General features: G+C 37.2%; 5 protein-coding genes across 8 annotated transcripts; 2 read left to right on the forward strand and 3 right to left on the reverse strand.

Moving 5' to 3' along the window:
- Positions 1-20,949: 20,949 nt before the first annotated feature.
- LOC121778542 (low affinity inorganic phosphate transporter 4-like) lies at positions 20,950-23,536 on the forward strand. The gene has a single exon (XM_042175916.1). The coding sequence runs from the start codon at positions 21,098-21,100 to the stop codon at positions 22,808-22,810; it is 1,713 nt and encodes a 570-aa protein (XP_042031850.1). The 5' UTR covers positions 20,950-21,097; the 3' UTR covers positions 22,811-23,536.
- Positions 23,537-24,208: 672 nt separating this feature from the next.
- LOC121778146 (actin-related protein 2/3 complex subunit 2A-like) lies at positions 24,209-31,779 on the reverse strand. 3 transcript variants are annotated; one of them, XR_006045624.1, is made up of 11 exons: positions 31,579-31,779; positions 31,069-31,213; positions 30,361-30,427; positions 29,935-30,142; positions 26,879-27,048; positions 26,494-26,571; positions 25,823-25,966; positions 25,655-25,746; positions 25,386-25,442; positions 24,792-24,863; positions 24,209-24,704 (listed from the first exon to the last, which is right to left on the reverse strand). XR_006045624.1 is itself a non-coding variant. In XM_042175447.1 (11 exons), the coding sequence occupies exons 2-11, from the start codon at positions 31,128-31,130 to the stop codon at positions 24,666-24,668; spliced, it is 978 nt and encodes a 325-aa protein (XP_042031381.1). In that variant the 5' UTR covers positions 31,131-31,213; positions 31,579-31,779; the 3' UTR covers positions 24,209-24,665. The 3 variants fall into 3 exon arrangements, 2 of the variants coding, with proteins under 2 accessions (XP_042031381.1, XP_042031382.1); XM_042175447.1 differs by having other exon boundaries at positions 25,823-25,955; XM_042175448.1 differs by lacking the exon at positions 26,879-27,048 and having other exon boundaries at positions 25,823-25,955; positions 29,930-30,142.
- A 787-nt stretch (positions 31,780-32,566) lies between these two features.
- On the forward strand, positions 32,567-35,423 carry LOC121780279. The gene is made up of 4 exons (XM_042177824.1): positions 32,567-32,999; positions 33,251-33,445; positions 34,117-34,301; positions 34,960-35,423. The coding sequence occupies exons 1-4, from the start codon at positions 32,705-32,707 to the stop codon at positions 35,290-35,292; spliced, it is 1,008 nt and encodes a 335-aa protein (XP_042033758.1). The 5' UTR covers positions 32,567-32,704; the 3' UTR covers positions 35,293-35,423.
- Positions 35,424-51,419: 15,996 nt separating this feature from the next.
- LOC121780256 (light-inducible protein CPRF2-like) lies at positions 51,420-56,506 on the reverse strand. Of its 2 annotated transcripts, XM_042177800.1 has the most exons (7): positions 56,071-56,506; positions 55,702-55,792; positions 54,344-54,548; positions 53,097-53,172; positions 52,890-53,015; positions 51,870-51,993; positions 51,420-51,767 (listed from the first exon to the last, which is right to left on the reverse strand). In XM_042177800.1, the coding sequence occupies exons 1-7, from the start codon at positions 56,455-56,457 to the stop codon at positions 51,613-51,615; spliced, it is 1,164 nt and encodes a 387-aa protein (XP_042033734.1). In that variant the 5' UTR covers positions 56,458-56,506; the 3' UTR covers positions 51,420-51,612. The 2 variants fall into 2 exon arrangements, with proteins under 2 accessions (XP_042033734.1, XP_042033733.1); XM_042177799.1 differs by having other exon boundaries at positions 51,420-51,993.
- Positions 56,507-59,506: 3,000 nt separating this feature from the next.
- LOC121779982 (sec-independent protein translocase protein TATA, chloroplastic-like) lies at positions 59,507-62,290 on the reverse strand. Its single transcript, XM_042177484.1, has 2 exons — positions 61,896-62,290; positions 59,507-59,869 (listed from the first exon to the last, which is right to left on the reverse strand). Exons 1-2 carry the CDS (start codon positions 62,205-62,207, stop codon positions 59,762-59,764), a joined length of 420 nt encoding a protein of 139 aa, XP_042033418.1. The 5' UTR covers positions 62,208-62,290; the 3' UTR covers positions 59,507-59,761.
- Positions 62,291-72,089: the final 9,799 nt, after the last annotated feature.

Consider the following 72,089-nt stretch of genomic DNA (forward strand, 5'->3'; position numbering starts at 1 on the left):
AGGGAATAATTAACTAGTGTTAATTATCCCACATTGGAAGATTAATACATCTTTAATGTGTTTAAATTAAGTGACTTTATGTTACTTAATAATTATAGTGGATCAATATGGGTGAAAAAGCCCACACGCGCGCACACGCTCGCGCCGCCGCCGCCGCCCGCCCCGCCCGAGCCCGAGCCCGAGCCCGATCCCGATCTCGGGCTTGGGCTTGGCCCAAACTATTCTTTTTGGACCACCGCCGAGTCAGCAATCCAAGTGGCTTGACACGTCATCAAGCGAGGCACAGTCATGGCTGCCACGTGAGAAATCCACACACTCCACATGCGATAGGCACACGCCTGCCACACGCTCGTAACCGACGGCGGTTACGAATCTGCCATGATGAGCCTTCATGGCTCGGTTGACCCTGCATGGTGGCTTGGCCTATAAATAGGCTAGTCATACCACTGCATTAGGACACACAATTCCAAGCATTCTCTGCATCATAAGCTCTCTCCCTCTCTGCATTGTCCTTCTGTCGAAGCTCTGCCATCTCCTACATCCAGTTCGCCGGAGCTCTACTGATTGCGGTGCTGCATCAATAGAGACGTAGCCGTTTTACCTTTGGGGACGACACGCCAAACCGAAGAGCACTACCGGGGCGTATCTCGTCTTGCGGGAAGAGGCCTCCTCGACTCGGCTAAACTTAGTTCACGGTTCTTTGTTTCGAATTCTTACGTTGTAATTTCATTTAGTTCAGTTGCTCATTTTCTTTCTTTTGGGTTATATTACGCCCGGTCTTGTTATCTTGTAATCAGTAGAACCAACAATCGCAAGACGAGATAACTTGCTTTTGAAGGGTTTTTGACCTCTAAACTGAACTTAAAATTTCGAAACTTAATACACCTTTGCTGGAGATGTCGACGGAATCCAACACCACCGCTACCGCCACCACCGTCGCCATTCCTTCAACCATGGCGACCACTGGACCTGTCAACACGTCGTCGATTCCGACGATGATGCCCACTCCCGGGCGCTATCCTTCTTCCTCAACAACCCCTTGGGAGTTCGTTAACCCCCTTGGCTCACTGGTGGATCCACTTCGAGTGGGTCGGTTGGTTCCACTTTGAGTGGTTCCTTCGGGTCCTTTAATGGATCGAGTGCTGGGGCCTTCGGGTCTCACACGGGTGTTGGGGCCTTCGGGTCTCACACGAATGCTGGGGCCTTCGGGTCTCATGCGGGTGCTAGTCCCTTCGGGGCTGGTACAACCATGGCGGGCTCTATGCCCAACATGAATGGTGGGGGCTCTATGCCCAACCATGTTGTTGGCTCCTTCGGGGGCAACAGAATTGGTTCATTCCAAGGACCAAGTGCGGCACCTATGGCACCAAGAATGATTCCACCTGCCGAGAAGCCACCAAAGTTTGGAGGATCTGACTTCAAGCGGTGGTACCAGAAGATGTTGTTCTACTTGACAACATTGGGCGTCGCCAACTTCCTCACGGAGAACGAGCCGCCCGCGCCAAGCGACCAAGAGACTAGGCTCGAAGTCATGGCGGACTATGAGGCTTGGAGAAAAGGGGATTATCTATGTAAAAACTTTATTTTAAGTGCATTAGATGATAGCCTCTATAATGTATACTCCAATGTAACCACATCTAAACAAATGTGGGAAAGCCTAGAGAAGAAATATAGCATAGACAATGCTGCAGGGACTGAACAGGTTGTAGCATCCAAGTTTATGGACTACAAGATGGTCGACTCTCGACCCATCATGGAGCAAGTCCAAGAGCTCCAAATGATCATCCACTCCTTAGTGGCTGAAGGGATGACCTTGCCCGATAAGTTCCTAAGGTGCACGATCATTGACAAACTCCCTCCAAGTTGGAAGGACTTCAAGAGTTATCTCAAGCACAAGCGAAAGCAGATGACCCTTGAAGACTTGATCGTGAAGTTGCGCATTGAGGCCGACGTGCGCAAAAGTGATCAAAAGGCTAAGGGCTTCACCCCAAATGAAGCCAAAGCCAACCTGTTGGAGCGGGGCGGTCCCTCCAACAAACGCCCTCGCCCAAACCGTCCAAACGACAAAGGGAAGGGAAAGCAGCCTTCAAAGAAGTTTGAAGGCGACTGCTACAAATGTGGCAAACCGGGCCACTTTGCCAAAGACTTGCCGCAGCAAGAAGAAGAAGCCGGCAGCCCACGTCGTTGAGAAGGAGTTCAAGGACTGGGATGAGAACGACCTCATTGCAGTGGTCACTGAAGAGGTTAACCTTGTTGATAACAAGGGAGGCTGGTACATCGACACCGGCGCTACTGCTCATGTTTGCTCCGACAGGAGCAAGTTTGCCTCCTACACGGCTGTTGAAGGAAGGAAAATCAACATGGGGAATCAAGCATCATCTGAAATCCTCGGCGTTGGCAACGTGATTCTCATGATGACGTCTGGCGTCACAATCACTTTGAAGGGTGTGCTGCATGTCCCGGACATCCGCAAGAACCTAGTGTCAGGATCAATACTAGTTAATAAGGGGTTTAAACTTGTATTTGAGTCTGATAGGTTTGTCTTGTATAAGTTTGGAAAATCCCTCGGAAAAGGTTATGTAACCGATGGGCTTTTCAAGCTTAGTGTAGCAACTCGCAGTGTTGCAAAGCCATTGGCTAATAATAATAAAGCATCTACTTCCTCTTATTTGACTGAGTCTTCAAATTTGTGGCATTGTAGATTGGGACATGTAAATTCAAAAGCCATTAAAAGATTAGTAAATTTAGACTTACTAAAGGCTAATGAATTGAATATCCAAGATAAATGTGAAATTTGTCTTGAAGCAAAAACGACTAAGTTGCCGTTTCACTCGGTTGAACGAAGCACAAAACCCCTTGAATTAATTCACACGGATGTATGTGATTTAAAGATGGTGCAAACAAGAGGTGGTAAAAAGTACTTTATCACTTTCATAGATGATTGCACAAGGTATTGCTACATTTATCTTTTAAGAAGTAAAGATGAATCAATAGAAGCGTTCAAAAATTATAAGAACGAGGTTGAGAATCAACTTGGTTGTAAAATCAAAATGATTCGAAGCGATAGAGGAGGCGAATATGTAGCCCCGTTTGAGGAGTTATGCAACGCAAGTGGTATAATTCATCAAACAACTGCTCCATATTCACCACAATCTAATGGTGTTGCAGAACGCAAAAATCGAACTCTAAAAGAGATGATGAATGCACTGCTTCTAACTTCAGGATTACCACATAACATGTGGGGCGAAGCTGTTTTGACAGCCAACTATATCTTGAATAAGATCCCTCTCAAAGGAAAAGATGTCACTCCTTATGAGTTGTGGAAGGGAAGGAAGCCATCCTACAAATACCTCAAAGTGTGGGGGTGTTTGGCAAAGGTGATGGTTCCTCCACCCAAAGAAGTTACAATCGGACCTAAGACGGTTGATTGCATCTTCATTGGATATGCACTTAACAGTAGTGCATATCGATTTGTTGTTCACAAGTCTGAAATATCGACTATCACAGTAGGAACAACAATTGAGTCGAGGAATGCTGTATTTCTCGAAAATACATTTCATTGCAAAGACAAGGAAAAAGTCTCAACCAATTCTGAGACAAGAATTGAAGAAGCCACTAGTTCTAAACAAGTGGAAGAAGAAGCCACTAGTTCTAAATCAGCGGATGAGGAACCTAAATCGCGCAAGCGTTCAAGGCCCGATCCGAATGATACAGTACTAAGACGTGGTAATAGGGTCAGAACGCCAAAAACATTTGGTCCTGACTACATTGCTTTTATGCTAGATGAAGAACCGACATCTATAAAAGTAGCTTTCGATGGCCCAGACGGGTTGCATTGGAAAGAAGCTGTTCAAAGCGAAATTGATTCAATTTTGCTAAACCACACGTGGGTGTTGGTTGATCTACCTGAAGGTGCAAAACCTCTAGGTTGCAAATGGGTCCTTAAAAGGAAATTTAAGGCCGATGGAACAGTTGATAAGTATAAAGCCCGACTAGTAGTAAAGGGTTTTAAACAAAAGGAAGGACATGACTTCTTCGATACATACTCACCTGTAACGAGGATTACTTCCATCCGCGTGCTTCTCGCGATTGCTGCATTGCACAATCTTGAGATTCACCAAATGGATGTAAAGACCGCGTTTCTGAATGGTGAACTCGAAGATGAAATCTATATGGAATAACCTGAAGGTTTTGTAGTACCTGGACAAGAGAAAAAGGTCTGCAAACTGGTTAAATCCCTCTATGGATTGAAACAAGCGCCATTGCAATGGCACTTGAAGTTTGATAATGTGATGTTATCAAATGGGTTTAAAATCAACGAGTGCGACAAATGTGTCTACATCAAGAGCACTAATAACGGTCATGTTATAGTGTGTCTCTACGTTGATGATATGTTAATCTTGGATAGCAACACTCAAGTAATTAACGATACAAAGGCCATGTTAAAGAGAAACTTTGACATGAAAGACATGGGTCTAGCCGATGTAATTCTTGGAATGAAGATTCTAAGAACGAATGATGGAATCATCTTAACACAATCACATTATGTTGAGAAGATATTGAATAAATTCAAAGCCTATGATGGCGCGCCGGTTAAGACTCCAATTGAACTCGACGTTCACTTGAGCAAGAACAAAGGCGAGCCCGTTGCTCAAGAAGAGTATGCACGGGTCATCGGGTGCATTATGTACTTGACTAATTGCACTCGACCTGACATCGCTTGTGCCGTGAACAAGTTGAGTCGTTACACGAGCAATCCAAGCAAAGAGCATTGGAGAGCTCTTGTAAGGGTTTTGAGATATTTAAAACATACTCAAAATTATGGGCTACGCTTCTCGAGATACCCCCCGGTACTTGAAGGGTACTGTGATGCCAATTGGATATCTGATAATAGAGACTCACTTTCGACAAGTGGATACGTCTTTACTATTGGAGGTGGTGCTGTATCGTGGAAATCCACAAAACAGACATGTATAGCCCGATCAACAATGGAATCGGAGTTCATTGCCTTGGATAAGGCTGGTGAGGAAGCCGAGTGGCTTAAGAACTTCCTTGAAGATATTCCATTTCTGTCTAAACCAGTGCCACCAGTGCTAATCCACTGCGATAGCCAAGCGGCTATTGGAAGGGCAAATAATGGTTTCTATAACGGTAAGTCTCGACACATACGTCGTCGACATAACACCGTGAGACATTTGATCACAACTGGCGTGATTACAATTGACTATGTGAAGTCAATAGATAATCTAGCGGATCCGCTAACCAAAGGGTTAAACCGTGATCAAATGAATAAGTTGCTAGAGGGAATGTGTTTGAAATCCACAAACTAAAGAATTGTCATAGTTGTAACCCAACCATGATGACTGGAGATCCCAAGAACTTGGTTCAAAGGGACAACTAAGCTATGAGAGTTCATGGAAAACACTCAAACCATATCTATTCCCTAAGAGCAATAGAGTGTTGGAGAACTTGCCTAGTGGTAAAGGCTAAGTCTATGACTTTTAATGGTTCTTAAAGATCTCAAAGAGATGGAGTTCTCAAAGAGACCAAGTATGGCAAGGTACTTGACTAAGAATCACCTATGTAAGTGCGAAGTGTGGTCGCTTCATAAAACGTACTTATGAATCCAAAGTGGTGTCCAAGACCGCAATGGACACAAAACATGAGAACGGATGAGGTTGAGGTGTTTAAGCGTTAACACCATTGTCTCGGTGCACGCCGTGGGGGATTAGTTCAAAGCATCGCGCTACTAAGCCGCCTGTGTATCCGATGGTGTCGACTATGGAGGGTTCAAAGTCAACAACTACCTATCCTTATGCTTATATACCTCTCGATGGTTGAGCTTATGTCTGCATGCATATGCATTTGGCTATTTCCACTCATGTGGGGGATTGTAAAAATCATGGATTAAATATGTCCGGTCAATGGTTTTGACCAAAGAATAAATGTGACGAGACATTTAATTTTGTGAAATTAAATGATATAGCGTCGATCTACATTTTACGTAGATAAATGTAGTATATTCACTTTCTCAAATCCGATTTCCGGTGAGTGAGAAATAGTGGATTAAAGTTGGGCATAATTAACTTTTAATTAAAGCTTGGAGCATGTGCTAAGGGAATAATTAACTAGTGTTAATTATCCCACATTGGAAGATTAATACATCTTTAATGTGTTTAAATTAAGTGACTTTATGTTACTTAATAATTATAGTGGATCAATATGGGTGAAAAAGCCCACACGCGCGCGCCGCCGCCGCCGCCCGCCCCGCCCGAGCCCGAGCCCGAGCCCGTGCTCGTGCTCGTGGGCGTGGGCGCGGGCCGCGGGCCTCGGGCCCTGGGCCCGAGCCCGAGCCCGAGCCCGATCCCGATCTCGATCTTGATCTTGGGCTTGGGCTTGGATCTTGGCAATTGGTCTTTGGGTGGTCTTTGGGCTTGGGGCTTGGCCCAAACTATTCTTTTTGGACCACCGCCGAGTCAGCAATCCAAGTGGCTTGACACGTCGTCAAGCGAGGCACAGTCATGGCTGCCACGTGAGAAATCCACACACTCCACATGCGATAGGCACACGCCTGCCACACGCTCGTAACCGACGGCGGTTACGAATCTGCCATGATGAGCCTTCATGGCTCGGTTGACCCTGCATGGTGGCTTGGCCTATAAATAGGCTAGCCATACCACTGCATTAGGACACACAATTCCAAGCATTCTCTGCATCATAAGCTCTCTCCCTCTCTGCATTGTCCTTCTGTCGAAGCTCTGCCCTCTCCTACATCCAGTTCGCCGGAGCTCTACTGATTGCGGTGCTGCATCAATAGAGACGTAGCCGTTTTACCTTTGGGGACGACACGCCAAACCGAAGAGCACTACCGGGGCGTATCTCGTCTTGCGGGAAAAGGCCTCCTCGACTCGGCTAAACTTAGTTCACGGTTCTTTGTTTCGAATTCTTACGTTGTAATTTCATTTAGTTCAGATGCTCATTTTCTTTCTTTTGGGTTATATTACGCCCGGTCTTGTTATCTTGTAATCAGTAGAACCAACAATCGCAAGACGAGATAACTTGCTTTTGAAGGGTTTTTGACCTCTAAACTGAACTTAAAATTTCGAAACTTAATACACCTTTGCTGGAGATGTCGACGGAATCCAACACCACCGCTACCGCCACCACCGTCGCCATTCCTTCAACCATGGCGACCACTGGACCTGTCAACACGTCGTCGATTCCGACGATGATGCCCACTCCCGGGCGCTATCCTTCTTCCTCAACAACCCCTTGGGAGTTCGTTAACCCCCTTGGGCTCACTGGTGGATCCACTTCGAGTGGGTCGGTTGGTTCCACTTTGAGTGGTTCCTTCGGGTCCTTTAATGGATCGAGTGCTGGGGCCTTCGGGTCTCACACGGGTGTTGGGGCCTTCGGGTCTCACACGAATGCTGGGGCCTTCGGGTCTCATGCGGGTGCTAGTCCCTTCGGGGCTGGTACGACCATGGCGGGCTCTATGCCCAACATGAATGGTGGGGGCTCTATGCCCAACCATGTTGTTGGCTCCTTCGGGGGCAACGGAATTGGTTCATTCCAAGGACCAAGTGCGGCACCTATGGCACCAAGAATGATTCCACCTGCCGAGAAGCCACCAAAGTTTGGAGGATCTGACTTCAAGCGGTGATACCAGAAGATGTTGTTCTACTTGACAACATTGGGCGTCGCCAACTTCCTCACGGAGAACGAGCCGCCCGCGCCAAGCGACCAAGAGACTAGGCTCGAAGTCATGGCGGACTATGAGGCTTGGAGAAAAGGGGATTATCTATGTAAAAACTTTATTTTAAGTGCATTAGATGATAGCCTCCATAATGTATACTCCAATGTAACCACATCTAAACAAATGTGGGAAAGCCTAGAGAAGAAATATAGCATAGACAATGCTGCAGGGACTGAACAGGTTGTAGCATCCAAGTTTATGGACTACAAGATGGTCGACTCTCGACCCATCATGGAGCAAGTCCAAGAGCTCCAAATGATCATCCACTCCTTAGTGGCTGAAGGGATGACCTTGCCCGATAAGTTCCTAAGGTGCACGATCATTGACAAACTCCCTCCAAGTTGGAAGGACTTCAAGAGTTATCTCAAGCACAAGCGAAAGCAGATGACCCTTGAAGACTTGATCGTGAAGTTGCGCATTGAGGCCGACGTGCGCAAAAGTGATCAAAAGGCTAAGGGCTTCACCCCAAATGAAGCCAAAGCCAACCTGTTGGAGCGGGGCGGTCCCTCCAACAAACGCCCTCGCCCAAACCGTCCAAACGACAAAGGGAAGGGAAAGCAGCCTTCAAAGAAGTTTGAAGGCGACTGCTACAAATGTGGCAAACCGGGCCACTTTGCCAAAGACTGCCGCAGCAAGAAGAAGAAGCCGGCAGCCCACGTCGTTGAGAAGGATTTCAAGGACTGGGATGAGAACGACCTCATTGCAGTGGTCACTGAAGAGGTTAACCTTGTTGATAACAAGGGAGGCTGGTACAATCGACACCGGCGCTACTGCTCATGTTTGCTCCGACAGGAGCAAGTTTGCCTCCTACACGGCTGATGAAGGAAGGAAAATCAACATGGGGAATCAAGCATCGTCTGAAATCCTCGGCGTTGGCAACGTGATTCTCATGATGACGTCTGGCGTCACAATCACTTTGAAGGATGTGCTGCATGTCCCGGACATCCGCAAGAACCTAGTGTCAGGATCAATACTAGTTAATAAGGGGTTTAAACTTGTATTTGAGTCTGATAGGTTTGTCTTGTATAAGTTTGGAAAATCCCTCGGAAAAGGTTATGTAACCGATGGGCTTTTCAAGCTTAGTGTAGCAACTCGCAGTGTTGCAAAGCCATTGGCCAATAATAATAAAGCATCTACTTCCTCTTATTTGACCGAGTCTTCAAATTTGTGGCATTGTAGATTGGGACATGTAAATTCAAAAGCCATTAAAAGATTAGTAAATTTAGACTTACTAAAGGCTAATGAATTGGATATCCAAGATAAATGTGAAATTTGTCTTGAAGCAAAAATGACTAAGTTGCCGTTTCACTCGGTTGAACGAAGCACAAAACCCCTTGAATTAATTCACACGGATGTATGTGATTTAAAGATGATGCAAACAAGAGGTGGTAAAAAGTACTTTATCACTTTCATAGATGATTGCACAAGGTATTGCTACATTTATCTTTTAAGAAGTAAAGATGAAGCAATAGAAGCGTTCAAAAATTATAAGAACGAGGTTGAGAATCAACTTGGTTGTAAAATCAAAATGATTCGAAGCGATAGAGGAGGTGAATATGTAGCCCCGTTTGAGGAGTTATGCAACGCAAGTGGTATAATTCATCAAACAACTGCTCCATATTCACCACAATCTAATGGTGTTGCAGAACGCAAAAATCGAACTCTAAAAGAGATGATGAATGCACTGCTTCTAACTTCAGGATTACCACATAACGTGTGGGGGGAAGCTGTTTTGACAGCCAACTATATCTTGAATAAGATCCCTCTCAAAGGAAAAGATGTCACTCCTTATGAGTTGTGGAAGGGAAGGAAGCCATCCTACAAATACCTCAAAGTGTGGGGGTGTTTGGCAAAGGTGATGGTTCCTCCACCCAGAGAAGTTACAATCGGACCTAAGACGGTTGATTGCATCTTCATTGGATATGCACTTAACAGTAGTGCATATCGATTTGTTGTTCACAAGTCTGAAATATCGACTATCACAGTAGGAACAACAATTGAGTCGAGGAATGCTGTATTTCTCGAAAATACATTTCCTTGCAAAGACAAGGAAAAAGTCTCAACCAATTCTGAGACAAGAATTGAAGAAGCCACTAGTTCTAAACAAGTGGAAGAAGAAGCCACTAGTTCTAAATCAGCGGATGAGGAACCTAAATCGCGCAAGCGTTCAAGGCCCGATCCGAATGATACAGTACTAAGACGTGGTAATAGGGTCAGAACGCCAAAAACATTTGGTCCTGACTACATTGCTTTTATGCTAGATGAAGAACCGACATCTATAAAAGTAGCTTTCGATGGCCCAGACGGGTTGCATTGGAAAGAAGCTGTTCAAAGCGAAATTGATTCAATTTTGCTAAACCACACTTGGGTGTTGGTTGATCTACCTGAAGGTGCAAAACCTCTAGGTTGCAAATGGGTCCTTAAAAGGAAATTTAAGGCCGATGAAACAGTTGATAAGTATAAAGCCCGACTAGTAGTAAAGGGTTTTAAACAAAAGGAAGGACATGACTTCTTCGATACATACTCACCTGTAACGAGGATTACTTCCATCCGCGTGCTTCTCGCGATTGCTGCATTGCACAATCTTGAGATTCACCAAATGGATGTAAAGACCGCGTTTCTGAATGGTGAACTCGAAGATGAAATCTATATGGAACAACCTGAAGGTTTTGTAGTACCTGGACAAGAGAAAAAGGTCTGCAAACTGGTTAAATCCCTCTATGGATTGAAACAAGCGCCATTGCAATGGCACTTGAAGTTTGATAATGTGATGTTATCAAATGGGTTTAAAATCAACGAGTGCGACAAATGTGTCTACATCAAGAGCACTAATAACGGTCATGTTATAGTGTGTCTCTACGTTGATGATATGTTAATCTTGGGTAGCAACACTCAAGTAATTAACGATACAAAGGCCATGTTAAAGAGAAACTTTGACATGAAAGACATGGGTCTAGCCGATGTAATTCTTGGAATGAAGATTCTAAGAACGAATGATGGAATCATCTTAACACAATCACATTATGTTGAGAAGATATTGAATAAATTCAAAGCCTATGATGGCGCGCCGGTTAAGACTCCAATTGAACTCGACGTTCACTTGAGCAAGAACAAAGGCGAGCTCGTTGCTCAAGAAGAGTATGCACGGGTCATCGGGTGCATTATGTACTTGACTAATTGCACTCGACCTGGCATCGCTTGTGCCGTGAACAAGTTGAGTCGTTACACGAGCAATCCAAGCAAAGAGCATTGGAGAGCTCTTGTAAGGGTTTTGAGATATTTAAAACATACTCAAAATTATGGGCTACGCTTCTCGAGATACTCCTCGGTACTTGAAGGGTACTGTGATGCCAATTGGATATCTGATAATAGAGACTCACTTTCGACAAGTGGATACGTCTTTACTATTGGGGGTGGTGCTGTATCGTGGAAATCCACAAAACAGACATGTATAGCCCGATCAACAATGGAATCGGAGTTCATTGCCTTGGATAAGGCTGGTGAGGAAGCCGAGTGGCTTAAGAACTTCCTTGAAGATATTCCATTTCTGTCTAAACCAGTGCCACCAGTGCTAATCCACTGCGATAGCCAAACGGCTATTGGAAGGGCAAATAATGGTTTCTATAACGGTAAGTCTCGACACATACGTCGACGACATAACACCGTGAGACTTGATCACAACTGGCGTGATTACAATTGACTATGTGAAGTCAATAGATAATCTAGCGGATCCGCTAACCAAAGGGTTAAACCGTGATCAAATGAATAAGTTGCTAGAGGGAATGGGTTTGAAATCCACAAACTAAAGAATTGTCATAGTGGTAACCCAACCATGATGACTGGAGATCCCAAGAACTTGGTTCAAAGGGACAACTAAGCTATGAGAGTTCATGGAAAACACTCAAACCATATCTATTCCCTAAGAGCAATAGAGTGTTGGAGAACTTGCCTAGTGGTAAAGGCTAAGTCTATGACTTTTAATGGTTCTTAAAGATCTCAAAGAGATGGAGTTCTCAAAGAGACCAAGTATGGCAAGGTACTTGACTAAGAATCACCTATGTAAGTGCGAAGTGTGGTCGCTTCATAAAACGTACTTATGAATCCAAAGTGGTGTCCAAGACCGCAATGGACACAAAACGTGAGAACGGATGAGGTTGAGGTGTTTAAGCGTTAACACCATTGTCTCGGTGCACGCCGTGGGGGATTAGTTCAAAGCATCGCGCTACTAAGCCGCCTGTGTATCCGATGGTGTCGACTATGGAGGGTTCAAAGTCAACAACTACCTATCCTTATGCTTATATACCTCTCGAGGGTTGAGCTTATGTCTGCATGCATATGCATTTGGCTATTTCCACTCATGTGGGGGATTGTAAAAATCATGGATTAAATATGCCCGGTCAATGGTTTTGACCAAAGAATAAATGTGACGAGACATTTAATTTTGTGAAATTAAATGATATAGCGTCGATCTACATTTTACGTAGATAAATGTAGTATATTCACTTTCTCAAATCCGATTTCCGGTGAGTGAGAAATAGTGGATTAAAGTTGGGCATAATTAGCTTTTAATTAAAGCTTGGAGCATGTGCTTAGGGCATAATTAACTAGTGTTAATTATCCCACATTGGAAGATTAATACATCTTTAATGTGTTTAAATTAAGTGACTTTATGTTACTTAATAATTATAGTGGATCAATATGGGTGAAAAAGGACCACACGCGCGCACACGCGCGCGCCGCCGCCGCCGCCCGTGCTCGTGGGCTCGGGCCTCGGGCCCGGGCCCGATCCCGATCTCGATCTTGGGTTTGGGCTTGGACTTGGACTTGGACTTGGACTTGGACTTAGATCTTGGCAATTGGTCTTTGGGTGGTCTTTGGGCTTGGGGCTTGGCCCAAACTATTCTTTTTGGACCACCGCCGAGTCAGCAATCCAAGTGGCTTGACACGTCGTCAAGCGAGGCACAGTCATGGCTGCCACGTGAGAAATCCACACACTCCACATGCGATAGGCACACGCCTGCCACACGCTCGTAACCGACGGCGGTTACGAATCTGCCATGATGAGCCTTCATGGCTCGGTTGACCCTGCATGGTGGCTTGGCCTATAAATAGGCTAGCCATACCACTGCATTAGGACACACAATTCCAAGCATTCTCTGCATCATAAGCTCTCTCCCTCTCTGCATTGTCCTTCTGTCGAAGCTCTGCCCTCTCCTACATCCAGTTCGCCGGAGCTCTACTGATTGCGGTGCTGCATCAATAGAGACGTAACCGTTTTACCTTTGGGGACGACACGCCAAACCGAAGAGCACTACCGGGGTGTATCTCGTCTTGCGGGAAGAGGCCTCCTCGACTCGGCTAAACTTAGTTGACGGTTCTTTGTTTCGAATTCTTACGTTGTAATTTCATTTAGTTCAGTTGCTCCTTTTCTTTCTTTTGGGTTATATTACGCCCGGTCTTGTTATCTTGTAATCAGTAGAACCAACAAAAATGTGACTAAATTGGCCTTAGTTACTCATTGGGACATAGTGGAAGAAGGGTGGGGATTCTCGAGAGCGAAAAAAGGATCCAATGAATTCGAAAGAATTGAACGAGGAGCCATATGGGGTGAAAATCTCATGTATGATTCTGTAGAGTGGTAGTAAGGGTGACTTATGTGTCAACTGTGCAAGCGATATCCGGAATGCTTGGGCATAAAGCGTATGTAGGTGGCTTTTTAAGTCTGCCATCAAATCCCAGCGCTCAACCCTGGACAGGTGGTGGAAACTACAAGTTAAACAATTTCTTAAAACTCGTGCCGAGTTAAAATGACTCTTTAAGTGGTGGACGGATGGGAGTATTATTTTATATTGAAATGTGAGTGAAATGAGTTAATAGAATATGAGACTACTTACTATTTATAGTAAAAAGTGAAAGTAAACTTTTATTATAGGACGAACTAAAATGACAAAAGTGGACTCTTGTTATGAGATAGAGGAAGTATTTTTAGTATGAGACTAATTTTAATGGACAGATGAAAATATAAATATGAGATTTTTCGTTTGTATCTGTTCATGCATAAACCATCTGATTTTGTTGAACCTACTCTTTTCATATTTTTATACTACTTGTCTTTCTCATCCAAAATTTTAAACTAACGTGCAGTTCCAATTTCCATTAGTACTTAAATTCAAAAATTTCAACAAAAATAATTGTTAAATCGAATAAATTAACTTGGATTATTTGGATTCGATGTGATCTCCCCTAATTGCTGTTGCCTTTTTCCAGTTCTTGATTATTCGACATCATGACCAAGTAATTATATCACTGGCAAGGACTTCATTTTTCAATATCAAGAAGTGGAATCCTTCAAAATTCAACAAAAAATTTCATTATGAATTTTATAGAGTGATGTAAAATCTTACTTTTTTTTATTAAGTGTTTATAAATTTATCCCGTAATTCAGTTTCATATAGTAGAGCAATTATTGAATGATTTGTGATAATAAAACAAGTACTAAAAAATGATAGCATGGAGAATACGACGTAAAATGTGGTAGCCTTTGTGAATTGTGGTAAGCATATGATATTTCATATTAGTATTGTCGTTCATAATATCATCAATGGGGCCAAATCTATCCTCATCTGTACTATCTCACCATTTTTAGCCTCATATTATTATATCGTATTTTTACTATATTTATTGAAGTACACCTAGATAAAAATCAAGAAACAAAAATGAAAAAGAAATAGAATTTCATGTTTTTTTATGGTGCTTATTCTCTCACCCTTAACTGTCGCTGCAATCAATGCACCAGCACTATATGTAATGCCTCAAATGCCCTGCAGTTTAACGTCAAAAATATATATTCAATTTAACGTGAATATGAAATTAATGTAGATATGAAAATATATAAACAAAATAATTGCTTAGCAAATGGGAGATAAATGTGGAAATTATATTATACTAGAACATTTATGAGTATGAATTATGGAATTTCTATTCAATAATAAAAAAATGAATTATGGAATTTCTTTGACTTAATTCCCATCTTTTGAACATGTATGTTTGTGCCGTTTAAGAGACATGCATCTTTAATAGCATAAATATTTTCAGTTTTCTAATGTCTCTTTAGCTTAGAACATGAGGAATTTAGAATTTAGAATTCTTGCTTGTTTAGTGCGTGAATTTTAATAGATATTAATGTTCTACGTGTTTGTGGTTTAGATATTCGATCAATATGCTTTTGTAGGATCTTTGGTCTAATTATTTTTGATATGCATTGTTGGAGTTTAGATGTAGATTAATAATCACTATGCTTCCTTAAGATAACTAATCTACCGATTAGGAATCATTTGCTAAGTGTTTATCTACCTATGATTCTTCAATTCCAACGTATGTTGAAGTAAAATTGTAACACTCTACTTGTGGCTATTGGATTAATCAAAAGAGTTTATGTAATTAGATCCCTTTAATCAAAAGAAAGAAGTAAAATTTCATATATATTTAATGTTGTTTTCTATAAAATGAAAATTGGAGATCAGCTGGGCATCGCCATGCAGACCTATTTGTGTCGAATAGATAGATAGATAGTACTCCATTAATGAGTGCCTCACGATTTCACAAATATTAAAAAAAGTGTTTTCACAACACAAACGAGTATGCTCGAATGTAGCACGGAATTATGTTGTTAATTACAATATCACAGCTCAAAGTGAAATAAAATGTATCCTAAAAAATGGGAAAATGACAAATTTATATGAATAAACCTAATTTTCAGTATATTAGTACTAGTTCTCTCTCTCTCTCTCAATCTCTCCCTCCTTCCTCCTCTATATATATATAGTATCACTTCCGGCACTACTATTCATTCACCCTTATACCATACCAGAGAATTCAAATGGCTCTCCGTCTAGCTTTCCTGGCCAGCCTCCTTGTGCTGGGGATGCCACCCCCAGCCGACCTCTCCCCCTCTCTCGCAACCGCCCAACATGTCCTCTCCCCTTGTCCCACCTCCAAAAATGTGTCCCCCCTCTCGCCGCCGCCGACCTCTCCCCCCGCCAAAGATGTGTTCCGTCCTATAAAAATAAGGATACTTTCCCTTTTCGTAGGTCTCATAAAGTTATCCCATTTCCATTTATGAAAAGTTCTCTGATACTTATTACCCATATACATTAATTTATCTATAACTTATACCACTAGGACCCACCATTGAACACTAACAATAATGTAAGTCCCATTTTCCGCTAACTCTATTTCAACTACCATTCTCCCTACCTCTCTTACTTTACTAATTATGCATTAATTCTCGTGACATCTCAAATGTCATTTTTTTGGGATGGAGGGAGTATTTAATTCGCACTGCTGTGGAAGAATTATCTGAAATTCACACTGTGATTATTGGAGTTGTGAAGGAAAAGATATTGAGCTCATCCCATCTCATGTGTTATTCAATTATAAAATTATTAGGATCTAACCTCATACCAGTGTTGTCGGGCGAATTTCAAGTCACCGGGCAAATTTTAGGTTTCTTTCACAAATGCAATGCGATTTAAATACACATAAATTATTAAATTATTAGAGTTCAACCTTATATCTAGGGTACGTTAGAATGATTTCCCGGCTTAATTTCCAAGCACCGTGCGAATTTCAAGTCATTCTAACAAATAATATCCTAACAATTACGAAAAGTAAATCAAATCCAAACAACTACTCAATAAATCCTAAAATAAGCTAAATAATTATACGAAGAGTATATTAGGTCACTTTTGAAATAAAGTAAATGTCTAGGTCCATATAATAATTTTATCGGGTTGAAAATTTTCAACATTAACCTTCTAAATTTTCAACAAAAGTTCGGGCGTGGCGATCGTTCGCTCGCTCGCCCGCCCGCCTGCAATGATGGATGAGGACAGACGAACATCCAGACGAGGGACCGTTCCCTCATCCGGATGAAAAACACACCATTGTGGATACTCTAATTGAGCCTCTTCTCTGACTATTATAAATTCAGTACATATCATGGGAAGGCATTTGTCTAGATGAGAGACGAAATGAACACACGATGTCGGTGTATGATACGGTTATCCCCCACGTCCCGACGGAGCCGGACAACATCGCCGGAGCGAAAGAGGAACCGGAGGAGCTACATGCCCCGGAGCTGAACTATGAGACGGTGGAGCGCGGGAGGCCGTCGCCGAGGGAGAGGAAGGATAAGAGGAAGTCTGCAAGGAGAGTCAAGCCGCCCTTACGGGGATTATGTTCCCAAGTAGGACGCGAAGAAAGGCCTCGTAGAATAGGATTTTCTTTTCTTTTATTTAAATGTTGTTTGTCGTTTTTATTGTTATTTTTTGAACTATTGGGTCGAGCAATTTATAAGCTCCGTTCTGGGTTTTCTTTGTTGGTTCTTTCCCGGGCCATAAGTCGAACCAACCCTAGGGTCCGTAGATTATAAATAGGCGCTGAAATTAATAAATGAGCATCAGAAATTTCGCCTACTTTTTATTGTTTTATTTTCGTTCATTGCAAACCCTAGTTGTCGACGGGATTTCGCCTCCCGGGACTTCTAATCTTGATCTCGGCGTCACGTTAGGGAGATTATCCTTAAAAGTGTACTACCGCACATTGTTGAGATTAGGAATTTCTCTCTTTTTTAATTTTATTTGACATTGGTATCATATTTATAAAGTACTCCGTATATTTTATAAAAATAGTCAATTATCATTAAATCTATAATATCATTAGGATCGGATTGGTTTTTTAAGACCGAAAACATATAAGGAATAATCTCATAGAAATTTCGAAAAGCAGTATTCCTACTCCGTATATTTTACACAAATAGTCAATTATCATTAAATCTATAATATCATTAGGATCAGATTGGTTTTTTAAGACCGAAAACATATAAGGAATAATCTCATAGAAATTTCGAAAAGCAGTATTCCCTCTGTCTCAAGGTAATTGAGTCGTATTCCTTTTTTTGGTTGTTCAAAGGTAGTTAAGTCATTTATTTTTTTAACAAAAACTTTATCATCTCTCATATTGTTCTCTCTTCATTTCTCTTACTTTATTTTTCTCTCTTAATTTAATTCACTCTACTTTAATCTTTAATATATCAAATTATTAAATATTATGTCTAAAAGAAATACTCCAACTAGTTTGAGAGAGGAAGTATTACCGAGAACCTCAAATTTGGAAACGTCATGAAATTTCAAATTTTATGGTCCCTATCCTACAACATTAATGGGCAGATGTTAGAGAAGTGTGAGAATTTCTCTTAATTGTATTGCGAATAAATAGTGATTGCCTAGGATTTATTAAGAATTAAATAATTATATAAGTTTTATCGGGTTATAAATTTTATCGGGTTGATCGTGTGTGGGCTAATCGGCTTATGATTTTATTGGTTTATAAATTTCAACCCTAATCCTAAATGTTTGGATTTCGGGCTAGTCAACGGACTAATCGGATTGCTATCGATAAAATTAACATGTAGTCAGTCCAATATATAATAATGAAAATAATCAATTTTACAGGGTGTAAATCATATAATTATAATTTAAAAATATACGTCCTTCTTTCTATGAGAAATGAATTATTTGCTTTTCCACTGTGATCAATGATAAATGTAATAGTTCAACAAAAGTGTTAACGTCATACTAATTCAAAACATACATACACTACTCCGTATTTGATTATTTCTTGAGTTTCCAAACTTTTCATATCTTTCAAATTTTAATAATAAAATAATCATGAAAGTGATGAATGTCACTATTTTAATTTCTGATTCATAATATGTTAGAAATATAAAAAAATTACTTGGCGATATTTATTTGTAAGTAGACAGTTGTGATCTCGGTAAAAGTAGCAAATTACTACAATTAAAGTACACTTAATTAATTTGTACGACTAAGTGTTGATCTCGGTAGAAGTAGCAAATTAGTTGTAGGAAGTTTTCATATTTTATCTTGCAACCTCTTGTTTGGATATGCTCATTTATGGTCTGTTCAGCTCTTGTACTTTGGATTGGTCCACCTCTTTCTATTCTCTGTAATGGACTCCTCTTTTGGGATTGCAGCTTACAGGTGCAAATTATAGGCCTGTTTCACCAAATTTATGTCGGTTACATTTAAATAGCCCACTAAATTTAAAAGATTAGAGTTAGAAAATTTTCAGCATAATAAAATTATGATAGGAACCTTGGCTTTTACTTTAGTAGTGTCACCACCCGTGCAATGCACGGGCCAAATAAACATTCTTAATAAATTATTAGAATAAGTCACGATATTATTATATGAAAATGTTCATTGTTACGTGGAGAGAGTAAAGTAAGAGAGAATGAATAAAGTAGAGATAAAATGTTCTTCCATTTTTAGTAATAGATCATCTTAATTGAGAAAAACTAAAAAGGAAAGTGGTCATCTTCCTTGGGACGAAGGGAATAGTATTATAATATTAGTACCTTTACCGAACATAGTCTCGCCAACTACAATGATATATAACGGCTATAAAAAACTTTTTTCGGACCACCATTGCTTATACAATAAACAAGGAAATTAGAAAACAAAGAATGCAGGTCATCCGCAACACTGTCTCTTATCTGTCTTTTAACTGTCTCATCTCTTCACTATTCATTGGCCCCACTATACTTTTCACCACATCTCTTAACTAAGAGACAACACATGCATCCCTCCATCTTTTAACCATCTCGTCCCTTAACTATTCATTCAATTTCATTTTTTTTTTATTTCCAACAAATTCAATTAATAAAAACACACTTCATTAAATAAAATAAAATTACAACTTAATATTCTAAAAAAATAAAAAACCACATTTATAAAATCCTAAAAAAATAAAAAAATACATAATTTAAAATCTTCCGCTCACTCTCTCTAAATTCAAAATCTCAAAACTCAAAGAAGCAGAAGAAGATATCATCAGTTGCGACGTCTTATTCCGTGGGATCAAAGCTCGAGGCAACAAAAATTCGCAGCGATAGACTTGGGGAGGTGAATGATTTTATTTCGAATTTGGGAGAGAGCTCCGGCGAACTTTTAGTCTGTGGATTCCAACGATACTTGAAAATTCAGGGTGTTTGATTTTTTTATTCGACGCATTTGCTCAAATGCATCCATGAATGGATTAAATTTGGGAGAAAAATAATGTTTTGAGACGAAGAATGTAGAGTGTTTGAGTGAGAATAGAGAGTTTTTTTTATGGTGGATTAATTTGTGGGAATGATTTGATATTTATAGAAGTGATTGAGGCTTTAAAAAATAAAAAATTTGCAAAAAAACGACTATAAACGGCTAGTTTATTTTTTGGGTTTTTTTTTAAAATTTTCAAATTTTTCCTGATTTTTTTTAAAAAAAATATTTTTTTCGGATAAAAATGACGCCCACTCGCGGGCCGGGGAGTGGGCGTCACGGATGAACCGGAGCTCGCCACGTCGCCAATGTGCGTGGCTAGCTGTCTCGCGAGACTTCCCTCCGCGGCGAGACAAGAGACGGGATGGGGACGAGACGGAGCCCGCAACGCAGTCTCGATGCGGTCTCATCTCTACGAGACGAGATAGAGCCCGCAACGAGACGCGTTGCGGGCATAACAATCTATAATGGAAATACAACTGTTTACGAGATAATAGATAATTGGTTGTAATTGGGGGTGGCAATGCAATATCTTCTCATATAAGGGTCTAAGTGCAATGTGAAGAGAAGAGGTGATGATTCAGTTACAATTACACTCCCACCCAAAATAAAATTGCCTAAAATCTCGTGTCTCCCAATAAATAAAGAGGTCATCTTCATTGGACAGAGGGAGTAGGGCTCAGGACTTGAATTTGGCTCTCTGACTTTCCCTTTTCATACTTCTTCCGTTGCATATTCATCATTGGAAAAACAATTGAAGACTGAAAGAAAAGAATTTCTTACTACTCCATTTTATTAAATAAAGAAAAGAAGATGTCCAATTGGAGTACTATTTTATTAAATATAGATTACATAGTCATTTCATCTCTTCTTATTTATCCAATCTTAAGCAATTTGTTCTTTAGTAGCACTAAATTAGTAAAAGCTAAAGATAACTTTTAAACTATATCAACGAATTCAAGTGTTCAAAAACAGAAAAAGAAAAAAAAATAAAGATGGTAATTGGTTAAGCCATTGCACACCCTAAATTATGATAACATCATAAATATATAAAACAAAATTGAGATAATTAACAAAACATATATTCTTTCTATTTACAAAACCAAAGTTATAGGTTACAGCCTAAAATAACTAGTTATGGAGTGAAACCAAACAAGCTTTGCATAAGATACTCTTTTTCTGCTTAGCTATGTATCGACATGCACTATAAATCCAAATGGATATACTAGAGAGATGCGACAGCCATCAATTTCTTGTTGGAATACATAGGTTTAAACGACATTTATTTGAGTATATAAGGAATTTAAGCTCATCACACAAAAATCAATCTGCAGCAATGGCCTCAAACAGCATCTCCGTTCTCAACGCCCTCGACAACGCCCGCACTCAATGGTACCACGTGACGGCGATCGTCATCGCCGGAATGGGATTCTTCACCGACGCATACGACCTCTTCTGCATCTCCACCGTCTCCAAGCTCCTCGGCCGCCTCTACTACTACGACCCCGCCTTGGGCAAGCCGGGGAAGCTCCCCCACGGCGTCAACAACGTGGTCATCGGCGTGGCCCTCGTCGGAACCCTATCCGGCCAGCTCTTCTTCGGGTACTTGGGAGACAAGTTTGGAAGGAAGAAAGTGTACGGCATCACCCTCATCCTCATGGCGTCCTGCGCCATCTGCTCCGGCTTGTCGTTCGGGTACAGCCCGAAAGCCGTCTTGGGGACGCTCTGCTTTTTCCGCTTCTGGCTTGGCTTTGGCATCGGCGGTGACTACCCGCTCTCCGCCACTATTATGTCGGAGTACGCTAATAAGAAGACGCGCGGCGCCTTCATCGCGGCTGTCTTCGCGATGCAGGGCGTCGGCATCATTTTCGCCGGCTTGGTCTCCATGATCATATCTAGGGTTTTCCTCGGGATGTACGGCGGCCCGGCATTCAACGACGAGAACGTCTTCTCCACAGAGCCGGAGGCCGACTACGTCTGGAGGATCGTGCTCATGATTGGTGCATTGCCGGCGCTGCTGACGTTCTACTGGAGGATGAAGATGCCGGAGACGGGGCGGTACACGGCGCTGATCGAGGGGAACGCGAAGCAGGCGGCGGCGGACATGGGGCGCGTGCTCGACATCGAGATCAACGCCGAGCAGGAGAAGGTTGCTCAGTTTAACTCCGCCAACGAATACCAGATCTTCTCGAGCGAGTTTTTCGCCCGCCACGGGAAGCACTTGATCGGAACTGCGACGACGTGGTTTTTGCTCGACATCGCCTTCTACAGCCAAAACCTGACGCAGAAGGATATCTTCCCGGTGATGGGGCTGACACGTGATGCCGTAAAGCTGAGCGCGCTGCGGGAGATGTTCGAGACGTCGCGGGCGATGTTCGTGATCGCGCTATTCGGGACCTTCCCCGGTTACTGGTTCACCGTGGCATTCATCGAGAAGATCGGCCGGTTCTACATTCAGCTAGTTGGGTTCTTCATGATGTCTATGTTCATGTTCATCATCGGCGTCAAGTACGATTACCTCAAGGATAAGGACCACAGGTGGACCTTCGCCGCCCTCTACGGCCTCACCTTCTTCTTTGCCAACTTCGGACCCAACAGCACGACATTCGTGCTGCCGGCAGAGCTCTTCCCTACACGGGTGCGGTCCACCTGCCACGCGCTCAGCGCCGCATCGGGGAAGGCCGGGGCCATGATCGGCGCCTTCGGGATCCAAAACTACACACAAGACGGGAATGTGAAGCAGATCAAAAAGGCGATGATCATCTTAGCAATTACGAATTTGATGGGATTTGGGTTCACCTTTCTGCTGACAGAGACCAAGGGACGGTCCCTGGAGGAGATCTCCGGCGAAGATGCTGGCTACGGTGACGCGCAGGCTGCTGGAGAGGAGCGGCGCGATAATTGGGACGACACGTCGAGGAACGGTTGATTTGGGGATGGATTTGCCGGCAAGTCAGACACTTGAGCTTAAACAAAATTATTAGTCTATTGCTTTCAAATAAATTATGTTACGAGATGATGCAAAACTATCATATCTCGGCTCACCATAAATCGATAGACTCGTAATTTTGCTACATTTAACTGAATAATACGTACTACTATGTGTTTATTGGATTATGGCAATACTGTTGTGCAAGGCAATAAACACATTCGACTAAATTTGGGGTTGTGTGGCTAAATTAACCGAGCAAAATTTGTCATTTCAGACCATTATTCATACACCGGGTTTTTTCTTCTTTTGTTCTAGAACACACTTAACATTCCTCAAGTGTATAATATGTCATTTCAGACCATTATTCATACACCGGGTTTCAGACCAGTCATGAAGCACCTGTTGTTCATATATCATAGAAGTTTGCCCTTTACAATAATCTTTGGGCACGGGATGATTAATTTCTCACCTGGATTGGTAAATCGAGTTCCCCCTTCCATGATGGTGTCAGCTATGACCATGAGCAGTAAATATGTTTCCTCCTTGGGGTGTCCGACCAGCAGGGCGCCAAACGTTATTTCTCTCGAGTTGCTTTCAAGCTCAAACCGTGAAAGAGTGTGTTTCTTCTTCTCTTTTCTTTATCGTTTGTATCTACAGATCAAGTTAAGATCGATGGATGATTTGTTACATTTTGGTCTATATATATTCACATTATGAAAATTAGAGAAACTCTAAATTCATAGCAGCTTCATCTCTTCATTTTTTTTGTCGATTTATCAGCAGAATTAAAATTTTAGGTCGATGACGATTTGTATGTATAATACTTGGGTGTATGAAGGGTTGTTTCTTTTTTTGTTCTAGAATAGAACTTAGATTCCGTGTTTGTACTGAACTTTTTTTTTGTTCCGGGTTTGGGAGAGACGCATGACCCTCATGCGTCTCCTTTTAATGAAACGCATGACGGAGATGCGTCTTTTATAGAGACGCATGAGGGACATGCGTCGTTAAATTTTTATTTTTTTTCTTTATTTTTTTTGAAAGACGCATAAGGGTCATGCGTCTTTCATTTTTTTATTTATTTTTAATGCCTGTGACGCATGACGCTTATGCGTCTTTCAAAAAAAATAATGAAAAAAAATTAAAAATTTAACGAAGCATGTTCCTCATGCGTCTCTATAAAACGCATCTCCGTCATGCGTTTCATTAAAAGGAGACGCATGAGGGTCATGCGTCTCTCCCAAACCCGGAACAAAAAAAAAGTTCAGTACAAACACGGAATCTAAGTTCTATTCTAGAACAAAAAAAGAAACAACCCTTCATACACCCAAGTATTATACATACAAATCGTCATCGACCTAAAATTTTAATTCTGCTGATAAATCGACAAAAAAAATGAAGAGATGAAGCTGCTATGAATTTAGAGTTTCTCTAATTTTAATAATGTGAATATATATAGACCAAAATGTAACAAATCATCCATCGATCTTAACTTGATCTGTAGATACAAACGATAAAGAAAAGAGAAGAAGAAACACACTCTTTCACGGTTTGAGCTTGAAAGCAACCCGAGAGAAATAACGTTTGGCGCCCTGCTGGTCGGACACCCCAAGGAGGAAACATATTTACTGCTCATGGTCATAGCTGACACCATCATGGAAGGGGGAACTCGATTTACCAATCCAGGTGAGAAATTAATCATCCCGTGCCCGAAGATTATTGTAAAGGGCAAACTTCTATGATATATGAACAACAGGTGCTTCATGACTGGAAGAATTATCACCGGTGGATATCACCTTGCTCTTTCCAATAACCCCATTCGGTAACATACACCTTCTCTCATGGTGAGCAGATATCACTTTGCATTGGAGTTGCTTCTGCCATCCTTGACAGTCTGCATAGATAATAACAAAATATGAGCTAGAATCCAGTAAGCGCACAAAAAGATAAGGGTGAACTGTATGCATGCCCCATGTCATACCAGTCGTTTGAAGGATCTAGTCTGGTCGATATTGTTGGCTTTTTCTGAATCTGGTTTGGCACGATCTAGAGCCTGAATCACAAAGAGAGGCTGCCGTCACTTTTTCAGGTCCAAAGTTGGAGATGCAAAACAACGAATGACAAAGAACATTCCTCTATCGAGTAGTATGTATTAGAGTAAACAAGAAGCAACGACAAAAAACAATGTTAGTTCCCCATCGTGGTTAACGACCTTAGCATTGTAAAATTGATGCAAGATGCAACTGCACTCAAGTTTTAAGACATGTTTTCTTTGTTCTGGAAAGCTGTTATAATTTTAAGCTGACTCTAAAACTTCACGAAGGGGGACAACTCGTCCCAGCCAGATGAAATTGGATTTTTCATTTTGGACACGAAGTTTCTATCTTTTTAAAATTTCATTGTGTGTAAGAATTACCATAGCCCAGGTGGATGAGTATTCAACCATAAATTCCCAACTTCACATCCTAATCATTCTTAGTCAAAAGACTAAGCCCCCGGCATTGATTGAAAAGCTAGCAGAGAAATCGTTCTATTGAATTACGACAAATCAAGAAGCAAAAATAACATTGCCAACCTCTATCAATGTCTCCACCCGACGCCTCATCCTTGTGTGCATGAAACCTTCTGAACACTGCATGAACAAGCAGAGTCTCAGCGATTGCATGATACCAAGTTGATTCATAAGTATAAAGCACATTCCATAGGATAATTCTCTCAAATTCCAAGTAAGATTTTCTTTTTTGCGCCCTCTGCACTCCTCTAGCATGATAGTCATAAGAAACTAAGAGACTTCATAATTAGTACGGAGTAGTAATTAAAACTGTGTGACGCCTAGCTTCTCACCTTGACATGATAGCTGACATAAGCATGAAATGTTGATAAACTCCACACGGTTCTATCCAGCTTTCTGCTTTCAACATGGCGAGGGAAAATAACTGTTCAAAAGGTAGATATATGAGTTCCCCATGGACAGATAATTAGGACATATATAACTCGCAACTTAAAAAATACCAAAACTGACAAATCCAGCATTTGCTGATAATGCCTCGTCTGGGGAACCTTCCAACTCCTTAGGGGGGGAAGATGACCACAGACATGGAGGGGCATTGTTAAGTCCAGCAGTTCTCCTTGCTTCAACAAATTCCTGAATGTTTGCTAAATTATGGGAGAGTGAAAATAACTTAAAAGTCGTAACATAGCTAGCATGACAACCTTCTTTAGGGGATATTATCCAATCAAGCAACAAAGCATTTAACACATCCAAACAGAATATAGGAAAGGTACATCAATAAACCCTTTCCTCTCCAAAAGGAATAAACTATATTGTGGTAACATAAACATAAAGTGAGAACTCCATAGTACTTCAATCAATTTTCAGGCATATGAAAGCAGAAGATGTCTTACTTTTATGCATATATAAACTGAGCCACAATATTAGTTAGGCACAAGACTCTATTTAAAAATGCAACAACTTTCCAACCCAGTGAAAAACTACATAAAGCAAAGAAAAAAGGTTCTAGATTAACATTAAGAGTTTGTATGGCACCAGTTCGATTCTGATCATCAATCATTCCAGAGGCCAGAGGAAAAGGAGCACATTGATAGTAAAAAGAAATGAAAGAAGGCAAAAGTGGAAAAAAGATGCATGGAAGAAAATATTCTCAATTATTCAAACCATATACCTGAAGGAAAGAAGTAGCAAGAACAATATCTATGGAATCCTTGAATCGCATTGGGAAAATCACCGTCACCTTATCCACCTGCAAAAAATTCACATGCTACTCAGGTCATTTCCTCTAACATATGTATCATTACATTTAAGCACCCAAATATAATACTAGTTAAAGCAGCTCCTATGATAGCCCAATAATGGTTTTATTCTGCATGTTTTGGTAATCAATATATTTGGTACTGAAACATGTGCAGATAAACAAGGGGTAGTATATCAGCTGAGGTCAAACCAAAATATGCAGAAGTTCCCATAACATTGAGCTAAAACTGATAATCATCAAATATGCTCTGCAACTGAGCAAAACAATTAAATCAAATGAGGAAAAGAAAGTTGACCTGAGGAAAAACAAAATATGATTCGTTCGGCCGATGCACAATTGAAATAATCTTGTTTAAGTCAGATTTTACACCCCTCGTGACTAGTTGCTTAAATACTGCTCTCAATGGTGCACCCTGTACTAGTTCTCTTATAGAAGCAATCTTTACTAGGAATGCTTGCTTATGGTCTACAGAAAATATAGCACACACATCAGATAAAAAAACAGCGTACGCAAAAATAGAAACACAAAAATATGCGGATACTAGCAATTATTAATATGTGATCACCAAATTTAACCAAAATTCAAGGAAATAAGGAGTTAGTTAAAAATAATTTAAACATGAAAAACTCAAATACTTCTAGTCATTAGAATCCTACTTGAACAGTATAGGGATCAATTCTAGATGAGATATTAAAATTTAAAATTATTTTGCTTAAATTGCATATGCACTTTCAAAAAGTTTCTACGAGTTCACCAATGTTTATGTGGATCTCAAGCTCTGCTGTCTCATCATCGTAGCTTAACACAAGTTCCATTTAAAATGAACAATTCAAATTAGCCAACTCGGTCTGCACTATGGCTTAGCTGCAGAGGTAAAGCCTGATAGAATAATGTAGGCTATGTAGCAATAGAAAATTTCAAAAAAAATCCAAAATAAGTACAGTATTGTCATTTGGTTTCAAATTTCAATAGAATTATCAAAATGTTATCATCCCCGGAATCATATCCTTAGACATTTTACTTATCACTTTTTCAGTTCTTTGAGAGATGCCAGCCTAAATTGTCAGACAAAAATGTTTTTATGATAAAGAAACACACAATTCAACAAAAAAAAGTATGGGAAGGTAATGTAGTTGGTTGCAATTGCGGAAGCATGTAGATGCAACCAACTGAGCGGGCATGATCTAGTTGGAACTTACGAGATTGTAGCTTTAACAAGTGACTCAAAGAAATTACAACTTCAACTAGTCCTTTAGACTCCCACACCCATCCCATACTCCAGTCACTCGACTCCCATCACCCACACACACAGTTCCCCATACACACAGTTGTACCCCCTCTCGTCTCCTCCCCCTTGTCACGCGTAGTCACCGCCGACGTCGCCTCTCGTCTAGTCCAACATCGCCGTCTCACATCGACCCGAGGACCGCTGCCTGGACTGCCTCTCTCCATCGCCTTTTGTGATAAACTTTGTTGATGTCTCTACTCTTTCCATCTGTTCGGTTTCAATGTATTGCTTTGGTACACAGACTTGAATTTAAGGGTGCTATTACTGATGAGATTTGAGGTGAAACCCTAGGTATTGATATTGCTTCATAACACAAAGGAAGAATCTCCAATCTCCAATTTCTGCTTAAACCTTGAATGTATCTCCATATTAGGCATTTGCTTGCTGCTCAAACTTTATCTAGTTTGCAAAATATCAAAATTTAGGGAGAGAAAAAAAAAACTAAAATAATGCAAGGATGGTGATCTTTTTTCTTGAAAATGTTTCAAAAATTACAGAAGTGCGTATTCTAGCCTTCTAGGTACCCATTTTTGGGACCGGATACCCGAGACGGGTAATTAGGTACCCGACAGTAATTAAGGATCGGGATCTGGTTCGGGTGTTGAGTTTTTGGGTTTTCGAGATCAGGTACTGATTTGACAGCCCTAGGTGATTTAGTATATCTCAAGTTTCAGACATATCATCAAATGACTTTGCATAAGACTCGTTATCAAAAATTCACACCCAGATTTTTATGACATTATCGCACGAGTTGGACAAATCACATATCGATCGCCTCAAGGCTCAAGCTGGCAGGCGAATTGTGTGAACATCAGGGTATGGTGGCCGACCTCAACTGGCCGAATGATCTATTAGCTGTTGACCCACCATTTTACTGGCAGAAGTTCTCGCTAGACAAATCATCCTGCAATTGAAAATCAATCTCCCTGGTCCTCATCAAACGGTAAGGTTTGGACAATGATGCAAAAGTTGTGGATGGGTCGTGGATGGATCTAAAGAATGTCCTTAATAAGTTTCCTTCCTTCGTTTAGCCTTGAGGACAAGGGTGTTTCGGTGGAGGTGCAATTGATATGCATCTACGCACGTGGAAGATCTACAAGCATGGGGATCGTGCAACAACCGATTAACATGGAGAAGCAGATGACCATTGAGAAGTTGATGGTGCTTATCCATTTATGTTTACCCTTTATCTTCTGAGTTCTTAAGTTATTAGGGAGTCCTGTAATAGTTGGTATCTTAGGAATACTATCTTGAATCTTTATGTTTAGGTATTCACCCTTATAAGTTCAGTATACAAGAAAAGTAATAGCTTTTTATTGGAACGGTCTAAACTAATGAAGAGGCAATGACCAATTAAAGTGGTGAATTCACATCACTTTCCACATAAAATTTTCTTCCACGAACCAATTTAATAAAAACAATTATAGTTTCAGTGTTTATGCACAGGCCAGAACAACAGTGGCATTGATACATTATGTTGTTTATATACTATCAATATCATCCATCATCACTTCATCAGAAATAGTGATGCTTTAATAATTGATCATTGTTAATTCTGAACCACTATATTGCAGACATGTTCACTCCAATGTACAAATTCCACTGAGAATCATCATAAGTTCATATACACTAAATATGCTATGTATGATGCCAGAGGTGTGCTCACTTGTATCATAGCCAGACCATTAGGTGAATTTGATAATTTTTACTGTCTAGCTTCTCTACTTCATGACATTTATGTGAACTGTGAAGACAATTCCATGGGACTCATATCCAACATTGCAAGCTAGTCAAGCAAAGTTTTCAGCTTCTACCAAATTTTAAGAAACAAGTGATCTTAATAATACCTAAAGACAAAGGGCAGCATATAGGGAAGTGCTTAAACCATTCTGTAAGACAAGTTAAAAAGTTGTAGATGGAAAAACAAACAAATGGAAATAACAAGAGGTAAATCGTAAATGTCAAGGGAAACGACTCAGAAGAGACCAAGTAAAAGGTTCCGAATATGTAAGGGCCGGTTCGTAAATGTCAAATGATTTTAGAAAAAAGGAAACTCACTAGACCTTCATCTGGAGGAAGCTTGGACAGGTTCAGTTTCACTGTAAGATTATAACCATCCCTTGGGGGATCAAGAACTTGTAGGACCACACCATATGCTGCTTTTATAGCTTCGATAGCTCCTTGAGGAAGTCCTCCAAAAAATACAGTCTCTGGAGGTGGTGCAGGTAAAGATAGTGATAATAGGAGAAAATTTGGATTCTTTACACTTGCCTGCAAAGAAAAAATAAAGTGAATAAAATAAGAAAATAAAATCAATATGGAAAAACTACAGGTCTATAATGCATTATATAAAGAGATATAGCTATCAAAGCAAGAAATGCACTATCAACAATCCAAAAACTTAAAAGTGATAGAAACAGTTTCTATGAGTAGATTTTTTACACAAATACAATGACTTTCAGAAAAACATCTTAAAGTATATTCATCACCTGAATATGGTAGCGGACATCATCAAACTCAACCCACTGGCAGTCTAACTCAACTCCTTTATCAAGACTGAAAAATTGTATAGCAAGAGTGGAGAAATAAATAAGTATCTTGATAGTACAGTCGATTTAAATTTGTACAATGTTCCAGAACAACATTAACAAAATTAAAGCCCAAAGGTTGGCTCGAAAAAAACACAACAGAATGGCATTAGCACACTAATATCACCAACAATTAAAGTAGTGAAGAAGTGTAAATAAGATACGTATCAGATTGACTTCATGCGGCCTAACAGCAATAGGAGCTAGTTTAGTTCCAAATACCCCGTAGGAAATTAACCAGAATAACTGGATCCAGATTGTGTAATTGTTCATGGTTCCACATACACATGTAACCTAAAATGGATAAGTTTTAAAAGATCTAAGGTTTTATCAGAAATTAATAGTATATGACAATACCTACACACCATTAAAATAGTATCTCATCATAGAAGTAGATAGCATTCTATTGCTGCAAGTAAAATGGAAACTAACTAACATATAAATGTATATATGGAAATTCGATCATAAAGTGCCAGAGTAAGTAATAAACCAGTCCACAACTGAATAAGTGACTAATGATGGAACTCAAAAATAGTACAGATAAAAGAAAAAAAGAGAAAAACAAAAGTGCTGATCTTAACACTAATGGGGAAAAGAATTAAAACATACTTCTGAACCCGAGTGGACAAGACTTGCAGGAGATATCTGCAGGGCGACTGCAACAGTATCATTGATTTGTAACAGCTAGTCTCAATCCTTTGTGAGGTTAGACAGTTTATAAACACTCACGGATCTCAATGTTTGAAGATTTATGCTGAAACGATAAATAGCGAATAAGTAAAATTATGTTAAAATGAACAGTAAGAAAATCATCGTAACATGAGAAACAAAATTTTAATTACGCAATCCCACGAGAAATTAAACAAATCTCTGAGCTGAATAGATAGCGTGCGAGAATATTTAATTTTCCGAAATACTATAGTATCATAGTAGCATCAATTTTGAACTACGAAAAACTAATTATGAGTGGAAGACATCCAATCTCGAGCTATCTAACTTTATTGCGAAATGAGTAGTGAGATCGAAAGTGGCGAGAATTCATTGGTACTGAAAGAGAAAGCGATCGGCGTCGTTACTGTTCTCAGTATGATATTTTTGTAGAGAGATAGGAGATGCTACCGAAGTAGTATGTGATTGTATTGAATTTCATCTCCACAGGAAGATGCTACTGGGCATTCCGGTGTGTCTCGCTTACAATTTCCTCTCCTACTCCGGGGAAGTGCCGCCGACGGAGACGGTGGACGGGGGCTAAATGTAATTAAGTCTTTTCATAGGTGACGGCACCCAAAAAGCTTCATTCATTAGAGGAATTTGGTTTAATCTTTAATGAATGTGACTTGCCGTTAAAATTACGGAACCATTAATTTGGTTTAAACGACGTTGATCGGTAATAAAAAATTAACAGAATTGTACGTATAAATCAGAATATAATATTTAAAATCATAAACTAACGAATTTGATGTGTGTAAGACTAAAAAATGTCAAGTAAATGTATAGGACAAATTAATTTAAATATATATATATATATATCAACCGATGAGAATCTCATTGGATGATGAAATAAAATAGCATGGAGACGGCCTAGTTGGTGTTTGCCTTGGAAGAGGCCGAGGTTGAAGAGAGAGGCCGAGGTTGAAGTTTTTTTTTTAAGTATATGGTGAGGTGGCAGTCGACCACCCCAATCAATAAACATAGTCTAATATCATATTGAAAATGAGTCATTCACTCTTAAAAAGTCTGACAAAAGGGTTGATTATCCGTATTTATATAAACTAAAATTACCATTATATCGAGACAATATTTAAGAATTTTATTAACATACTCTTCAATTCACACATAAAATAAAATTATACTCTCTCCGTCCCGGACTACTCGCTCATTTCCTTTTCGGCTCGGAGATTAAGGAATGAGTGTATAGGAAAGTAAAAAATGACGGCTGTAGGTGAATTTTTTTACTAAAAATGGAAAGAGTGCAAGTAACTTGGGACTCCTAAAAAGGAAATAAGTGCGAGTAGTGCGGGACGGAGGGAGTACTATAAAATCATGTGCGTTGTAGAAAGAGTATCAATGTTTCTTACATAGTAGTACCATATTCTACTGTAGTCCAATTGCAAAATTGAATTTTCCAAACTTCAAGTACGCGCCACGCGGTTTTCTATTTCTTTCTGTCTCACTCCTTTCCTCTTGAAAGATTCAACTCTCTCTGTCTCTCTTTCTCACACTAGACCTTACCAAATTTCTATCAATGGCGGAAGCAGGACTGACGATTTTCGACGGATCTCACCTCTCAGTTGTCGATGTTTCCTTGCCTCCTCCACCTATAGACACTACGATCACAGGCGCAGAGGTCCTACACCTGGCTGAAACAAGGGCCTCCCTCTCCCTTCTCGGTTTCGTATTGCCGGAAACCCTCAAGTCTTCTGCTATTCGCCGGATCGGCGTCTCTGATACCGCCGGATTCCTCTCTCAGAAGCTCGATCACACCGATGCCTGCACATATCTTCGAAATTATATTTCCGCCATTGCCGATGAATTCAACGGTCAGTTTTGCGTTCGTTGACCTCAATTCTGACTCATTCAATCAGTAGTTTTTAGTCGTACACAATATTGACTGGGATGTAGCTATTGCCTTTTTGTTAATGAAACCTAGAAATTTATGGTAATTGCGATCAATTTGTGCTGTTGAGAGAGATTGCTGCGCTGGAATTTCCACCTCTGTCAAATTCTCATCTGTTTCACAAGCAAAAGTTAATTATAGTATGAATATGTGGTTGTTTCTGTTTCAATTCAGATGATCCTATCGCTGTGACAATATTGAACGGCGGATCTCTCAATATGTTCTTGGAAGATGAAGATGATTTCGCAATGCTAGCAGAGAATCTTTTCACTGATTTAGACGTAGAAGATACAGGAAAAATCAGTAAGGGTGAGATACAGAGTGCTCTGGCTCATATGGGCATCGAATCCGGTGTTCCTTCAGTATCAGGTATACTTTTACTCTCTCTGCCATACAATATCAGATTTTGGAAGGTCATGAGCATTTAGAGTTGAACATAAATTTACTCTTTCCATTTAAGTGTTTATGATTTTCATCAATTCAAGTAGGTGGTTTTGAACTAGTCTTGTCTCTTAACACTCCACTCAGACTTTAAGGAGTTCTGTCCCCCTTTTTTTTTAAATCTGTGCTATTTGTTTGTCCATTTCAGTCAGATTCTTTGATATCTAGAAAAGTTTGATCAGATTTATGGTTTTCCACATGCAGTTTTTATTGAAAAGCTGGTAAGGTTCCAATTTCGGATATAACCTGAAAAAGCTAGTTATAATCCTAAAGAAAAAACAGAAAGAAAGAAAGAAAGAAGATAGTATGATATGATGCTGTGTGTAGTTAGTACTTTTTAGTTGCTGATATAATATGAAGAGTTCTAATAGTAGTATTTGTGCTGTGTTAGTCTATTTGTCAATGTTAGCACTGTACAAAATGGATAATTACTTAGCTTGAGTCATACCTACTATTAAAACTATCTATAATACTTTAGCTCTCCTTAATAAACTGGCCTAAATCCCGACAAATCATAGATTTTTTGAATATCTGCATGTTGAATCATCAAATCAATTGTGCACTACTTGTAATTCTGAGCACTTAATACTGTTTAACAGAATATCCCCAGTTGAATGATATATTAAAGAAACACGAAGCAGCTGGAAAAGAAGAACTGGGACAAGCACAATTTGCTCAACTCCTGCAACATGTGCTACAGGAACTCGCTGATAGTCTTGCAAAGAAACCTGTTGTCGTCGTTTTAAGGAGCATAAAATTGGCGAATGGTTCTAAGCTTAGAAAGGTAACTTACTTTTCCTGATTTGCTTCCTAAAATTCTGGGAATCAAAACATTTGGTACACACCATGGTAATACTGTTAAAAATTTTGATTGCTACTAAAGTTTGGGTAGTTAACAGAGAGAAGCAATATATATACTTACTAAAAAAGGTTTCCAGTCACACTGATGAAATTCTGACATCCGGTGATACTATTATTAGTGAATATTTTTATATATTTTGCAATGGATATTTTTTTATCAATTGGATTCTCTCAAAATCTGTAGTATTATACCATAGTCGAGCACTCTCTCCGTACCTTGTCATTATCAAATACAGATCTAAAACTTCAACTGCTTCTTCTCCTAGACACTAGAATCTAATTGTGTTCTGCACTGTAGTTCATAATGATGCTGTTTGTAAGCTTTCAAACACTTGTTTATACCTTTAATTTCAATTTTATTTTGTTAATTCAAATAACATAGTACTATCATGTAAGTATACGGTATTAGTTTATTAACAGTACCTTTCCGCCATACACCTGAAAAACGATTTTAGTTGGTATAGATGTTTCAGATTTTTTGCAGATCATTTGAGTGTTTAATTGCAGATCTTTTGAGCATTTAGTTGGTGCTAGGAGGTTAATTGCAGATCTTTGAGTGCTGCTTTTCACTGTGTCTGTAGCTTCTAGCCAAGGAGAGGCTTCTTGATGATGCTGTGAAGAAGATCACTGAGGAAAAGTTCGAATGCAGTGGTGACCAGTCACGAGCCACACAAATCAAGTCTTACCTCAAGAAACATGAGGATGATTTCGGTTTACCACCTTCACAACTGCCTGAAATGACGGCTCTCTTTGATGAAATATTTACTGAGGTAGAGAGTGAGAATGATGCAGCTGAATCAGGCAGAGACAGTTCAGCGGTGTTTCTGAAGAAAATCCTTGAGAAAATTGCAGAGAAGCTCGAAGCCAACCCGATTTTGTATGATATTCAGCTCTCACAGCTGGAAGAAGCCTGAATTATATACTCTTGCGCTGAATGCACTTGGTGGGTTTATCCTATTTCTTCCTCCCATTATGTATACAACTTGACACTGTATTCTTAATCCATGTGATTTATAGAAATATCCTACCAGTGATTATATTTTGATGATGATGAAGCGGAACTTAGACGTTTCTAAACCCAATAGGTCAATGGTTCGAGCTTGGGTAAATGAGGAGTCATTATTGAAGCCTCCCATACCAACATCATAATAGAATGTTCGATTGAATAGCAGATCAAGTCTCAGCGTTTTTATCGTTTGCTAATTGTTAATTTTGAGCCTAATTTTAGTTGACTCCAAATAATACCATATGGCATCCGAGCCAACTCATTTTATTATTGACAGCCGAGTGTGTGACATGGAGACCGATTCGATCACACTCTCTAACCATCCCCACATATTTCAGAACCTCGCACACACTCTATCCCTTAGCCGGAGACCAATACGCATGGACCACTTGAAACATGATAGTACATGACTATACAATGAAGAAGGATGACGGACGACCATGATAAGTGGAAGATGATCAACGGCTAGAAATGAAGCGATTATAACACAATGGTTTAGAGGAGTTAAGTCTAGAAGATTATCAGTTGTGCAATCTCATATATAAATAGCAATGTAATTCCTTTCAATAACCAACCAATGAAATGAAATATAGCTTTGCCCTCTTATCTCTCTCAATATTCTGTAACTGCCTGTGAGCATCTCCGGTCATATCCCAGCTGCCCTAGTCAGTACCAAAATAGTACCTCCCTATGGATCATACTAATAATGGTCATGCAATAACAAGTAGAATTCGAAAGAGTACGATTAAATAGATGAGAGATTTATTAATAATCAGTAGTTGAAGTGTTAGGGGTGGCGTAAACATCAAGAACAATAATGAGAATAAAGTTTTTTTTTAGTATAGTTAAAGGTATATCCCCATAAATGTAAACTCTTACAATAAAACCTTAAAACTCTTTGGGTCATAAAATGGTTTTGATTAATTGAAAGAACAAATAAATAACATAAATTTAATAGATAATTCTATTATCGATTATGAGGGTTGTAACTCCTAACAACATATGACATTTGAAACGACATGTGTTTTAATGTATAATTGACAAAGTAAGAGAGATAGAAAGAAAAAGTGATTGGAATAAAGAGAGAAAAAAGTTTCTTTAAAATAGAAGTGGTCTATTTTTATGGGACATCCTAAAAATGTAAATGTGTTCAATTTTTACGGGAGGGATGAGATGTAGTCCATTCTTGGTCTGGTATTGTTACACATCTTTCAAATGTTGCAACAAACCACAGAACATTCATTTTTTTGTCAGATATTAGAAACAAGAATAGATAAAGTTAAATCATATTTTGAACATTAAATCATTCAACTATCTATCACATAGTCAAAGTACCTTTCGAAGTTAAAAAAGTAATCAAAATAACATTAAATCTAATTACTTTAAACTAGAATTTCTAAATACACTTAAACAATCACAAGATAAAATATGCTCAAACTAGAAAATTCCTTGTGGAGATTTCTGTCGACCTTAAGCTTCATCGGATTCTTGTTTGACTTGATTAACTCCCAAAGCTCCCATATGATGTTAGTACAACTAGATTAGAAAATACGAAGGGATAACAGATCTTAATGGATCATAATAATAAATCCTACTGGATTACATTAATTAATATGCCCTATGGTCGAAGAGAGAACTTGGCGATCTGCTCACTCGTGTGTAAGAATATTTATATTCTTATATGACCTATGTGTCTATCGGTTTAATTATAAGGATCAAGTTCATATTAAATGTTATAGATTCTAATATAATAGACGATACCTTGATGGATCGGTTTCGATTAAAGAATTAGAATCGGGTGTATTGATAACCCTCCGCTCTTACCTCTGAAATAAGTATATTATGATATTATATATCATAATTATATATAAGTATATATGAATGGTTCATTAATATATATATATGTACGAAAGATCTTATTATATGTATATATATAATAAAGTAATGATTGTACATATATACTATATGTGTGACGTGAATTCAAATTATATGGTGCAAATAAAGTTGGTTAAGTGGCAGTTAATTAGGATTATGGAAGTGGTTAATTCCTTTAGTAACTTCCATAATTGAAAAGGTGTGTCTATTCATTTGTTTAGCAAATTAAAGAGACACGTCCTTTTGAGGAATGCCGTGGTGATGTCTATATATACACACACGATTTTCAATATTTCATGATATATGAAAAACACATGCATGATGGTAAAAATACATGCACTAAAGTTTGTTTTGCATACATATAGAAAAGGAATACACGAATACGCAAAAATAGTTGTATTGCGTATTCACATATATATTTTCGGTCTTGATTCTTTATCCATCAAAAGAATCATTAAAGGCTTGAGGTCAAAGAGGGGATAACATCAATTAGAGATTTCAGTCGAAAGACAGAATAAACATCAAATGGTGGATTCAACCTCTACATCAAATGAAGAAAGCATGGATGGAGGTTGGTGATTTTATCTCCACTTTATAGTATAAATGTTATGGTTGAATTAATTCAAATCTAGAATTAGATTTCATTATCGAAATCATTAAAGCATAGAAATATGGCTTACAGTTGGTATCAGAGCCAATCTAGATTTGGTTAATTCACCATTTATGTGATTTCAAAATCAAAATTTGAATGGCCTTGGATTTTTCGGTTTTGGTTAATATGCTTCCGCTTGTGTGTTGGGTAATTGTTTTATGAAATGTTAAAAACAATATAAGGATATTCTACCCATTAAAGATTTTAATATTTAAATAATATATAACTTGTTTATCACCAAAGTGGTCTTGTTATATTGCATTTATTTATTAAAAATGATAAATGATGATTAATTGATCATGATTATAGGGATGCTATAAATGACATAAGAGTTTGATTGATCAATTATTTTATTATCTATATGCTAGGAGATCACCCAAAGGTGGATCATTGTATATAGTTAATAAATACGAAGTGGATTAATCATTTATTCATGTGTCATTTAGTATGTACACCCAAAGGCAACATGCTTATTTGATATATGTTTAGTTTGATTAATTGTTAAAGTATATATTTAGCATCGCTGAAAGTACATGTGCTTAAGTATTACCCAAAGGTTACTTGAATGCATGTTATTTAAAGTTTTATTACTGTTTATGAATCTGTGTTAAAGATCTCAAGCACGTATAGATAAGCATGTATAAATGTTGCAGCTTTATAAAATATGTATGCATATGCTAACTCTGTCATTAAATTAATGGGCAAAAATTATGGAGAATGGTCTGAATAGATCCGGCTAACGCTGGGTGTAAAGATATTGGACCATGTCATACTAACGGAAGAGTAATCCTCAACCATTATAGATATCACTCTGTAAATAAAAATCTCAATGTGAGACTTGAGAGTGATCAAACAGGTTGACCCTTATGAGAATGATGATGGCAGAAAATTTAAAGTCATCTTTGCCCATGACAGAAATGCAAGGGAATTCATTAAGAAAATTAAAGAGTATTTTCAATCGGGTTTGGCTGATAAGTCAATTGTAGGAAGCATAATGCATGAGCTGACTACAAAGAAGTTTGACTGGTCTCAGTAAATTACGATCATGTGACAAACATGTTTTGCTTGGCAGTAAAGTTAAAGACCTTGAGAATGGAGGTTCTTGAGCAAATCTCAGCCCAAATTTATCATGAACTCCCTACATGTTGAATTTAGCCAGTTCCAGGTGAATTATTACACCATTAAAGATAAATGGGACGTTTAAAGAATCAAAGGCTATGTTAGTTTAAAAGGAAGGGAGATTAAAGAAGATAAATTATAAAATTACGAATCTCATAGTTCTTGGAGGTGTTGGCACCAGTAAAGAAAACCAAGTAAGAAAGAAAGAAAAAAAAAAGAGGAAGGATTAACCTTTTCTGAAGGGTACGGAAAAGTAAATCCATAAGGAAAAGAAGTATTTCATTTGCAAGTAAATAGAACACTTCTTGAAAGTTTTTTTCCGAAAAGGAAGGCTTGTTCGATAAGAAAATTAAACATAACGGTTTTGTTTACTTTGATTTAAATCATATCGAAAAGCCTAGTGATACTTGGTGGTTAAGTTTTGGTGCTATATTTCATATGTCTCATATTAAACATCGATTTAGTTCAATCCAATTTATAAAAGGAGTTGAACAATATTTGTTCATGGAAAACATGACGAAAGCATTGAATAGAGGCATTGAGACTTACAGATTGATCTTAGACATCGAATGTCATTTAGATCTTAAAGATTATATCTATGAGCCTGAATATGCTATAACTCTTGTTTTCGTAAGTAGATTGGATAACTTAAGTTTTAATAACAAGATTGGATATGGTGTATCTACATCGTACCGAAATGATTACTATGATGGTAATGGTACATTATTTGATTCACTTAATAGATACAATCTTGATGCAAAGTTTTCTGAATCCTTATTTAATATGCGTTAAATGTTTTTTCGTCAAGTAAAAGTTTGGCGTTCTTGTGGCTAAAGATTAGGTTCTATTTCCAAATAAAGGATTATGAGGTTGGTACAGTATGAAAGTTTTCCTCAAAATTGGAATTTAGCATCCTAAGATATGTGTATAGATTGCATTAAAGGGAAGCAAACTAAACACATTATAAGGAAATCAGCCACGTGAAGCACTCAGCTTATTATGTTAATACATACTATAAATGTGGTTTTTTGATACTCCTTCTTGGGTTGGTAAGAAATACTTCTATCATCTTTATTGACGATTACTCACATTATAGAATAAATGTCTACTGCATGAAAGATCCAAGTCAGTGAATATCCTAAAGGTATTCGTTGACAAGATGGATGGCAGTTAGATGGAAAAGTTAAAGTTGTGAGATCGGATAAAGTTGTAGAGTTTATGTATTTGTAAAGTTACTCGAAGTAGAGGCATTTGTGCATGATATACAATGCCTAATACTCTAAAACGGAAAGGTGGAATCGTACTTTAAGGAAAATGGTTAGATTTATGTTAAGTTGTTGTATTTTACCCTGTTTATTGTGGATTTATGCTTTAAAGACTACTTATATGCTTAATCATGTTCCTAGTAAGACAGTTCCTAAAACTAATTTTGAACTGTGGATGGAAAGGGAACTTAGCTTAAGACATATTCGTATTTGAGGTTGTCGAGCATAAGTAATGTTATATATGATCCACATGAAAAGATTCTTGGTTCAAGGATTGTCAGCAAATTATTTATTGGCTATCCAGAAAATCGAAGGGGTACACATTTATTATTCTAACCATAGTACGAGAATGCGGGAAATGCTAGGTTCATTGAAAATGTTGAAAACTAGTGGGAGTGGTGAAACCAGAAAGGTGGATATTCAAAAGTCCATAACAAGTTTCATCCACAAGTTATTGCGCCTAAGGTTGTTGTTTTTATTGTATCACAGTCAATAGCCACAATAGAACAACATGATGATGTGTAAAACCCACTAACCAAAAATGAAGTAAATGAACTTGTCACGATTCAAGAAAATAATAGTGATCCACAATAAATATTGAGGCGATTAGTAAGGAAAATATATCGTTTCAAATGATTATGGTTTACACTATTAAAAGTGAATGTGACATAAGGCGTGGTAAATATTCACTCATTCTAACAAGCCATGAAAAGTGACAATTCTTTAAGAATTAATTTGGCTAGGTAAGCTCATCATGATCTCGAGCTTAATCAAAATGGATGAGAAAATCACCTTTATGAATGGAGGAAATTATAGAGAAAATAGATACGAACCAACCTGAAGGATTCTTGATCACTTGAAAAGGAAAATTAGTGTGTAAGCTGAGTAAGTCAATATATGGACTAAAAATAAGCTTCCTGGAAATGGTATTTGAAAGTTTAATTATACCATTGCGTCATATGATTTGTAGAGACCATTATTGATCGATGTATCTATGTAAAAATCAGTGGGAGCAAGTTTATAAGTATGTCTTTTATGTTGATAATATTTTGCTTGTTGCAAGTGACATGGGTATGTTACATGATCTTAACAAATAATATCTCTCTATAAGGATTGCTCCAATTCAGAAGGGAGACAAGTTCGGTAAAATGAAATGTCTTAAAAGTGAATTGGAGCATAAGGATTTTGAAATGAAGATATGAGTGAGACATCTTATGTGATCGAAATAGAAATATTTTAAGTTAGATCGCAAGGATTGTTGAATTTGTCTCATAAATGATATATCAATAAAATTTGGAGAGATATAGAATGAAAAATTGCTCTATAAAGAAAACTCAAATTCAGAAAGGAGACAATGTCTTAAAATAGAATTGGAGCGTAAAGAAATGGAAAGAATTCCATATGCATCAGTGGTTGGGAGTTTGAACTATGTTCAAACATGTATGCGACCGAATATTACATTATTGTTGGTATGTTGGGTCGATATCAAAGTAATCCCGAAAGGATCACTGGAAAGCTGCAATGAAAGTCCTCAGGTACTTGCAAGGCACCAAAGAGAACATGCTTATGAAAAGGGGATCCGATGACATAAAAGTCATTGGATATTCAGATTCAGACTGTGCCGAATGCGTCAATGGTAGAAAATTGATGTTTGGCTATTTGTTCCTTTAAGTCGTGGGAGCAATATTATGGAAAAGTGGAAAATAGTTTGTCATTGCTATTTCCACTATGAAAGTTGAATTTTGACATGCTTTGAGGTCAAGGTTCGTGAAAAGTTATTGCGAAATTTAATCTTGGGACTTGGGATTGTTAACATTATAGCCAAGCTGCTGAGAATGTATGGGATAATTTCGCAAATATCTTCTTCACAAAGGAAGATAAGTACATGAAAGGTGATTAACATATAAAGTTGAAGTATTTGTCTGTAAAGGAAGAAGTACAGAAACATAAAGTGTCTGTTGAGCATATAAGGACAAATATAATTAGAGCGGATCCGTTAAATAAAGGATTATCACCCAAATGTTTATTGGCCATGAAAAACATATGGGTATTATAGAGAAAGCCTTGCTACGTGAATTATATTGTGCTCATAAGGTGTAAGACACTTGGAATTCAATTAAAGTTGTGTTTCTGTTTATTAAATATGTTATCATTATAGTATGTATACATTATGGTTTTGGATAACATATGATACATTGAGAATAAAGGATCATCTCAATGAAAGGACAATATAAAGTTAGAATTAGTTTGTGATACATGGAAGGGATCATGTCGCTTAATGATGTGTGACCGCCATGATTCGACTGATTCTAATTTTATCACGGTATTTAAAGTATATGTTGAACTTGATATAAAAGTGCGCATTATGGTTATTAAACTGTCAAGACGACACAAAGGTCAAGTGGGAGAATGTAAGAATATTTATATTCTTATATGACCTATGTGTCTATCGGTTTAATTATAAGGATCAAGTTCATATTAAATGTTATAGATTCTAATATAATAGACGATACCTTGATGGATCGATTTCGATTAAAGAATTAGAATCGGGTGTATTGATAACCCTCCGCTCTTACCTCTGAAATAAGTATATTATGATATTATATATCATAATTATATATAAGTATATATGAATGGTTCATTAATATATATATATATATGTACGAAAGATCTTATTATATGTATATATATAATAAAGTAATGATTGTACATATATACTATATGTGTGACGTGAATTCAAATTATATGGTGCAAATAAAGTTGGTTAAGTGGCAGTTAATTAGGATTATGGAAGTGGTTAATTCCTTTAGTAACTTCCATAATTGAAAAGGTGTGTCTATTCATTTGTTTAGCAAATTAAAGAGACACGTCCTTTTGAGGAATGCCGTGGTGATGTCTATATATACACACACGATTTTCAATATTTCATGATATATGAAAAACACATGCATGATGGTAAAAATACATGCACTAAAGTTTGTTTTGCATACATATAGAAAAGGAATACACGAATACGCAAAAATAGTTGTATTGCGTATTCACATATATATTTTCGGTCTTGATTCTTTATCCATCAAAAGAATCATTAAAGGCTTGAGGTCAAAGAGGGGATAACATCAATTAGAGATTTCAGTCGAAAGACAGAATAAACATCAAATGGTGGATTCAACCTCTACATCAAATGAAGAAAGCATGGATGGAGGTTGGTGATTTTATCTCCACTTTATAGTATAAATGTTATGGTTGAATTAATTCAAATCTAGAATTAGATTTCATTATCGAAATCATTAAAGCATAGAAATATGGCTTACATCGTGCACTACCTCACACAGTTTTTGTAGAACGGTTATAACTCTCTCTTATCGTACTCCGACTGAGGCGTGCGATATAAGTTTTTTCCGAAGATGAAAACAATAGTGGTCTTGAAAGTCTGATTAGAATTCATCATGTTTAGTTATTAATCCTTCAAAACTCAGGAAAGTGTAGTGTTTGGCCGAGGACATTCTTGTTTCTCATGTGGTTTTGATGGTTGAGACCTGGGGATCAGCATGTAGAGAGGATACCGGGGAAATGGCCCATTTTCGCTCTCGAGCACAAATGAAAATGTTTCAAGCAAAAACCGATGCCACATTGAGAGTTTCAAGTAGGTGTGGTGTGATTTGGTGTATCTGAAGTTTCACCCATATCACCAATCCACCTTGTTCCGAGCTCAGAGCCGCAAGCATGCACCATGCTACTTTGGGCCACTCGAAATCGTAGCCCGACTGAGTCCATCGCCTACATTTACCAATGGAATCAAACATCTAGTCTTTCTCTCAGCAGAGACGAAGCCAGGATTTTCATGTTTGGGGTCCAAATTACATTAGTTGTTAAAGGGTATTTTCGATATCATAATCGTAAAAAACAGATGCGAGGGACTAGGAGAAAAATGAATAATGGATGAGAAATATTTAGTGGACAACTTAGTAAAAATATAGAGATATATAAACAATAAACTCTGTTATTAAAAGCAGTATCACCGTCAGCAACAATAGACAATATTGGGAAAAAGATCATAGGTAATTTATTTTTCCTACAAAATTTTTAAAATTAGGAAAACAATAAAAACAAACAAGTGAAATGGTATTTGCATCAACGGTTAGAAGTTTGGACTTCCATATGACTAATTTAATGTGTATGTTGTCCAATTAAAGTGATTCAATAAGAATTAAAGTTTGGGATAAATGGTATTTATTTGTTATGGAAATAAGTGTAGATACCATATGTGATTTTCTATTTGTTGAGAGACCGAATAGGAAAAAATAAAGGGTCTTATATTTATATAAATATGGTTATGGTTCCCAAAGCAATCTATTGTGAAGAACGTCTCTGATCGTCTGGAAGATCCATAACCGCTGCAAAGCAATCCCGCCGTTCAATTTTAGATGGATCAAGGTACGCTTCTGCTTTACAGTATCTGCTCCTTCTCCATCGTTCTTGGTTAATCATCATAGAAATGTTTATGCAATTGTTCACTCAATTATTCTAACAAGTAGTATAAGAGCCACACTTTTGATGATTCTCTTTTAAGTTTTATGTTCTTGATATTTGAACTTGTGAAGAATTCGCAATTCTTAAAAAAAATCAAGTATGAATTTTTTTTATGATGTGTGAATCCTTCAGGAATAATTGGTTCATAAACTTATGATATCTTTCATGATTTTTGGTTTCGGCAATTGTCGAAGTTTTGGTTTGATATGAAAATTCTTTATGAATATATGGAATGCTTTCTTATCGATAATTGAAAGGTTATATTGTGGTTTTACATTATTCAGTACATGTTTATCGAGAGAAATGTTTGGGTATTTTGAGAATTGAATCAACTGATGTTCGGTAAATTAATATGTATTGAGGTTGTATATTATATTTGTTGAGGTTTAGTTTTATTCTATTTAGATGAAATCTTGTGTTTCCATATCTATGCATATATATACTACTTCATTTATCTAAATAGAATTCTTGTGTTTCCATATTTATGCATATATATACTACTTCATTTATCCTAGAAAATTTGTCACTTATTTACTTTATCGTCCGTCCCTAAAAATTGTCACATTTCATTTTTTCCATTTTTGGTAGTGAAGCACACATTCCACTAACTCATTCTCACTCACATTTTATTATAAAACTAATATATAAAAGTAGTACCCACGTGCTACTAACTTTTTTCAACTCATTTCTATTACATTTTTTAAAACTCGTATCGGATTAAATGGTGCCAAATTATTAGGGACGAAGTGTAACATCCCTAACCTGAACTTACATTATTTAGTAAAATTTTTAACTCATTTGTACAATAAAAGATATTATAGAGGTATCAAGTGCATATGTAGAAGTTAAATTTTCGTATATTATGAGTTAATAGTAAATTAAAATAATGTATATATGATATGAATATTTTTTTAGTTTTAAAGATAAAGTTGGAAGTGTATATAGTACTAGTAATATATGTAGTTGTCCAACTTATAGATAAAGTTAAATAAAGTTATAATATTTAAATATAAATACATGGTAATGTATAGTGACATTATATATAATGTGATATCTTGTATATATGTATAATGGCGTAGGAATATTATGGGTGTGAATGAGATTTGTGTAAATTATTTAGCATATTAATTATATAGTACATGACTGTTCACAAATTTTGGCATACTTTTATTTAATAAAGTATGCATGGAAAATGTAAAAGAGTAGTATAAATGCTACGTGTAGCTATCTCCATAAATCTCATAAGTCGGCTAAGCAAGGAAAGAGAAATATCTCATGGAAAGGGGGCAAGGGTTAGAGAACTTTTAAGGAAAAAAAAGGAGAAAGAATCGAAGGAAAGAAACAAGGAAAATTTGAAGGATAGTTAGATGATTAGTGGATCAAGAACCAAAGAGTGGGAAGAGGAATCACCCGCCTGGCTTGAATATTCGTTTAATGAGGTGTGTATAAATCATATTTTTAATTTTACATGTGTTATATGGTTGATTGCTATGTATTAAATTGGACTCAATGTTTGGATTGTATAATGTGAACCTAATATTGTTATATATTATTTGGAATTATTTTGTGGAATATGATATGAATATGTGATTGGTGCAATAGATATGTCAGTGGTGTAATTGATATATTTTATATGGCATTAGAAATATGAATCATTGGATTAAAGAGGATCTGTGACGATGTTGCCCTGGATCTGAAATCACAATGGACATATTGGGACCTTTGAGTCAAATCATAATAGGACCTACGGGTCAAATCATATTGGGACCTACGGGTCAATTTAGTGGGACCTCGGGTCAAATCATAGTGGGACCTACGAGTCAAATCATATTGGGACCTTCGGGTCAATCACAGTGGGACCTACGAGTCAAATCATATTGGGACCTTCGGGTCAATCACAGTGGGACCTTCAGGTCAAATCATATTGGCATATTGGAAATCTCGGGCAGATACCAGGCTTGATTTGTCACAGGATAATAAACTGGATAGAGATGCATATGCATATGGATATGAATATGTTTGATATTTATTACTCCTGGTTATATGTATTGGTTAAAGAATATGTTTGATATAAGTGATGCAAAAATTAAAGGTAAGGTTTATGTACACTAAATTGTGGTTGTATAAACCACTGATATTTTTTAGTAGTATTTTATAATTGCAAAAGTTTATGTTAGAGGAGTTGGGGGTGACATTTAAGTTGTATTAGAGCAGGAAAATGATCTCATTGGGATAGTTTGCATTTGGCCATATCATGTGAAACATGTAAGTCCTAAATTCTATTAGTATTTGATATCATGTGAAACATGTATGTCATAAATTCTATTAGTATTTAATGATGTGAGCTCAGTCAATTATGAATTTTGAGGACAAAATTTTTAAAGGGGGGAAGAATTGTAACATCTCTAAAGCAAGCTTACATTATTTGGTAAAACATTTTAGTCATTTGTACAATGAAAGATATTATAGAGGTATCAAGTGCATATATAGAAGTTAACTTTTCGTATATTATGAGTTAATAGTAAATTAAATTAATGTATATATGATATGGATATTTTTTTTAGTTTTAAAGATAAAGTTGGAAGTGTATATAGTACTTGTAATATACGTAGTTGTCCAAATTATAGATAAAGTTATAATATTTAAATATGAATACATGGTAATGTATAGTGACATATATAATGTGATATCTTGTATATATGTATAATGGCGTAGGAATATTATGGGTGTGAATGAGATTTGTGTAAATTATTTAGCATATAATTATATAGTACATGACTGTTCACAAATTTTGGCATACTTTTATTTAATGAAGTATGCATGGAAAATGTAAAAGAGTAGTATAAATGCTACGTGTAGCTATCTCCATAAATCTCATAAGTCGGCTAAGCGAGGAAAGAGAAATATCTCATGGAAAGGGGGTAGAGGGTGAAGATAGCAAAAAAAATATAGAGGGTAAGGGTTAGAGAACTTTTAAGGAAAAAAAGAGAGAATCGAAGGAAAGAAACAAGGAAAATTAAATTTGAAGGATAGTTAGATGATTAGTGGATCGCCTAGCATGAATGGTTGTCACTGAGAGATGAGATATAACTCTTACGGATATGTGAAGGATAGTTAGATGATTAGTGGATCGCCTAGCATGAATGGTTGTCACTGAAAGATGAGATATAACTCTTACGGATATGTGAAGTATGGATATGTGAAGGAATATGATTTCTCATTCTTCCTTGTCACATTCACTTTGGAGAGAGGCATTAAAGACTGCAACATATATTCTCACTATGATTATCCAGAAAAATCTAGGGGTTTTCAAATTTTATGATTTCACAAAATGAACTAATTTTGGGACGGAACTACGGTACTTCTTGAGGATGTTGAGTTTGGGGGAAAATGTAATAATGGACATTACTTTTGAGGAGGCGTCTGTATCGACACCTAATATTGCTACTGACAATGTTCATGTATCAATTCTTATCATTGAAGAACAAGCAGATTAAGAAACTCGATATGATAATGTTGTAAACGTTCAATCTCATGTTGATGAGATCATTCAAATTCAATCTCAACAACCTCAAGTAAGACTCTCATCAATAGTACCACAAATTTTATGAAGCAGTTCTTTCATTTGGTTTCAAAAAGAATGCTATCGATGATTTTGTGTATCACTAGTTCAGTGGGAGCAATCTTCTTGGTATTGCATGTCTATGACATATTGATTGTCATTGGTAATAAGGAAATGGTGCACAACACCAAGAATTTCTCTCGAAAAATTTTGAGATGAAAGATCTTGGGGAAACATCTTTTGTATTTGGAATCGAAAGAAATAATTTTCGACTGTCACAAAAGAGATATAGTGAAAAAGTGCTCAAAATGTTTGAGATGCATAATTGCAAGTAAAGAGATACCCCTATGACTACGGGAGACAAGTTAGTCTCATTCAGTGTCCCATGCCAAATATTGAGATTTAGAAAATGCAAAAGGTTCCATACGCGTCAGCTATTGGGAGCCTAATGTGTACTCAAGCATTTACTTGAGCCAATTCGGTTTTCATGGTTAATATGTTGGGAAAATATCTTAATAACTCGGAATGGATCATTAAGAAGCAGCAAAACGGGTTATGAGATATTTATAGAGAATTAAGTATTACATGCTCACATATAGTAAATCAGATCATTAGAGATCATTAGGTACACTGATTCTGAATTTGTTAGATGTCAATACAGTAATAGATCCATTTTACGTTATGTATTTCAGTTGGCTGTGGAGCCATTTCGTGGAGAAGTGTTGAGCTGACACTTGTAGCACCTTCTGCCTTGATAACATAATTCGTAGCTTATTTTTTGGGGGAATCTAGTTATTGAATATGATCATATACTTTTGTCACTAGGCTGCATATTGTTAAAGGTATTGAAAGACCGCTTAAGTTATGTTGTGGCATTAACCCTACAACATTATATTCTAAAAAACAACAGGGATTTCCTCGTTGTAAAATAAAAGATTCAGAATGGACAATATATATAGAGCATAAAAGAATGGATTTGATGATTACAAATCCTTTCATTAAGGGACTATCGCCCAAGGTCTTTCGTGGGCATGTAGCCCAAATGAGTGTTATGTCATTTGAGGAAGGTTCCGTTTAGTGGGAGCAGTTTTAGTTATTGCTCTATATTGTGTTTTGAATGCGTAGTTATAAAACTCATGCTATTTTCTGCAAAATTAAAGTATTGTGTTTTGTCCATTATTTATGTAATTTGGTTTTGGTTTGATATTTTCTGCAAAATATGGAAACTCATGCTATTTGGTTTTGGTTTTGGACGTGTAGTTATAAAACTCATGCTATTTTCTACAAAATATGGAAACTCATGCAATTTTCTGCAAAATTAAAGCAGTTTTAGTTATTGATCTATATTGTGTCACTAAGGATTTGGGAGGACCAGTTGGAAATAAGCATATATGATCACCTTGTATGAAATTTTCATGCTACACTCCAGAATTGATCTATTGTTGATTATATTAGCATATGTGAGTACTGATGGATATAATCATGAAAAAGTATGGTGACTGCCTCTTTAGTCCTATGCCGATATGGTTTATAATAAGATTGTTCGGGAATACACTATGTGATAACAGATTTGAGCGCTCATTCAGTTGGTACACATTTATTTGGTGTCATGTGTTGCCCAAGTGGGAGATTGTTAGAAATTTGGGCTTCCACATGACTAATTTAATGTGTATGACTATCTTTCAGTTGTCCAATTAAAGTGATTCAATAAAGATTAAAGTTTGGATTGAGATCCTCGTTAGAATCCTTATGAAATTACCTTTAATTTGATTTATTTTTTACGAAAAAATAATTTAAATTGAGAGAGTTACATAAATTTAAAATTTAAGATAATTTTGAGGAGAGATAAAATGGTTAATTTTAACTACCATATACAAGAATTGATATTAATACCCTTTAAGTTTATTTAATAATTTTTTAAATATAAAATATAGTTCACATGACATTATTTTAACCGCTAGATCTCTTAGTCTAATGGCTAAGATTTGGTCTTAATTTGTGATTGCTAATTACTTCCTCCATCCCAAAAGAATATGCACTTTGGGTTCGGTACGGATTTTAATGCAAAATTTATAAAGTAAGAGAGATGTAAAGAGAAAAAATAATTAAAATATTGTTAGTGGAATTAGAGATAAATGAGTTTCTAAAATTAGAAAGTGCATATTTTTGTGGGACGATGGGCCCTCCTAGTATTAAGGTGGCTTCGCCAGTGCAAGTGTGGAACCACCTTACTTACTTACCAAACCAAGTCTTGAATCTCGTTCAGTTTAGCTCGATAATGTTATGGTGTTACAATTCCTTATTCAATGGGCATGGTTAGGAATATGGAGGAGGAGCATGGGTTGATGTCAAGGATATGCATGGAAGTTTCCCCACTTTAGCCTCGTGGGCAAGGCTGGCAATTGATATCGATCGTTTGTGGCCTGCCTGTCTACGCATGGGGTGCAACTGTAAGGGACATACTCAATTCCAATCAACCACCAAAGGCTGATATCATTCTCAAAACAGGAGAGTCGATGGTTTGACTTCCATATATTCTTCACCACTTATATTGTGCACCTTTGCTCCATATTACATTTGGCATTTGTCTAAATATTTCCAAAAAAGACGTGAAACATACAAAATGGAGGAATTTACATGATACTCTCTTCGTCCCATAAAAATATGGACAATTGATATGACACAAGAATTAAGATAAAATAGATCAAATAAAAAAGAGGCGAAAAATGATAGTTAAAGTAGTGTTATTGGATATCGGAATCCATATTATTAGTAGTGTTTAATGGTGATATAAATTGTACCTTAAATAAGTTGATGTATAGGGATAATAAATTAGGATAACTTTTCAAAAATGAAATACACATGTTTTTGTGGAACAGACGTAAATAGAAAATGCACATATTTTTATGAGACCAAGGTACTATTTTTTAAGGGCGGAAAATATACCATTATTAATGTCCGACGACCATTTAATGGTAGTTCTGTTGCAAGAATAAAATGATAGCATCCCTACGAAATACAGGAATATAACATTCGCAAAATCACATGAAATAGACTTTATTATTTAGAAACTTAGAATATTATTAACCAATTGCACCAGCAACTTTCACACATAAAAATGAAGGCAATAATGAGTCATCTTTCGTACAATGAAACAACAAAGTCTTACATAGGTAAGGACCAGCTTTGCTGAGAACATCGCTATCACGATCTTTCGGTGAAGCCTTACAGTTCTCCAGTCCCTCGAGTGCCAGAAGAACCCGTTCCTTCACGGCTGTGGTTCTGCATATGTTCCAAGCTAGTATGTCTCTGCGCAGGGACACCTCTTCCTATCTTGTTACCCCCAATGGCGACAGTTGTGTTTGATGGTACATTCGCCACTGGTGGAATATCGACCAAATCATTTTGAATTCCAAGGTTAGTTAAGTGATTATGAGAAGGTGACTGATAGTAACGCTGATCTTGTATTGGTACAGCAGCACCTGCTGATGTTTTAGAAGGACTACGAGCAAAGGATTGCATGCCTGTCGTGGATATTTCAGACATAGCGTGGAATATTGAGTTCAAACCAGTTACTCTTTTCACACTTTCTTCTGCCATTTTCACCTGTTTGAGAAGAAAACACTCACTTATTTTAGTAAAACCACATGTACTAAGGCTCGCGAAAAGAGAAGCAACAGATCCTTCACCCAAAACTCATGTAGTATATGAATTTTCCAACTCTTAGGAATATGCACATAGAAAGAACATAGAAAGATGGATGACAGAGGCAAGTGACAATTAATTTGAGAACTTTCCAGCTAAGCTCACAACTAAAAGGCTACAATCAGTGTGAAGAAAAGCCCAATTCTTACGTAATAGAGTAGAGTTATACTACTGAAAAGCACTAACATGGGGTTTTCTCTAATATAGATCCAAAATGTAGGACTTCAGTTTTAATTGACAAAGTTGAACGTGAGTGATGGAAAAGATTAGAAAAATGTGTAATATAGTAATCAAAATGTCATGTACTTTGTGTAATAAAAGAAGTCTGATTCTTACGTAATAGAGTAGAGTTATCCTACTGAAAAGCACGAAGATGGGGTTTTCTCTAATATATATCCAAAATGTAGGACTTCAGTTTTAATTAACAAAGTTAAACGTGAGTGATGGAAAAGTCCAATTCTTACTTTGTGTAATCAAAATGTCATGTACTTTGTGTAATAAAAAAAGTCCAATTCTTACGTAATAGAGTAGAGTTATCCTACTGAAAAGCACGAACATGGGGCTTTCTCTAATATAGATCCAAAATGTAGGACTTCAGTTTTAATTAACAAAGTTAAACGTGAGTGATGGAAAAGATTAGAAAAATGTGTAATATGGTAATCAAAATGTCATGTACTTTGTGTAATAAAAGAAGATCCAGGGAAAGTAGGCGGAGTGTCTTAGCATCTTAAATGGGTCGCTTGACATCTTCCATTTCAAACCATACAGCACTACAGCTATCCAATGATTTAACGTACCTTAGCTCTCAGGGTTTCAACGTCAGCCTTCAAAACTCTATTGTCAACAGCTGATTCATTGTATTTCTGATTTATATCCGTAAAGCGCTTGAGTAATGTGGCATTTTCAACTCTTAATTGAGAGACCTGGGGAGAAGAAAGGCCAAGATATGATTAGACCTTTAGTGGGATAGCTTTCTAAATGAAAATGATGAATAGAACTTGTACCTGTGTCTCACGCTCAGACATATGGGCCTGCTTCCTCCTTCTTGAGCGGCGAGCTGATTCTCTATTTGAAATCATTCTGAAAATACTCAACAATATTACTGTATTAGATAACACAAATTATTTGAAGCTATAGATAACATAACTTATTTGGAACTATAACGTAAGCTGTATATATTATGCTGGATATTTTCACACCATCCTGACAGTGTCCTTTGAGTAAAAAACTTACTTTTTCCTTATTCAGATATTTTAAAGATATATATTGACTAATTGATTAGAAACTTCTCATAAAATATTAAAAACAGGTTATGACAATTCTGTTCTTACAGCATAGTTGCAGAGAATCCCTATAATATCACATGTTTTTTTCAAATACAGGTGGGTAGATCATGTGGGTTGGCCATTATTGGCTGCTAGGATAGTGTATTTAAGATTACAGTTCATTAACTACAATATGTAGCTCAAACCTCCAGAGCTATTCCCAATCATCTCAAAGCTTAAAAAGTGAAAAAGAAAGCATGGTCATGTGTGCTTATAAATGTTGTAAATTTTTGTATACTACAGAAGAGTGTCACACATAATTTAGATGCTAACAGCTCTAAGGCCAGTGATTAGGAGTATCACGGAGATTTCATTATTTCCAAGGTATAGGTGAAAACCACAAGTGATATTCTCAATCATCCTAAAGATTAAACAGAAAAAGAAAGCATTTGCTTATTCTAACACACATATGTGTATTATATTCTCAGAGAACTCAGTGGTTTTGGCAGGTCCTACAAAGTTAATCCACTAACATTACATTTTAACTTTTCCCATTGTCACTATCATTTATATATATATTATGACAAATATGTACCCCAGTATCCCTTTCCCCATTAGATATTTCTTCTTTTTAAATTTTTCTGTACCTTGCATGTTTAACAACAATCTGCATCCACTCTTGATATAAGATCTCTTAAATTGAAATTTTGTAAGATATATACGATTGGGATAATCAACAACTTCAAGATTAAATGCACTACCCCCTCCGTCCTACAAGAGTATGCATTTTCTAATTTTGGAAACTCTTTTTCTCTAATAAGGTGGGACCCATTTTCCACTAACAATATTTTAAATACTTTTTCTTTCTACCTCTATAGAGTTTTACCAATTGTGCATTAAAACTGGCTTGATAATATATTAATATGTACTCCTTACTGCTTGATAATGATGTAATCATGCAATAAACAGAGGATAAAAAAGCATACCTTCTCATGCGTTTAGCGTCAGCAGGGTCCATATTCTGACTAGCCTCAGTTTCTGCTTCATCGTCATCAGACTGATCCCCAGAAGAACCACTTGAGGTGGATCTCACTTGAGCAACAGATTTGGTTGAGCTTGAAAGAAGGGGCGGTACACCAACCGTTTCACTAATATCCTCAACTTGTGTCTTTGATGAATCCCTTCCTCTTGCTAAAGTGAGTAAAAACAACAAAGATTATGTTACATATAGGTTCAGTTTTTCAAATATTAAAGTAATTTTTTTCAATTACTATTCCATTAACTCCTCAGCAGCCTACTCACAAACCAAGCATTCCATACTGCATACATCTGCAGCAGTAGATATATGTTGTTATTTCAGTTTAGCATATGTTTTATATATGAAGATATCCTTTCACTATTTTGAGAAAAATAGGAGAACAAAAACAGGAGTAAACCACGCTGCACGGTGTCTGGTAATGAACCCTTCTACCAACCCTCAGGCATGTGAATTTCGGAATATCAATCAAGAAGTCACCAACTGTTAAAAGTTACAATTTTGAACATGAACAATAATACCTTTCCCATTTGCATCATGCATAAATAGATGGATGATGCATCTAAAAACAATAGATGATAGTTGAAATCTAGAGAGAAGTAAAGAAAAGAGAGAATAACTTATAGTATGACCCAGAAAGTAGTTGACTTAATCATTACATGTAATTGATTCGACTATTTAGCATTAAATACCTCTTGCAGTGGCAGATAACAGAACAACATTGCATATATAAACAAGAGCTGAATTACTGGAACCAAAGTACCACAAATGATAAACTTATGGTAGTTATGTATAAGCACATCATTGCATCTAGTCAACTAAAGATGTTTGAGTTTTGAGTTCAGGTTCTTATTCTTTAAAACTACTTTTTATGAATCTCACTCCGACCCTTGCGGTTAACAAACTTCAGTCTTTCTCATATGATGTTCAAGAGATAGACTACTAGCATGCTTACAATGAGACGTGCCTTATTGTTGGAACTTGAAAATGAGATGTTAGCTTCACAGGAGTAATGAATAGGCGGGAACATAGAAGTACTTAATATTTAACAACCAATTAACAGTAGTAACACAGAGTAAGCAGGGATGTATGTAATGTCACGCATAATACTACTGTAATTTACTCATTCCCCTTTTCCCACAGTCCCACTACATTTCAAATCTACCTAACTATCACATGCATGACACAATCGATGACATAAATCATGTCACACTTCGCGCACGTCCACACATCAAGAGAATATTTTATGTTCATGTGAAAAGAACTTGATCAAATTTCACTAAGAAGTACCATAGAATTTTCAATAACCTTTAGAAGAAGACGAATTGGAAACCTGAGATCCAAGGTCCGCCACAGCCGGAGCCGATGCATTAGATCCAGTAGCCTTGCCATTAGTTTCCTAATAATAAATAAGCAATATATAAGCAACTCAAAATGCCTAAATCTCAGTACTGCATATGATACTCGCTCAACTCGTGCAGAAACAGAATAAATAACCTAAAATATACGAACAAAACATTATCTAAGAGGGAAGAAGTATGAAATTTCGCCAAAGGCACAATCTATCAGCTAATAAACAGTAAGAGATCAGCTACAAACTAATTGCGCAAAGAAAACTCAAATAATTTACTGTTTCCCTAAAAAAGGATAAGGACAAAATCAATTGATAAAAATTACCCAAGTCAAAGCGACGGCGGCACAAGCCAAATCGAGGCGACTTTTCAGGAGTGCCTGGTACTCCTGTGAATCGATCCGAAGATTCAGGGGCGCTTCCGCCGGCGCCGGCTGCGGCTGATGATTATCAATTCGATGGTGATGGTTGGCTTTGGTCTTAACGCCGTCATCGGTGGGGAAGGCGGTGGTGATGCTGTGATCGGGTGAGGTGGCCTCCTGAAGGAAGCGCTGGAATGCCCATTCCGATGGGCTGCGATTCATCCCGGCGGCGGCGGAGGAAGTCGGGTGATGTGCGTCATCATCGTCGTGAAGGAAAACGGGAGGCGCGTGGGGCGACCAGAATCCATCAGATATGTCATCCACTGAGAAAACGCTGTCCATCTCTCTCATCTTCCTCCTCTCTCTCACAAGGAAAAAAAGGAAAGAATTTAGACGAAGAATTCACCTTTTGATGTGAAAAATAACAGTCAGAGTTTAACTTCTGCTTTTGTCACATTTTCATTTCCGTCCTAACCCACAAAATTTATCACATTTCACTTTTTACCATTTTTTTATAACAGACTCCACCTTCCACTAACTTATTCTAACTCACATTTTATTAAAAAACTAATATTTAAAAGTAGGACCCACATACTACCAACTTTTTCAACTCACTTTCTATTACATTTCTTAAAACTCGTTCGCGATCAAACTGTGACAAAATTTAGAGGACGGAGGGAGTATATAATATTCATTCAATCTCATAATAAATGACACATTTTCCTTTGTACCCATATAAGATATTCCCTCCGACCCTTAAAATTTGCACCATTTGACCCGGCACGAGTTTTAAGAAATATGATAGAAAGTGAGGTGAAAAAGTTAGTGGTTGATGGGTCCTACTTTTGTATATTAGTTTTAAAATAAAATATGAGTGCGAATGAGTTAGTGGAATGTAGGGCCCACTACCAATAATGGTAAAAGTGACAAATTTTTAGGGACGGACAAAAAAGGAAATAAGTGTCAAATTTTCAGGGACGGAGGAATAGTATATTATACTCCCTCCGTCCGCCATTAGGAGTCTCATTTATGGGCGGCACGGGTTTTAAGAAAAGTGAGTGGAAAAAAATTAATAGAATAGGGTCTCACTTGTATATATTAGTTTTAAATGAAATGTAAGTGAAATGAGTTAGTGGAAGGTGACACCCTATTATCATTTATGGTAAAAGTGAACCGGGACTCCTATTCGTGGACGGACTAAAAAGGAAAAACGGAACTCCTATTCGCGGACGAAGGGACTATTTTCCTTTTAGAAAAATATTCTCTCTTATATTATTTTAAATATATTATTTTCTTTCTCTATTTAATACTCTACATAAAACAATTTTTCCTAAAATTCTATATCATTATCCAAATATATAATAACTAATGAGTTTCCTAAATCCTATATTATTATCCAAATATATCTATAATGGGACAGAAGAATAAATAATAAAATTACAATTAAAATAAATTCAATATGGATAAAAACACATTCTGGAATTGTAACTAGGAATAAAAAAGGATATTTTGGGCATTAACAAAACTAGTACCAAAAGTGATATTATAATATCTTATCTCATTTTCCTCACTCTTTATACTATTATTATTAATCAATATTAATATTATTATTTTAATATTATAAATTAATAATTAATTTATTTTTAATATCACTTAAATTTACATAATCATAATTATAGTTATAATTCTATTTAATAATTATAATAATAATATTATTATAATAGTAAAAATTAGTAGTAATTAATAAATATTAATTATTATTTTATATTAAATTAATAACTAATCAATATAGTCTTAATCAAAATTTAAAATTGTGAATTGTATTCATAAAATTCCTTTTTGGGACGGAGGGAGTGAATTAAAAGAGAAGGAGAAAAAGATTGTCATAAATAGATATATAGACTATTTGTATGGGATGGTTGAAAAAGGATATGGTCGATTTCTATGGGACGAAGGGAATATCATTTTCTTGATTTCCACATGAATCTTCTCAAAATTATTTTTATCTATAGTTATATCTACTTCATCAGTCTCATTCAAAATGTCCACCTGCCCTTTTTTAATTTGTCCCACTTAAAAACTCCACTTTCTATATTTGAAAATAAATTCATATTTCCTTATTAAAATAAACTACTTTTCTCTCTCTACTTACTCCACCTAACAACTCCTAAAATCTCGTATCACTTAAGAATGAGGACATTTTGAGTGGACGGATGGAGTATTATTTAACATCCATCTTAATGATATGCTCTTTATTATTAAAAATCTAGAATAGAAAATACATCTAGTTCTTTTATTTCATAAGTACTAATATTAGCAAAATTAATTTTAATACTACACTTTTTGTTATAAAAAATCTATTCCTAAATTATTTCGATGTTGATATTGTCACTATATCTCTACTTTTTATTATCATCCTCTAATTATCTCATTATCCATCTCTCGCGTACAACTCTCTATTAATTACGTTAAGTTAATTTCATGTCGTAGATACTGAAACAACTCAACAAAATTTAATAGTAATTTGGGTCTCCATGATTAAAATCCTAGTTCTGCCACTGATCTCACCTCATAGAGAGAAATAAGTTTCCTTAAATTGAAAAGTTTCTATTTCATGAAACAGAACAAAATATAAAGAATTTTTATTTTTATGAATAAGAGGAAGTATAATTTGAGGTTTAAGATTGTGTTAAATGACGTTGTTCACCCAAAATAATGAAAAATTAATCGTCATTCAAATAGTATAGCATGTAAAAAAGAGGGGAGAGAGAAAAAAGCTGTTTGAGACAAAAAAATAGAGATAATGACAAAAAGAAAGCCTTTTTTATTAAGGGATATTGCCATTTAAATTGTCAAGTTTGGTCAAACTTTGGTCTATCCTACAAAGTTTGAAATCCGCTAATTAATCAAGATGTTTTAATTTCTCTAGTTTATCTTATGAATTGAATTTTAGGTGGAATCTTTGTTGACGTGGTTTGAGATTTAAATCACAAAAAGATGCGTCTAATCCAAAGTGTAATCAAAAGGAGTTTATAGTTGAATTGAAATATCAAGATGAATTTCAATGTAGAGATACAAATATTCCACCTAAAATTCAACCCCTGGGTTAAACTAGAAAAATTGAAACTTCATAATTTAATTAGCATATTTTAAATTTTGTGGGATAGACTAGATTTTGACAAAACTTGGTGATTTAAATAGCTATTTACCCTTTTTATTAAGAATTAAAAGGGTAAAAATTGCATGTAACGGAGGCTATAATTTCATTACAAAGGCATGATGTTAATTTTAAATTTTCAATGGTTGAAGGCAAAGCACTTTCACATGCCTTTATCATTTGGTGGCATTGATTTGTTTATAGCAATCATATTACACGCAAATCCTATAAGAAGTTAACACGTTAACACCAAATCAAATAGAAATCTCTTATTCCACCTGCTACGTATGTATATTAGTACAGTTTTGGTAATAGAATGATGCTATGCAGAAAAATCTAGTAACAGAAAAGAAGTGAATTCAAAAGGAGCGAAATAGTAAAGTCATAATCCAACTCATAGCCTTTCTAATCTGTGTTAAAAACATCAAACTGTAGTTAAAGTAAGTAATGAAGCTGTTATAACTTCAAACTGAACGACCTCCTTTTTGTGCTGGAAACTTAAGCTTCTTGCTTCTGCCCTTCCTTCGCTGTCTCCAGCTTCTCGTCAGAAGCCTCTTCGGAAGCCTCGACATCCTTCCTCAGTTCGGTCTCAAACTCCTTGGCTGCCTACAGTTCAAATGTTTCAACGCCACCCAAAATTTATCATGATAGACAGTAGTGTCACACCGTCACAGTTATTCTTAATCGAACAACTCTTGTCAAGGCCGCACATTATTGAATGCAACACTTATAATCGTGAAGGGTAAGTTTGAGAAGCAATCAAAACATGATATCACTACAAAATCAGGCAAGTATGTATCCAGTAGACAGGGCAGAAATGTTCCAGTGATTGCAAATTTATGCTGTTTTTGGAGAAAGGGGCATGGAACTAAGGATTCGAGCAACTCCAAAAATCACCAGAAAGACTCGAGAAACTAGCTCATGATACTATAGATTTGAGAATAAACAAAAGTTTCCTTAGCATATATTTACATTTATACACAATAAATTTTCTTCAGATTTAAACGTCTGTACAAAATATTGATATGCAGTTGTTTGTTTCAGAAAGTATTACAGATACAAGAGGTAAACTGGTACATGAGAACTATAAATGCCAACTCAGATTCCATTCAATAATCAAACAGAATCAAATTGGTATTTTAAACAAACCAACTAGAACTATCTATCAAACAATTTGTCAACAAATGATACCAAGAAGCATAGTCATAGAGGGACTATATCATGAGGAAGAGCCATATCACGTTGCATTTATGTATGAGAAACTATACTTAAAATGAATTGGGCTGCATTTGTAGGACATAGAAGTATAATCATATAATGATGAAAATTTTCTCTTGTAGCAATTCATTCAGCAAATCAACTTTGCAGAATTCTAAGAGACTGGAGATGCAACTAAAATATATGAATGAGGTCATGGAGAAGACCAACTTGTCCAAATTTTTGGCTCATGGCTTTTTCAGCATTGCATATCACGAATCAATTGGTTCATACGGTTAACTTAAGCCTATGACAAAGAATTAGGATAGGTCTCATTTTTCCCTTCAAACTTCTTCTTCAGTTTTCTACTATGCTATACACTCGAAAGTATATTTATTTTCAGTATATTTACATTACCTTTTTGCTAATCTACGTATCATCAATCATATCCTATCATAGCCCACCAGTCCGGGTTCATTTCAGCAAATAGAAAAAAGGAGAGTACCACACATGACTAGCATGAATGGAGGTTGTCTTAGCCATCTAAACATCAGCCATAGGCAACTGTTTCTCCCAAACATAGTAGGAACGGCTCGATCAATAAAAAATAGCTGCAGCATTTCCAACGGTTGATGTCTATGGTTCAACAACTTAAAATGCTAAACTTTGGTGAAAGGAAAAATATGTAATTATGACTTATCGGAGAACCTCTAGTCTAGCTGCAAGTTAATGCATTTGTGAGACATTCCTTTCTTTTCTTCACAATAGAACAACTTTAAATTTGTTAATGACGTTTGGGCATCTTAACGACAATTTGGGAAGAAAAAAGTCGATTGCTATATTATGCAAATGACAATCTGCGCAATGTATAGCGGTTCATTTGAAAATTCAAAAGAAGGCACAAGCCTAAGTTTTTAAAGAGTACTAAACCGAGAAGTTTCCAACCTATTTTGATGTAAAAATGCTTTGCTACTTTTGATCAGATGTCAAGTACTAATGTTTCCCTAAAATCCACAGCTCTTGATAACTAGAAGTAAAAATATTGTTGATCCAAAACAGAAACAGGTTAAAACACTCGCTTATTTAAGTTCAAATTTATCATTTGATCACATCATTTATTTGTTTTGCAAACACATTACAAAGACTTTGAAGCTCTGCTCAAATTCGATTCACTAAAAACTTAAAGATCAGTTTTTTATTCAAATTTTGTCATTTAATCACATCGTTTAATCTTAGCAAACAAATAAGCATATCAAACGATCTTGAACACATGTTTTTAATTCCAAAACTTTGAAGCTCTGCTCAAATTCGATTCACTAAAAACTTAAAGATCAGTTTTTTATTCATTTAATTGTTTCTAAAAATATTGAATTATAGTGTAAAGTTGAACATAAATAGAAAAACAAAAGATAAAATGGAGAAAGAAGTAAAAGACCTGTTGAAAGCCCTTGATAGTCTTGCCGATGCCGCGGCCGACTTCGGGCAGTGCTTTGGGGCCGAAAACGAGGGCAGAGACGCCGACAATCACGACGATCTCCGGCACTCCAAGCCCGAATATGCAATTACAGGAGAATCCCCGTTTTTGAGGTCTCGAGGGCCGATCCAGAGAGAGCCCGAGCCCGAGCCCGGCCCGGTTGTTGACATTTTTGCTGAAGAATACTGAGGTGGAGGAGGAGAGAGAGGTGAATTTAGCGGATGGATTTGAGCCGAGTGGCGCTGCTACGGTGAAAGAGGAGGAGGCGGCCATCGTGTTTTGTGTGTCACATATGCTTTGGGAAAGGGAATGCTATTTATCTCAGGGCTCCAATTCTCCAACTAACAGTCAAACAAGAAAAGTTCTATTCTTGTTTTTTGTTTGCATGTTAAACTATTAACTCCGTCCTATTTAGAAGTCTCAGTTTGAGACGATATTTTAGAAATGTAAATAGAAGTATGTAAAAAATAAAAATAATGAAATGTGTGTCTTATTTTTATATCTCATCTGTTCCATTAAATATGAAACGTTTACTTTTTAGCACGTGATTTTATGTAGTGTCGTTTTATGAGATAATGAACAGAGAATAAAGTAAGAGAGAGAAAAAATAGAGATGAAGATATTTTCATTTTAGAAAATGTTTCATTTTAAATGAGACAATCCAAAAAGGAAAATATTTCGTTTTTAATAGGACATAGAGAGTATATATTAATTTTATAGTAAAATGTGAGTGAAAAAATATTTGCGGAATGTGAAGTCTATTACATTTATGAAATACTTCAATTGGATTTCTAAAGTGAGACACTTAGAAATAGTAAACATAGACTATTAAAGTGGGACGGAGGGAGTATTACCCAAGTTAATGGAGCGGTTTTACGAGGACATCAAATTTCAAATTTAAGAAATTATGGGAGTAAATAAATTAAAGAGAATAAAGTATAAGAGATATGATAAAATGAATTAAAAAGAGAGATACATAGACTTACTAGTTTGGGACGTTTCGAAAAAAAAATATGAATTGATTAATCTTCAGACTATGAGATTATAAAATTTGCTGACTAAACTTTTCAATTAAGGGGTAGCATAGTGGATACCACCGCTCATTTTTGCCGCAACTCGGTATTCCAACCGTTACGTCAATAAATTTCATTCTAGCTGCTAACCAAACATTTAATCATGGTTGTATTAAGTTTTAAGGTGGTGAGGTGGTGAGTCTGAATGTTATACAGAAGCAGAAGAAGGCACTGATAGACGAAAATGGAAAATTGTCATGGATGATAAGTTATCCTTTCTTCTTCTAAATGACACTTGGGAGTTCGTGGAACTAGCTAGTGATGCCCACGGTTCTGAACCGCCGGTTCCGGTTTCGAGAAATGTGGAACCGGAACCGAACCGTGAGGCTATTTCACGGTTCCGGTTCCGGTTCCGGTTCTAAAACCGGCGGTTCCGGTTCAGGTTTCGAACCGCCGGTTTTCGGACAGTTCTCGCAGTTCTGGTTCCGGTTCCGAACCGTCCGGTTTTCGGACGGTTCTCGCGGTTCCGGTTCGATTTTGACGGTTTTGGCGGTTTTTTTTGTTATGTACTTTGGAATTTTGGACTTATACAATAAATTAGAACAAGACAATGGATAATTCAAATTGAAATAAGACGAATAAGATGAAAATCATATCAATTTTATTGAATTTGAGTTGTAACGAACAACGATACATTACAATTTACAATACATATACAACAATGTGATATAATTTACAAGTGTCGTTAGAACATAAATAAAAAAACATGAGGGGGGGGAGAGGAAAAAATTGAAAAGGGCTTGAGCTCAACTTAAACTTTTCAAATTTAAGTTGAGTTACACGTATCCATAATTTTATTGAGGAATCAAAGCCCACGTAGTTCTCTTACCTTGCTTACCTTTTTGGTCGGCCGTGCTCGCCATTCACCGCCCCCCTGTCATTGATATTGTTGAGCGCCCTCGCTTTCGACCTCGTCATCGGCGGAAAAGTCTTCACCATCATTCTCTACACGAAAGTCGAAATCCGGCTCTTGTGCTCTCATGTCCACCTTTGCCCAATCACCAAGTAACATAGTGGCTTCCATGTTTTTGGCGGAGAGATTGCTATAGTTTCTGCCACCAAAATCAAATGTAGAAGGACTAGGAGGAGCACGTACCTGAAGAGAGGATTTTTAGCACGTGTGTCGTGTGCACGTGTTCCTCCTTTCAACAAGATTTATAATTTTCCCACTAATGCAACAAATATTACAAAGTATAAGCGGCAAGAGCGGGGTCGAACCACAAAGACTAGGGACCTACTCGAGATTGTTTCTACGACACAATCAGAAAAGGGACCGGCTGCTGCCACACTTTCATTGAGTGGGTTAAGACTCTAATCTACTTGACCTAGGGAATTAAACGGGACTCTATCTAACTGACCTAGGAGACTAAAGAAGTACGGAGGGAAAATAAAACACGGAAACATTTTTGATCATTTTAATAAAACATGAAAGCAACTCAAGAAAACAATTGAAACTTACTAACCAAGCTAAATACTTTCCTAAAATAGGTAGACAAAGATGCAAAGGCAAGTGGGAACCATTTTTCCTAAACTGGCTAGGGCTGGCAGAAAAGCTGTAAAAGCAAAAAGAGGACAAGCAGATGCAGATCTGATCCTAATTACCAGCAAACTTCATCTTCTTCATGAATCCAACGGGAAATACAGAACAAAACAGAGCATTAAACACCATGAAAACAGAGCATGCTTCCAAAAGAGACGTAAACAAGAAATTCAAGCTAGAACTACCAGATCTACTCTCCTGGGTCAAGCAGAAAGTGGAATAAACACAGATTAACCTTGCATGCATCACCTAAACTAACAGATCTCAGAAATCGAGCACATGAATAACTAGATCTCAACCTCTAAACTACTGGAAATCATGTAAACATCATGGATCTAAACATCTAAGCCACCAATTGCGAAAAGCATCCCAGAAACATGAGTAAATAGCATCATCAACATGAAAATAAACACCAAAGCTTCATAACTGGAAATAGGTCGAGATCCAAAGGCGGAGTCGTCAATTCCTCCGATGAAACTCGAGATCTAACTACATCGTCTCAAAAGCGGTAAAGAAAGCAAGGATCCAACGTCGGAGTCGTCAATTCCACCGTCGAAACCATTGAACTAAGCTAAGAAAGCAGTGAACTATCTAAACTAAGCTAAGAAATCAGCAACTCAACTAAACTAAGCTAAGAGAGCAGTGGCGTTAAGCGCCTATGAGAGTTTCCTACCTAAACTACGAGAATGGTAGCGTTAAGCGCTACCTTCTTCATTCATGTTGGTCCCTTTATATAGGGAGGCTTCAAGCTCGAATCCCTAGGGTATGCTCTTCATGATTTGACGTTTGTACCCTTAAAATATGATCTTTTAAATCTGCTCCTTTCTTCACTTTTTCTGCTCCATTTTCCCTGCCCTGGGTAATTTGTGTGCGTTCCTGGGTCCAGCAGATTTTTTACGCACCTGCTTTCCTGATAATTCTCTTTGACCTAGCGGATTTTTGACACTTTTTACTCATTTTCTGCTCATTTTGCATCTGCTCGGTCAATTTACAGCATCTACTTGACCCAGCCAATATCTGCACACTTAATCTCAAATTTGCGCATTATCTCCCAAAAAAGGCATGTAATATCACCAAAAACCAATGCATGAAACGATCCTTATCAGTACCTGGTGAGTGGTGTTATACCGCATTTCATACTCCGCCTAGAGAGCACGAAGTGCACTATCTAACCTTAGTTCTATTTCATCAACATTCGGAAGACTTAGTTCGAAGCCTTCTCCTCTTGTCAAGCCCATTTCGTGAAGTTGAGTAAAATCCAAATCGTGCAAACAACCATAGTATAGGTCTAAAATTTTATGAACACCATGCAACTTCCACTTTGGATCCAAGCATTTTGCAATTAAAAACACATTTGGAATACGCGCAAAATTTTTCAACCATATAAAACAAAATAGCCTTCAACTCTATGAATTGAGTATTTTTCACACATGTCTTAAAACCAATTGCCACATACATGCAATGCTTCAAAACACGCACAAAAGTAGGATAATAAACACCGGATAACTCAACAGTGGCATTTTTGAAAGCTTGGAATAATCGAAACAAATCCATGTTGTGGTCCCAACAAGAGGGTATCAAAAGCAAATCAGAAGGAACATGCGGGCAAGTTCTAAAAAAATCACATAAATATTCAATGTGGTTCAAGGTCGACTCCAACATATCGTACGTCGAGTTCCAACGAGTTGAAACATCCAAACAAAAATTGGTGTACATGCAATGCTTGCTATGACAATATTTCTTTCAAGCTCTACCAATAGGAGCTTTGTTATGAATCAACTTAACAGCAGTTCTAATAGGATCAACATACTTTTGCCACAAATCGATCGCATCTTGAACACACAAATTCAAAATATGAGCAATACATCGCACATGAAAATATTTGTCATCAATAACAGGAGAACATGCACTGATGAGTTCATCTATACTAGCAGTATTAGCGCTTGCATTATCAAAACTAACAGAAAAAATTTTATTGATCAATTGAAATTCATTCAAAACTTGAATGATCAATTGAGCAATTACTTGTGCAGTGTGTGGTGCGGGAAATTCCCGAAATTCAATCAAACGTTTGTTTAAAGTCCACCTGTGATCAACGAAATGCACAGTGATGCCCATATATGAATTTTTGCAAAAATAATCAGTCCACACATCAGAGCAAATCGAAACTTTATGACCCAAGTTAACAATAAGCGTATCTAATTGCGCCTTCTTTTCCAAGCATTGTCTAACAACAGCTCGAGTCATAGAAGTTCGACTCAATTTTCTTGCAGCGACATTATTAACTTGTCGCATACTCGACTCAAACGCATCGTTATCAAAAGCATTGAACGGAAAATGTTTCATCACAACAAATCTAGACATCACATTATGAGCATTTTTGTGATCATATTTTAAAAGAGTATTGATACACATACCTGATGTTTGGGATGAACCCGTTCCACTCACAGTCCCGACTCCATGTTGAAAGTTGAGTTGAGTTTGGGTTGGAGCGATACCAAACTCGATCGGATGCACTTTCTCCATGAGACGGGAAAATGTACCATATCCTCCACCTTTTCGTAATGTGTATACGTTTTCACAATAGTTGCAATACACATTATAAATGTCCGGATCGGTACTATCTCGTACCTTCTTGAAATATTTCACCATGATGTTTGAGGTTAAAGACCTTTCAATTGGTTTAGGAGGGTGTCCACGACCACGACCACGACGACTCCTTGTCCTTGGTGGTGGTGGGGGTGGCATTTCTTGTTGTTGTTCCTCTTCCGCCTCTTCCTCCTCCTCCTCCTCCTCCTCGTCATCATCATCATCATCGTCGTCATCAAGATTCACTGGGGTTGGAATTTGTTGAGAATAGGCACCGGGACCGGGAGCACTACCCATACCGACATAAGCATCGCCACCACCATATCCACGTCCGCCTTGGGATTGAGAGCGAGAGAGAGCAATAGCATTGGCTATATCTTGCTCTTCTTGAATCTACAAAATAATATTTGTATTGTAAATATCAAATAGAAATATGAACAATAATGTAATGTAATTCATAATTAATAATATTAGTGGATAATAATTATTAACCTGCCACATATCCATGTTACTTTGAGGAATCTCATTAATAACGGATTTTCGACTTGGGCTCTTGGACTTTCTCTTATCAATACGACCTTCTCGGGATGAAGACATCTTGATAGTAACAAATTATATAGTAGAAATATGGAATTATATATATTTTTTTGTTTTAGCAATTGAGAAAGACAACTTATAGAACTACGGAACAGGTATAACAATGCGTAATATAAGAGTAGCACTTGAATAGTTCAAATGATAGCACAATAGCACAAATGAGAAATGAGAGACAGAGAGAGAGAATTGGGAGATTGAAGAGAGAAACTCTTGTTAACACAAGAATGGGGTGAATGTAAGTGAGGATAGAAGGGGGTATTTATAGATAAAATTGAGGGGAAATGGATCAATTTGAATTCAAAATCAAAATTTAGAAAAAAAATTGAAAATCGGACGAAATCGGCGGTTTTGGTCAACAAACCGCTTGCAAAACTGCCTGCCGACCTGCATGAAACATCACATCGGCTCTGCAACGTGTCAGCCTTGTGTTACGCACTGGAACTGGAAAACCGCCGGTTTCATGGTTATCCGCCGGTTTTCGTGGTTAACTGCCTGTTCCAGTAAAAAAATTGCCGGTTTCGGTCAAAAAACCGCCTGAAAATGCTGCCAACGGCTGACACCTCGAATACCTCACCGGAACCGTGAAACAGCTGGTTAACCGGCGGTTCGGAACCGGCGGTTCGGCGACGGTTTCGGTACGTAAAATCTTGAACCGGAACCGGCCCGCGGTTCCAAATATGACGGTTTCGGTTCGTAAAAATTGTCACGGTTCCGGTTCCAGCGGGTTCCGCGATTAACCGCCGGAACTGGAAACCGTGGGCATGTCTATGTGGAACTCTCAAAAGAGAAAAAAACATTACTCCCCCGTTCTATGTTAATAGAGTCATTTTACTATTTTGGGAAGTTCCAAGTTAATTGAGTCATTTCTATTTTTGGCAAAAAGTAATCATCTTTCTTACTTTATTCTCTCTATCTCTCTTACTTTATTCACTATACATTTAACACACAAGTCTTAAACTCCGTACCGAAATGAAGCGCCTCTATTAACAAGGAAATGAGGGAGTACATTGCAAGTGGATTTATCGAAACAAAGTGTAAAGTTGATGGTAGCAAGCACTGAGGCTAGGGTGGTTGTCAAGGGATTTAAGCAACGACACAGTATTGATTATACAGAAGTCATCACTTCTGTTGTGAAACTGACTACTACTCGTCTAGTCATAACTATGATAGTTGTAAAAATCTATTGTTACATCGATGGATATAAAGAAGACACTCCTTCATGGTGATTTAGAAAATGAGTTTGTACATTACACAACATGAGGAATTCATAATAAAAGAAAAAAGGAAAATCTCTTCCACCATTGGCACAACTAGAAGCTGCTCTTGCTTAACCTCTTCGATGATGGTACAAAACTGCTGGGGTTTGGTGCCCCTTGCACAGCGGAAGTCATGCATTCACAAATAAATCATACATATGGATATATTTGACCGATTATGAGATTAATTATCTACATGTTAAACAATCAATTGCATACAAGAACGCATACAATTCATGTAAAAGGAATTAAAACCTAGTTCATGAATTCCCTACGGTTTAGAATTACCGATCTGATTCTCCAAAGAATCGACGATTGCTTGCGCCTTCTCCACGTGATGTTCTTCGTACTCAACCAAGAATCTTCTAATCTGTGTCCCAAACTCAGATAATGACCTTTGGGTGGGTAAAACTTGTCATAATCGAAAAAGGCTTGACTAGAAAGAAGACAGAATATCAGTTTTCTCAAAAAACCGATTTTTCATCCACTCCCACAAGGAAGCACGAAAATTAACACTTAATTGATTAATAATCTCCTTTCTAATCTCCTTTTATATTGAGTTATAATGGGCCAGATTAGGGATCCATGAAGGTTGGACTTGGGCCAAACCTGTTGGACTTTTACTAATTAAATTGAGCCCCAATTTAATTTAAATCCAAACAGAATATTATTATCATCCACTATAGTATAATAATATTGACTGCTCGTCCAATCTCAAATTACGAGTAATCCGGGCTTTACCTCTTTAATTTATTATTTCTCATGTTTAAGATATAAATATCCATTAATTAATTTATGTCTGCTATTTGACTTTAATTAATTAATATCTTTTTCCAAGAGTTGTCTAGTTCAAAATCTTTATTTATTATTCTGGAATAAATTCCAACCGGTCGGGTTTCTGAATAATAAAACCTTTTTCGAACACCTCTTGAGGATATTATCAAACTGGACTCACCCAGCACACGATTCATTGCAATAACAATACTAGCACCTCTAGACATAGATCACCACTACCCAAAATATCAGGATTCTTGGATTGCGAAAAATCCACACCATTTGACAAATCAAAGTAGTGCATAATCAATATCGTATGCTCAATGTTATGTCAACAATAATTAAGAAATAACAATCACCGAGACCTCGTCTTTCAGTAAATAGCAAGAAAGATTTATCTCAACTGTTAGATCCTTCAGTGCTATACAACACCAGTGTCGTTTATTTCCTAAGGTAAGGAAACATGCGGACTGACACTGCAACCTTTCACGACAGGTAGCCAAAGCCTATCTAGGTTGTGAAATTCTATTTCTCTTCTACAAAGGACCGACTGCGTCACCTTCTGTGAACGTCGTTCACGACCAGTCTACTATGTAGAAGAATTAGACTTATTTGCTTCTTATACATTTAAATGTTTGAGATACATCTTATAAATGCACAAGCAAACATCAATGCGACAAAATTACTTCTTCTCGCCTTGGGATAAAGGTGGATTGTAGAGTTTATTGTATACAAGCAATTCTATCCGTGCAACATGCTCGAAATATGCTTTTCAGTATACCAATCCTAATAAAAGAAAATGAGTTTGTACATTACACAACATGAGGAATTCATAATAAAAGAAAAAAGGAAAATCTCTTCCACCATTGGCACAACTAGAAGCTGCTCCTGCTTGACCTCTTCGATGATGGTACAAAACGTGGTAGGGTTTTTGTGAAGATGATGGAGCATAGATCAAATTTTTGTTAAAAAAATCACAAAGTTCACCCACGAATTACGCAGATTATTACTTCAGCAGTCTTTGAACCATATTGATGTCGGATGGTTTGGCAAGATACCCACGAGGAGGAAACGATAATTATCGAGACATTCAAATGAATAAAAATATTCTTGAACACCTAAAATCCACCATGTGAAGTCGTTGTCGGAGAGTCAAGGTGTACAAGGGATGCCCATGAGTTCGGTGTAAATTGGGTGATGAATTCACTGCAAATCGAGCTGGATCAAATGAGAATCTATCTGGCGAGCTGAAACCCTTCAGGAGCCGTCGGATTGCGAGATCATGGGAGATTGAATTCTGACCGTTCGATGCTTTCGACCGTTAGCTAGTTTAGTTTTAAATAGTAGTTAGTTTGTTGTTTTGTAGCTCGCTCGGCAATTTCATTCCATTCAATATAAAATTTCTTTTCTCCAAAATTACTCTCTCAATACTCTCCGATCAAACACACATACATTCAAGATTCACACACACAAAAGTTTACAATTGGCGCCGTCTGTGGGAAGTGAATTTCAGAATCGTGTTGAATCTTGAAAAGGGAGTCGAATCTGCGAAGAAGGATGGCTTCACGTTTTGAGGCGGAGAAATTTACAGGCAAGAACGATTTCGCACTCTGGAAGATGAAGATGAAGGCGATGCTTACGCAGCAAGGTCTTGCGTCGGCTCTGACACCGAAGGAGAAGGGTGAAGAGGACAAAGATCTCGATGAAAAAGCAATCCAGCAACGTGCGGAGATTGAGGCAAAGGCGTATAGCACAATCGTTCTATGCCTTGGGGACAAGGTCCTGCGGGAGATCGCGAGGGAGACGACATCCGCAGGTATAATGGCTAAACTAGAAGATTTGTATCTTACTAAATCTCTGGCGAATAGGCTGATTATGAAGCAGCGGTTGTATTCCTATAAATTCTTGGAGGGAAAAGGAGTGTTGGAGCAGTTTGAGGATTTTAGCAAAACGATTGATGATCTGGAGAATATAGATGTGTCGATTGGCGATGAAGACAAGGCGATTCTGTTATTGAATGCGCTTCCATCTAGTTATGATCAACTCCGTGATGCTATATTGTATGGGCGTGAGAAGACTGTGACATTTCTTGAAGTGCAGGCTGCTTTGAGATCAAAAGAGCTGCAGAGTCATGAATTGAGGTCAGGAAATTCAGTCAGTGAAAGCTTGAATGTGAAGAAATTCAAGGGGAAGAAGCCATACAAGAAATTCAGTGATACTCCAAAGCCTGCTCCGAATGATCAAAAGGAAACAAGATCCTGTCATTGGTGCAAGAAACCTGGCCACTTGAAGAGAGATTGCTATGCTTGGAAGAGGAAGCAGCAAG

Source organism: Salvia splendens, chromosome 19, assembly GCF_004379255.2.
Source record: "Salvia splendens isolate huo1 chromosome 19, SspV2, whole genome shotgun sequence".
Lineage (NCBI taxonomy): Eukaryota > Viridiplantae > Streptophyta > Magnoliopsida > Lamiales > Lamiaceae > Salvia > Salvia splendens.

Excerpts from the sequence above, each read along its gene's own strand:
- LOC121780256 (XM_042177799.1), bottom strand. The coding sequence starts at position 56,457 with ATGAGAGAGATGGACAGCGTTTTCTCAGTGGATGACATATCTGATGGA. Across the intron at positions 53,173-54,343 it reads GACGCTAAACGCATGAGAAG|AATGATTTCAAATAGAGAAT; the intron begins GTATGCTTTTTT and ends GAGTATTTTCAG. Across the intron at positions 53,016-53,096 it reads TGTCTGAGCGTGAGACACAG|GTCTCTCAATTAAGAGTTGA; the intron begins GTACAAGTTCTA and ends TCTTCTCCCCAG.
- LOC121780279 (XM_042177824.1), top strand. The coding sequence starts at position 32,705 with ATGGCGGAAGCAGGACTGACGATTTTCGACGGATCTCACCTCTCAGTT. Across the intron at positions 33,000-33,250 it reads CATTGCCGATGAATTCAACG|ATGATCCTATCGCTGTGACA; the intron begins GTCAGTTTTGCG and ends GTTTCAATTCAG. Across the intron at positions 34,302-34,959 it reads ATGGTTCTAAGCTTAGAAAG|CTTCTAGCCAAGGAGAGGCT; the intron begins GTAACTTACTTT and ends CTGTGTCTGTAG.
- LOC121778542 (XM_042175916.1), top strand. The coding sequence starts at position 21,098 with ATGGATATACTAGAGAGATGCGACAGCCATCAATTTCTTGTTGGAATA.
- LOC121779982 (XM_042177484.1), bottom strand. The coding sequence starts at position 62,207 with ATGGCCGCCTCCTCCTCTTTCACCGTAGCAGCGCCACTCGGCTCAAAT. Across the intron at positions 59,870-61,895 it reads CTATCAAGGGCTTTCAACAG|GCAGCCAAGGAGTTTGAGAC; the intron begins GTCTTTTACTTC and ends TTTGAACTGTAG.
- LOC121778146 (XM_042175447.1), bottom strand. The coding sequence starts at position 31,130 with ATGATACTGTTGCAGTCGCCCTGCAGATATCTCCTGCAAGTCTTGTCC. Across the intron at positions 26,572-26,878 it reads CATATTTTGTTTTTCCTCAG|GTGGATAAGGTGACGGTGAT; the intron begins GTCAACTTTCTT and ends AATTTTTTGCAG. Across the intron at positions 24,864-25,385 it reads GGGTGGAGACATTGATAGAG|GCTCTAGATCGTGCCAAACC; the intron begins GTTGGCAATGTT and ends TTTGTGATTCAG.